Genomic DNA, 70905 nt, shown 5'->3' on the forward strand with positions numbered 1-70905 from the left:
AAATATAGAAACCTGTCAGAATTAGGTGTTGCATTCCAACATAAATCCTAAATGAGATAGAAAACTGCGAGAATCCTATTCCTAATATGATTCGGAAATAAGAGTTACGTATTAATTAAAATCCTAACGAGCCTAGAGTTCGTAACGGGCCCAGACGCATTCCGTCATAAAATTGATACGCGCTAAAAGACTCGATTAAATCTCAAACTCTACGGATTTCAGGAATCCTAATCTGACTAACGAAAACAGCCCAGACCCTATTTTCAACGCCTGGCTCTGGGCGCCGAAATCTTCGGCGCCCAGGCCTGGGCGCTGAAAATACCTGGGTACGTGTTTTTTCCTAATTCTTTGTGGATTAGAACTCTGCAATTCTATCTTTCCACGAACTCTTCCCTATAAACAGACCCCTAAATTCGACGTGAAAAGGACACAACAACACACAATTATATTCTGCGTATTGACTCCAACCCTTAGCCTAAGCCTCTCGCTGCGAAACTGTTCACGCGTTCTGTCGCAATCGATCCATAAATCGAACAGAACGTATCCTGTCCCATAATTGAGATTCGTTAAATAAAAAGGAGAAATAGCAAAGTCAAAGTGGTTAGTTTTCTGAGAACCGTGACGCACCTCTCAAGGGTACGTCGTAATGTGTCCCTTTTCGATGATTTAACTGCTTTCCTCGCCCTTTTTATGAACTGTTAAACTAACCTAATCTGATTGTTCTATCACGCCTAACAAATATAATATTTTTGGGAAATCGGATTATCATGCTAGGTCCCTTAATGCTATTTAAATCAGATGATCACGATCGAATTAGTATTATATGTTGCATATTGCTAAAATCAATTCAGATTAGTTTAATAGTTAACGCATGTCCCTTCAATTATTTATGCTGAGCTAGTAAGGATATCCTGCCTCTGGAGTTATCGACGAGCGAAATACTCCTCTCGGTAGTTACAGTCCCCCGAACCCTCAATCTCTACCTTGCGGGTGTATGTTGAGAGATCCCCACACCAGGGATCACAAGGGAACCTACGGCCGTTGTGGTCAAACATAATTGCACTCCCTTTATGTCACGATAACCGGGTTTTGTCAGTTTTTCTCATTGTCGTTAAAAACTGAATGGCGACTCCTATATTACTAGTCAATTGGGTGTATACTCACAGGAAATCCAATTACACTTGATTGAATAAAAAGAATCGTCACACCCACGAGGGACGAGGTCACGCATTAGCCTCGTGCTTTTTCGACCCCCTCACAGTGGCGACTCCACTGGGGAAGTGAAGGAAATACTCGTGCTTTTAGGTAATCAAAATAGCCGAAGGGTGAAACGATCCTACCCCGCGTTTATTTCCCCATCAAGTTGGGAAGACCTGAAAATCAACATATTAATGTGAACGGGCAGAACCGCATAACGAATCTCGGCTCCCTCGGGAGTTGGGACTAAGGATACCTTTTTCCGCCTATAGGGGGGTGCATACGCCGCGCATGTTTCCCACTCGGTACTTATGCAGGTAGTACACCTATCCCGAACCCAATCGCTCGCTCATTAGGTCCCTCTCGCCTGCATGCCCCCTTGGCTTGCACTTGCGGGTTGGCCTCTTGAGCGAAATTCGTCTGTTGAAGACACTACCTCGACCGGGGCATGTGTTGGATCTACGATAGAAGCGGTGCCAAGCCAGGCGCAAATAAACTACCCATAGAAGCCTATCATAAACTACGTGGCATATTTAATATTCAAATCCATGTTTGTAATGTAGTTATGTGTAGCGAAATATGTGATTGTGTGTGACAAACTATCCTAGAAAACCAACGACCTTAAAAATTTCCCAAACATTCGTAGACTAATTTGCCAAAGAGTTATACCGAAACACGTGTTCCGCAAACCCGAATGATCGCCACAAAAAAAGAGCGACGCTCGGGATGGCCTGTAACGAATCCCACAAACGCTGCCACGCGTAAAGGACGTTATTAAGCAAGAACGCAAATCGAAGTCGCATAAACAGAAGACAGAAAACGAGAACCAGCCAGGGACGCATTTTCAACGCCCCTGGCTGGGCGCCAGAAATTCTCACGCCCCTCGCTGGGCGCTGAAGTTGCTGCTTGGCCTTCTGGTCAGGCGCAGCAGCCTCGGTGCCTGCGCGAAAGGAAAATACGTAGCGCAAAAAAAAATGTTCATAAAAAGAATTGCTACGAGGGCGTAAGAAAAGCACTCGATTGCAAAAAATTAATAACTCTTTGCGTCGTTGTTAGGCCTCCTACGACGGCAATGCTCGACACTAAAAGTCGACCATGCAAATAATCATGAAACGTCACACGGGCAGAGATTTTCGAAAACATAAAGAGTTCAAAGTGCACACATAGCAGTCCAAATATACTAGTCCGACTTAAGGGTAGTCATAGAATGTCTAAAAAACCGACTCACGAAACAAACTAATGTGTCTCCTACTCCACAACAATAATGCAGGGCCCCTGAGTACTTGCCCGTGATAGCCATCAAGGAACGCGATGGAAGAAGCATATCCCGAACATCTATACCTAGAGGTCGCACAAACCCAAGAGATGCATGCTCTGGGACACGACCCTTTACGTTCTCAAAGGCCACTCGCCCCAAAGAACCATGCTATGCCAAAAACGCTCCCCAACTCACACGCTTTCGGGCTATTGTTTGGGTTAGAAAAGAAAAGAGCAAAGAAAGAAACAGAAATTATGGCATTAGCTCTCCAAGATGAAGTGTTCGATCCTACTAAATTGATCGCTCCATCACCCTCAAAAGATGACCAAATCCAACGAGGGTGGCGCAAGACTTTCAAATGGACTAATGCTCGTGGGATGAAGTTCAAGATATCTGCGGGAGAGGGTCCGATGTACGAAGAATTAGAGTCTGAATCCGAGTTTGACTCCGAGTCCGAACCTAGCAAAATTGTAACCCCTCCCAAAAATAGTTTAGACCCGGAAATCTCTACTCCGGGAGATCTTTTTGATGTAATGCTTCACGACTTTAATAAGATAAACAAAACTTTTGAGTATGTGCCGCTTAAAAATCCGAGTAATAATGCAGAATGTCTCGCCACTAACGAGCACGAAAAAGAGCCAGAAGAGGAATATCCCGAACTAATAAAAGATGTAAGTGAACAAGAACTCAAAACTCCTATAATTGAGGACACATAATCGGTAAATATTGGAACAGAAGAAAATCCTAAAATTATTAAAATTGGCCTCACCTTAACTCCCACTGAAAAGGCCGATCTAATCTCCACTTTGCGGGAATTCGAGGGTATCTTTGCTTGGTCCTACAAAGACATGCCAGGAATAGATCGAGAAATCGCTGAGCATAAAATTCCGCTAGATCCCAAAATGACGCCAGTAAAACAAAAGCTACGGCGGCTCAAACCAGAGATAGCCTTGAAAATAAAAGAAGAAGTCACTAAACAATTAGACGCCGGCTTTATAAAAGTCTCCAACTACCCAGAATGGGTGGCCAATATTGTCCCCGTAGCTAAAAAAGATGGACGAGTGCGAATGTGCGTAGACTTTCGAGACCTCAACAAAGCCAGTCCTAAAGATGACTTCCCTCTACCTCACATTGACATACTAGTAGACAACACCGCAGAGCACGCGCTCCTCTCCTTTATGGACGGGTACGCCGGATATAACCAAATACTCATGGCAGAAGAAGACATGGAAAAAACAACTTTCATTACCCCTTGGGGAACATATTGTTACACTGTAATGCCTTTTGGTTTGAAAAACGTGGGGGCCACCTATCAAAGAACAGCCACCACGACATGATACACAAAGAAATCGAGGTCTATGTGGACGACATGATCGTCAAATCTAAAGACCGGCACGGTCACCTCCCGGCACTTAAAAAGTTCTTCACCCGAATCTTGAAATATAACATGAGACTAAATCCACAAAAATGTGTGTTCGGGGTAACCTCGGGAAAATTGCTAGGATATGTTGTTAGTACGCGAGGAATCGAGATTGACCCATCTAAGATCAAAGCCATTACCGAAATGCCCCCACCCAAAACTGAAAAACAGATAAGGGGCTTCCTAGGAAAGCTGCAATACATTAGTAGGTTCATTTCCAAGCTTACTATGACTTGTGAGCCAATATTCAAAAAATTAAGAAAAGAAGAAAAGGTCGAATGGGATGAACAATGCCAAACTGCCTTCGATAAAATCAAAGAATACCTAAGCAAACCACCCGTCCTCTCCCCGCCTTTGCCTGGAATCCCTTTACGCCTATACCTAACCGTCACGGATACTGCAGCGGGAGCTATGCTCTCACAGTGTGTACATGGATCCGAGCGAGCCATTTACTACTTGAGCAAGAAGTTCATACAGTACGAGATGAGATACACAAAACTTGAGAAAACCTGTCTCGCCCTTGTCTGGGCATCCATAAAACTCAGACATTACCTATTGGCCCACACTGTTCATATAGTGTCACAACTAGATCCCTTAAAATACATGTTCGAAAAGCCCGCCCTAAATGGTCGCCTGTTCAGGTGGCTAGTCATGCTCTCAGAATTCGACCTAAAATTCATGCCGGAAAAAACAATCAAAGGAAGAGCGGTAGCCGAATTCCTGGCCGAGCATGCCACGAATGAGGAAACCACGGAAGCTTACCTCCTCCCCCACGAGGAACTTCTGATGATACGAGACGACTATTGGACACTATACTTCGATGGCGCGTCCAACCAAAAAGGATGCGGCGTCGGAGTTCTCCTAGTCAGTCCCGAAGGAGCCCATATACCAATTTCCGTCAAACTTGACTTCGAGGCCACAAACAACGCCGCCGAATATGAAGCCTGCATAGTTGGGCTAGAGGCCGCAGTTAGCCTCGGAGTTAAACATCTACAAGTATTCGGGGATTCTTCCCTAATAATCAACCATATATCCAAAAGATGGAAGGTCCGAAGCACTAGTCTCTCAAAATATCAAGCTCACTTAGACCAAATAGTCGAGCAATTTGAAAAAATCGAGTATACGTACTTGCCAAGAGACGACAACCAATTCGCGGATGCACTAGCAAAGCTAGCTTCAATGCTCAACATCCCGAATGAATGGGACGGAATGACCCTTCGGGTCGAGCGAAGGAAAGAGCCGGCTTATTGTTGTGCCATAGACTCCGAACCTAAAAACACCGAAGAAGAACCATGGTACAAGGACATCCTTCGTTACAAAACAAGTGGGGAATTCCCCTCAAACACTCCCCCGCGAGCACAAAAGGCCCTACGCCTCCTCGCTTCACAATATAGCATAATTCTGGGAGAACTGTACAAATACACGCCGAATAAAATCAAGTTACTTTGTGTCCATCAAAACCGAGCCCAAAGACTAATGGAAGAATACCATAACGGCGTGTGCGGACCCCATATGAACGGAAAAATGCTATCCCGAAAAATATCCCGCTCAGGGTACTATTGGACCACTATGGAAACTGATTGTCATCACTTTGTAAAAACTTGCCCAAAATGCCAAATCTTCAGTAACCTTAACCATTTGCCTCCCTCAGAACTATACACCTTCACTTCTCCATGGCCCTTTTCCACCTGGGGTATAGATATAATCGGCAAAGTAACACCAACAGACGTAGGGGGACACGAGTACGTTTTAGTCGCAATTGATTACTTCACTAAATGGGTAGAGGCAGTCTTCTATGCAAAATTAACGGCCAAACATGTCGCTCGATTCCTAGAAAAGAACATATTCTGTCGATACGGGGTTCCACATGAAATCATAAGTGACCAAGGTTCCCACTTCAGGGCCGAAGTCCAAGACCTGCTCGAAAAATATCATGTCAAACACCATAAATCCTCTCCCTACAGGCCGCAAATGAACGGCGCGGTAGAGGCGGCCAACAAAAATATTAAAGTCATAATCGAAAAAATGGCCGAAAATTATAAGGATTGGCCCAACAAATTACACTTCGCATTATGGGGCTATCGAACCTCAATCCGCACCTCCATTGGAGTAACACCATACTCCTTGGTATACGGAATGGAAGCAGTTCAACCGGTCGAGTTGGAAATTCCCTCCCTCCGGATCGTCCTAGAAAGCAAGCTACCCGAAGCTGATTGGGTTCAAGCTAGGTACGACGAGCTCGTCCTTTTATACGAACGGAGGTTAAGAGCTCTACATCACGTGCAAGTGTATCAAAAGCGCATCGCAAGGCAATTCAACAAAAGAGTCAAACCTCGAAATATCAAAGAAGGCGATTTTGTATTAAAAGAAGTCCGCGCACCTACTACGGACCCTCGAGGAAAATTCCGGCCTAACTAGACAGGACCGTATTTTGTAAAGACCATCCTACCTGGCGGAGCAGTCCAACTAGCTGACATAGATGGAGCGGAATTCGCTAACCTCACGAACTTAGACCAATTGAAAAAGTACCATATTTAATAAAATTCAGTCCGGAGTTAAGGCATCTAATAAAACACATTAAGACTCATAAGCAAACATTCTGCGCATTACGGCATAAAACTCGATAAAGTAGAAAAAGCGAAGGACAAAACTTCAACGCCCAGGACTGGGCGCTGTTATGTTTCACGCCCAGGCCTGGGCGCCGATATTTCCTTCGCCCTTGATCGGGCGTCATTCTCTCTTGCCACCTACCCTCCCGCTTTTGCAAGTGTTCGTACTCCTTTTTCTAACCCTCAAAAGAACCACGAACACTTGGGGGGGAAGCAGACGTGTAATGAACACCCTTTCAAAAATTTCTCAAAAGCTAGAACTACGCGCGACCTGATTCTGACAAGATACGTAGGCAATCCTTCTCAAGAATTCTGTCCAATAAAAATTAAAAAAAAAATAAAGTCATGCAACGCATCAAGAAGAAAAGATATTGCAAAGGGCACTCTACCCTAACCCATGCACGGGCAAGACCAAATAGAATGAAAAAACAAAGCCACAAGAATTTTCATGAACAAGCCCAACAAAGGAGTATGGCACGAGTCGGCAAAAAACAAAAAAAATAGTGAACATGCATATGTAATACCCCAAGTAGTCGGTTAGTCTAAAAATATGTGTGCACTCTTGTATGAACTCATTATTTTTACGAAATTTTTTCCCTTTTCAAAATTCGTCGTTGGTTTAGAAAGCTAATATTGCTATAATATGTTAAAACAAAGCCCACGGAAGGCTCAAAACATTCTTGCACCAAAAATCGCAAAAAATATATATATACATGCGGAATACAAGAATGAATATGTACAAAACAGGAGGTAAGCCTAAGACTCGTCATCGGCTCCATGTCTCCAAGCCTCACCGGTCCATCCACTCCACTCCCCGTGGTATGAGGGCCCCCAGCCAGAGTCACCCCAAAAATGAGGTTGTGACTGCAACTCGGGGCTAGGCTCTCGGGCCACCGACACGGAACGTCGCCTACGCTCCGGCTCGGACCTCTCCCCGGAAGAACTCACCCCCGCGTCGGAACGGCGATGCCGTAGGGGCGAGTGTCGTGCCCTCTCTCTCTCACGATCGTGTCCCCCGCCCGAGGGACCCGCGTCGTCGGCCCCGGCGCGTCCAGCACCCGTCTACAAGAAAAGACAAAAAAGAGAGTGAGTAACCGAAAGCCAAACAAAAGGTACAGATCAAAAGAAAAAAAGAGGGCACATTACCCGAGTAGAGTGGGGGCTCCTGCAAGAAAGTGCAGACCGAGCTCGAACCAACGCGGACTTCAACCGGTTGATCACCCCCACCATCGCATTGGCCGTACGGGCCGGAACCTGAAACAGGAATGTTAGTAAAAAAGAGAGATAAAATATAAGAAGAGTGCACAAAAAAAAGGTGCATACCGCCTGTACTCCCTCAGGGAGCGGAGCATGGAAAACCCGGTCTTCCAGGAAAGTCTCCACAATCTCGGATCCACTCTCTCCAGTATACGAGATTCGAGCATCGGGAAGCACCCATCCCCCCAACGAAGGGTCAGGACACTCCTGCACAAAACACAGTAGGCATAAACACATGGGCACGAGCATGAAAACACTAAAATCAATACGAAGAGAGAAGACAACTTACAGCGCCAGGCTCCGGGAGACGAAGAGAATCCTGGATAAACTGGTAATAGCTAGCTCCCTCTATCACCAACTCCGTCGCCGGCACGCCAGTCCTCGAGTGGACCCTCCACGACTCGCCTATCGAGCGAGTAAACAGCATGGTCGCAGGCGGAAGCCTAGGCATCGAAAAAGCCCCGACCGTCTGCATACGTACCCGCTCTCCCAGGTACCAGACAGGATCCCGGCGGCCAACGAACAAGACCCGCATCTGGCTCAGGGCATAACTATCCCTGACCGAAGCATGGGTACCCCTAAAAGAGAGCCATGGGGTCCAAACCACCTGTTTTTGTACAAACACAGTCAGATCTCGCACATAGAAAATAAAAAGAATGACGAAATACGAGATAGAGGATAAGATTCTGTACATGCTCAGGGTTCCCGTCCCGAATAAGATCCCACACGGTATCGGGCGGTGGACGCACTGTCAGCTTCTTCTTCCAACCCCAACGGCGACCGGCAGGGAACTCCAAAGGCCTCTGCCCCTTTCGGGGAGCCAGCCAAGGTAAGTGCTCAAAGGCCCACAGCTGCAAAAAGAAAGGACAATAAAACATTAAAAAAAAGAGGCCCGGTAAAAGAGAGAAAACAAAAGAAAGTCTAGGCACATACCTCGATCAAACGCGGCACTCCCGCTAATGTAATCACAAAGTGACGTCTACTCGGGTCCGAGTCGCGCACCGACAAACTCATCTGGCCGACAAGCGTCGCATAGCCCAAATCGCCCCAGGGATAGTCACCCAGTGTAGACACGTCCTCCACCATGCCTATCCACCTCGGGTCAAAAGTGTCAGTCGGACCCGATAGAAAAGTGGAAGTAATAAAATGGAGGTAGAACAGTCGAGCCTGTCTCGAAGGCGACTCCTCTACCCCATGCTCTAAAGCCCACATCAGGTCAGCGAAAGGTATCCCACGGGGCTGGTACGAAGGTAATCTACTACCCATCCACGAGCCCAGGAGCCTGGTACCCTCAGCAATAGTCGGCGATGGGCCATCCAACCTCAGACGAACGGGGTTCCCTGTAAAGGCCAAGCCCGTCAAAGCCGTGTAGTCCTCAGGAGTGATCGTCATCTCGCCCCAAGGAAAATGGAAGGTGTTGGTGGTATCCCACCACCACCTCATGAACGACCGCAGAAAAGACAGGGAGATGTTAAGCCGCAGTATCTCCTAGAAGGTCTCAACCACCGGAAATAGTGAGCTCGCCCTCACCAAGGCCTGGGCGTCCGAGCTCAGGTAGCTAAAAACGATCTCACTCGTCGCTGCGCCATAGCCGCGAACCGTAGTCTCTCTCCTCGCGTGAAGGCGGGAAGTCACGTGGTGCTCTAGGTCGTAATGCAGATCACGACCGTCGTAGAGCTCAGGGCCCACCCATAGGGGACCCGCGCCAGTAGACTGACGCGTCATGCCACGCTCCTCGTGGCCACCAGGAGGGGGTAACGACTCGTCAGACATGTTGATCAACAATACAACAAGGCATTATACCTTTGACAAAATCGGCACTCACACCGATCCCTAAAAAGAGTACATTTCACTCATGAAATGGAGTCATACAATTTTTGTTCCCTAAAAACATGATACTAAGTTCATACTTAGCAAAAATTCCCTAAGTAAAAATTAACTCCAGCAAAATCAAAATTCTTCCATGATTTGTCACCCATGAATTATGAGGAACGCAAGCAATATACCAAGAACACCTACATTATAAGAAAATACTAGGGTCGTAGGTATACTTGGGGGCTAGCATGAAAATGCCCAAATTCAACAAAAATCAATATACTTGCAAAAATTAACATGCACAAACTAATTAACATGTTATGTGGAACATTTCCAACTATCTAATTGAAGGAAAGGGGCACAAAATCAAAAAACCCCAAATCAATTTCATGCACAAAAACACTGGACAAAAATACTAAAATTGACAAAAAAAGCTCAAAATTACTGAAAATTACTTACATTGGGAAGATTAGGAAGTGAATTGGAGTAGAATTCGTGAATAAAAGTGAAGAAAACGAGCAAAAATCGGTAAGAAGAAGTGAAGAGTTTGAGCGAAAATGGTGGAAATGGGAAAGTAAGGAGACGGTCCGCGTATTTAAAGACCAGCCTCCCCCTTCGCATTTTCAACGCCCAGCTCTGGGCGTTAGAAATTCAAGCGCCCAGAGTTGGGCTCTGAAAATGCTTCCCAGACAGCGAATATTCGCTGTCGGGCACGCGTACTCCCTATTTTGTGTAAGATATCCGTTATCTTGATATTTCTTTTCCAAAAAAAAAAATATCGTTAAACAAAAATATACACAGTGTGGACCCACTTATAGGACACATCTAATCAGGAAATATTACGACCCACCAACAGGTTGTAATCACAAAAGCCCTTCTACATAGGCAAAATAAGAAATTCAAAATGGGCTCGCCCACCCTCAGCGGGCGGGGTCTGCGTCACTAGCCGCGCGGGTCCTCAGTTTTCGAAAAAATAAAGTCTTCAAAATTAAAACAGGCTCGCCATCTTCAGCCGGCGGGGTCTACGTCACAAACCGCGTAGGTCCTTATTTTCAAAAAAGCAAAACAAATTTCAAAATAGATTCGTCCACTTCTATCGGACGGGGTGTCCACCCTTAGCGGACAAGGTTCGCCATCTTTAGCCGGCGGGGTCTACGTCACAAACCGCGTAGGTCCTTATTTTCAAATTTCAAAAAACAGATTCGTCCACTTCTATCGGACGGGGTGTCCACCCTTAGCGGACAGGCTCGCCATCTTTAGCCGGCGGGGTTTGCGCCATTAAACCGCGCAGGTCCTTAGTCGCTGCAGCGATAACTTTTGCTGGATTTTCCTTCGTTTTACGTCCTATAAAAACAAGGGTGCTGGATTTTCCTTCGTTTTACGTCCTATAAAAACAAGGGGGTTTTCTCGTTTAGCTAGCCCTGAAAATGAGAATCTTTAAAAACACTTTTACCTCGTGATTGGGCTTGGCCAGGCCCAATTACACTTTATAGCTTTGATTTCGAAAACATCTGTAGCTACTCCCAATGACAAAGTGATGGAGTTTCTACGCACCTTTAGATCTTTCCAATGACAAAGTGAGGAAGTTTCTATACTATCAGTTGACAAATCCCAATGACACGTGAGGGATATGTCGACACTTCAAGTGATGACCCTTAAGTCAAATGTTATCACTCGGGGGCTCGTGAGACCCTCGCAAAACAGGTCACATACACCATGGCTTGTGTGACGCACTCCGTCTAATACTTTGACCATCGTCTTACTCCAAGACTCAGTCAAAGTGGGGGCTAACTGTAGACACCTACTTTTGTTCCCATTCCCGAAAGGGAAAGGTTCGATGATGAAAGCATAAATCTCCACTTGACAACGCATCTCCTATAAAATAAACGAATCTCAATTCCCCTTTTCATTTCACCCGAAACCTGCTATTTATGGAAACCTGCTAAAAATAGTAACTGCCGTAAAAGGTAGCTCCTAAAAGTGGCAAATCATAAAAGATAGAAACCTGTCAGAATTAGGTGTTGCATTCCAACATAAATCCTAAATGAGATAGAAAACTGCGAGAATCCTATTCCTAATATGATTCGAAAATAAGAGTTACGTATTAATTAAAATCCTAACGAGCCTAGAGTTCGTAACGGGCCCAGACGCATTCCGTCATAAAATTGATACGCGCTAAAAGACTCGATTAAATCTCAAACTCTACGGATTTCAGGAATCCGAATCTGACTAAAGAAAACAGCCCAGACCCTATTTTCAACGCCTGGCTCTGGGCGCCGAAATCTTCGGCGCCCAGGCCTGGGCGCTGAAAATACCTGGGTATGTGTTTTTTCCTAATTCTTTGTGGATTAGAACTCTGCAATTCTATCTTTCCACGAACTCTTCCCTATAAATAGACCCCTAAATTCGACGTGAAAAGGACACAACAACACACAATTATATTCTGAGTATTGACTCCAACCCTTAGCCTAAGCCTCTCGCTGCGAAACTGTTCACGCGTTCTGTCGCAATCGATCCATAAATCGAACAGAACGTATCCTGTCCCATAATTGAGATTCGTTAAATAAAAAGGAGAAATAGTAAAGTCAAAGTGGTTAGTTTTCTGAGAACCGTGACGCACCTCTCAAGGGTGCGTCGTAATGTGTCCCTTTTCGATGATTTAACTGCTTTCCTCGCCCTTTTTATGAACTGTTAAACTAACCTAATCTGATTGTTCTATCACGCCTAACAAATATAATATTTTTGGGAAATCGGATTATCATGCTAGTTCCCTTAATGCTATTTAAATCAGATGATCACGATCGAATTAGTATTATATGTTGCATATTGCTAAAATCAATTCAGATTAGTTTAATAGTTAACGCATGTCCCTTCAATTATTTATGCTGAGCTAGTAAGGATATCCTGCCTCTGGAGTTATCGAGGAGCGAAATACTCCTCTCGGTAGTTACAGTCCCCCGAACCCTCAATCTCTACCTTGCGGGTGTATGTTGAGAAATCCCCACACCAGGGATCACAAGGGAACCTACGGCCGTCGTGGTCAAACATAATTGCACTCCCTTTATGTCACGATAACCGGGTTTTGTCAGTTTTTCTCATTGTCGTTAAAAACTGAATGGCGACTCCTATATTACTAGTCAATTGGGTGTATACTCACAGGAAATCCAATTACACTTGATTGAATAAAAAGAATCGTCACACCCACGAGGGACGAGGTCACGCATTAGCCTCGTGCTTTTTCGACCCCCTCACAAAACTCTCTAGGCCCAATAGAGAGGAAAAAACCACGGACCCTTTGGGGACTTAAACACATTCACTAATTAGGCAAAAACAACGCAGTTTTACAGTCCTAATCTACTCGGACCACAATCTGTTATCCGCCTCTGATTACAGATGACTAGGAACAACCCCTCGTTGTTCCTTCCCTTATGGAAACAGTCCCTCAACTGCTTCTCCTCACAGATCTCTCGTGAGATCTTCTCTCTTGCTCAAGTAAGCCTGACTCAGGCTTATCATACAATAACTCAACACATTAGTTAAAACAAATAGATATTAAACTAATACTAACTTAAGATATAAAACCATGCAAACAAATACTGCTCTATATGGGAACAGGAACAGACTCTTTAAAGATTAATACTTTAAGGGTGATACCTGAAAGCTTCCGGTTTGATGTAAATAAGTCTGATAAAAAACTTTCGTAAAGAACTTGAGGTTTAATTATAAGAATCTAAGTGTTTACCCTAGATTCTAATTCAACTCAATTTAGGACTCTTTTCAAAAGATAGTTTTTCGCAAATAACTCTTTTAAAACGCGTTTTGATAAAACCAATCTTTTACGTATTTGAGAGTTGTATGTTAACTCAAATTCTCAAGAGTATAACCTCAAGTAGGATAGTAAATTCAGTTTTAAAACCTCGATGTTTATCTTTTGTAAAATAAAACTGATTTACTTTAGATTCAAGATATGTTTTGGACTCTACGAAATACTCTGTTCCCATACTAAGCTGTATTTGAATACACTGATCTTATACCTTTCTATACTCATAAGACTTGCTGGGCTTCACACTTCTTGGCCCATGATATAATCTTTTCATACGCTTTGAACTTGTTTTCTTCATAGCTTCTCAGCTTGCTTCTTCATATGCTATTCTTGCCACGAGCATTGTGAACTTATAGTGACCTGTTCCTGACATTCCTTAGACAAACAGTCGTGAGTATAGTTTAAGCTTGTCACCATCAAAACTCAGGAATCAACACCTTGATTTTTGGTTTCTTAGTATGAACATAAATACGAATAAACATCTTGCAAATCTTGCAACACAAGATTACAAGATAAGCAGTTAGACGGAGATTACCATTTAAAAGGACTTTAAATCATAACAATAATGTGGCATTCACACGACGCCTTCTTTTATTGTAGAAAGAACCACATAAATTGAGATTAGAATTGTTGCGATTACCGACTGAAATATACAAACAGAACCTTCCAATTTTAATTCCCTGTACCCCCTACTTAACTAAACCTCCTGATAAATTTAAAACATAAGAAAAAAAACATAATACACTATTTATCTTCCCTCTCAAATACAATTTGGTTTATAGTAAATGTTACGGAGTATGATATTCCACAAGTAAACCAAAACATTATGAAGATGATACGGAGTATATAATCCATTCCAAAATTAAACCAATCAACAATTCAAACTGGTATAAGAATTTGAATCCATACCCTTATGGTATGAGGTTCCATACCATTCCAGTACATTGAACCAAACGACACCTTAGTATTTCCAAACAATAAACATTATATTTATCATAGTCGTTTGTGAGTATTTTTATAGTTTAATAGTTATCCAAGGGTAAAAACTAAATAGAATCTATTACGTTGTACTAAAACAGACACCAGAAATAATACGTGTCACTTCATGGTGTAATTTTTTCCCGCCAAAAATAATTTTCCTAAAAAACATATCTGTTTTATTTTATTTTTATTCTCTACCCTTTTTTTATAAAATGTTTATGTATGGAAAAAAATATTAGTTTACAAATTATGGCAATAATAGATACCACGTAATAATAAGTTTGCTAAATATTTTTTGGTAATATTTTAGTCAAATCGATACATTAATATTGGAAAACATATTAACTATATATGTTGGTCAAATTAACTTACTACATATATGTAATATGCATATTAGATAAATAAATTTAAATGAGTATGTCCAAAATTTTATAATTATGTACGTAGTAGTAGTTTGGGGTTATTCAGTTAAATATTTCGTAAAAAATAATCATAATTCGTGTGTACACGGGATCTAATCGATCTAGTGTAAACTAAAGTAGAGTGCTATAACATGGTCGCTGACTTAATGATCGATTACGAGAATGTTGCCCGCTACTAATTGTTTTTGTTTTATTTGTTCGGTATCTACAAATTATAATATGGGGTTTTAACTACTACGCACTCTCCTCGTTTCATAATAATATTCCAATTTAGGATTTGACACTATTTATAATTGAAAAGAATCTTCTAAATAGATTCTAATACATAAGAAAAAACATATTTATGTAAGACTTATTTGATTCATCACATTTAGTATTTTAATAAGATCAAACATTTATAATTTTTGCTAACGTGTAATTATAAATACAAATGATACAAAATATGCATTAATAAATGTAAAAATTAAAAAATTGGAACATTATTATGGAACGGGTGGAGTATATAACAGTGGCAAGCCTGTAACCATGTGTTAGGTAAGTTTACAATAGGCAATAGCATGGGCAATTCTTTTTTGTTTTATTAAAAATTACCCTAATGTCAACTATAGGGTCTCTAAAGGTCAATCCCATAAATAATAATGTACTAACAACATAGGGCAGGTGATGGTCAAATAATGATTTCATTCTAATTAACTCCAATATATAGATTTCATGCAGACACGTAAATTATGAGATCCTGATCTCTGAAGTCACTAACAAGCAAAGCAATTGTCCGCATAATTATTTATAATTAGCAAATATAATTGGAGTTAAAGCGACGTCTAATTTATTTACTTCATTATTTATTGTTTTCAAAAGGAATTAATGTAAAGGCAATTATGCCTTGAAGATGAAGATGAATTAAGATGAAGATGCAACGTAAGCTGGGAGCGACATGTTGGATTGAGAATCTGAGGCACCCAAAAATAACTAGCTAGTGATTAATTTGGCCGTCCACCCATTCACAATTTCACATATACTACGTACTCTGTATATCTTACTTTGTACTATACATTATTACTCGTTAATATTAATTAATTATTATTTTTTTGGTATTATCACCCGGTTCACTCTTAGGGCTAATTCGGATTTGGGGTGAGTTCTGGGTGGTTAGGTTCCAGTCCCATCCCAATTGATGTTGCGGGGGATCGAACACGGGTTCTCCCTACCAAATTCAGCCCCAATCACCACTGAACCAACAATCAATTGGTTTAATTAATTATTATTAGAGCATATAATAATGTTTATGATGGGCTGATGGAAGCATTAAGTATCCTATAGTATTGATGCTGTTTATTACAATAATTTTTAATCGTCAACTCGGAATCGATCCATCCAGTTGGACTCCGCTGATTTTTGTTGACGTACGTGTTACTATTAATTAATTAATTAACCGGCCGGCTCGTATTAAAGACAAATTATGTATTTACAAAACTTAATTAATTTTTAGCTTTATCTATGTATGATTTTTGGAGTGCAATTAGATTCGACGATTTCAATTCGACCAATTGTTGTAGGAATCAATTCGACCAATTAGCGCAAGTTGACTAATTAAATTATCAATACCTAAATTATGAAATAACAAAATAGTACGATTTCGTGCGTTGTAATATATTATCTTAAAACAAATAACAACTTAAACAACAATCCATATACAAAAACGCATATATGCTTACTCCTTATTTAGTACTCTCTAATTACTTAATTATACTAGTACAAATATTTTATACAAACATGTATACGAATATAGTAAACAATATGTGGACCAGAATTTTTTGAGAAAATATGTATTTTTTGACTAAAATCTCATTAATTAACCCTGCTTTGCATCACGCCATCTTACCCACCCACACCCACATAAATATATTATATGTAGTATGTATGATGAAGAATCTCAAGCAATTTGCAGAGAGAATTAGGAGAAGAGTTTGTTTATTAATCAATATTCTCGCACAAATGAAATAATGCAGAAGAAACAGCTTAAATACAAGGCAATAATGCCAGCTCATCAAAACAGAATGTAACAAACTCTCTAACAGAATGTAACTAACTGATATTCTGTTTTATAAAATTAATAAAATAATAAAATAAATATATTAATTCCTATACTCCCCCTTCAAGCTGGACCTTGGAAATAAGTCCTAGCTTGGCAGAAAGTTGCTTGTGAGGAGAGGAAGCCAATGGCTTGGTAAGGATATCAGCCAGTTGGTGAGAACTAGATACATGAGCTGTGTGAATGAAACCAGCTTCAACTTGCTCTCTGACATAGTGCATGTCACGTTTCAGATGCTTGGTTTTATCATGAAACACAGGATTCTTGGCCAGGTGCTCAGCAGAGATGTTATCACAGTGCAAAGTAATGGGTAAAGGCACAGTGATTTGAAGATCCTCAAGCAAACCATGAATCCAAACAAGTTCACTTGCAGCTGCTGACATACTTCTGTATTCTGCTTCAGCAGAAGATTTGCTAACACTTCTTTGCTTCTTGGTTTTCCATGAGATGAGGTTGGGGCCAAGAAAGACTGCATAGGCACTAAGAGACCTACTACTGAACTGACAAGAACTCCAATCAGCATCACTATAAGCTGATAAAGTAGGGTCAGCATCAGCTGAATACCAAATACCATCAGTTAAGGTGCCTTTAAGATACTTTAGAACATGCAATGCAGCACGCAAATGGGGAACTCTAGGAGAGTGAACAAATTGACTTAAGTGCTGAACACTGTAAGACAAATCTGGTCTGGTGATGCCTAGGTAAAGCAATCTACCAATCAATCTTCTGTAAATATCAGGTTCAGCAAGTAGATCACCCACATCAGTAGAAAGTTTAAGGCCACAAGATAAAGGAGCAGATACAGAATCACAGTTTTCCATACCAGCATCAGCAAGTATATCTTGAATGTATTTCTTTTGAGAAAGAAAAATGCCATTCTCATTCCTGTGCACCTCAATACCCAAAAAATAAGCCAGTTGACCAAGATCTTTGATTGTGAAAGCATGATCAAGGGCTATTTTGACTTCTTTAATTTGAGAAGAAGAGGTGCCAGTGAGTAAAATGTCATCAACATATACAAGCAATACCAAAAATTCACCATTGAAAGTTCTAGTAAAGAGAGAATAGTCCTGGGTGGATTGTTGAAAATTGAGGGTTTTCAAGAATTTGCTTAACTCTTTGTTCCATTGTCTAGAAGCCTGTTTAAGACCATAAATTGATTTTCTGAGTCTGCATACTTCTCCTGGCTTAGCTTTAGTGTAACCAGCAGGTGGTTTCATGTACACCTCCTAATCAAGAAAGCCATGAAGAAAAGCATTGTTGACATCAAGTTGACAAAGAATCCACCCCTTCATTGCAGCAAGTGCAATTACAACTCTAACAGTAGCCAATTTAGCAACTGGAGAGAAAGTTTGAGTAAAATCCCTCCCCTCAACTTGTTGATATCCAATAGCAACCAATCTTGCTTTGTGTTTATCAATTGTGTAATCTGGATTCAATTTTGTTCTATAAACCCATTTTGAACCAATAGCCTTTTTGTCCTTGGGTAGCACAGTAAGATCCCAAGTATTATTGCTCTCAAGAGCTTCTATTTCCTTGTCCATAGCCAAGATCCAATTTTCATCATCCTTAGCTTGATTGTAATGTTGAGGATCAGAAGAGGTGGAGCATACAGAGAAAGCAAGAGAATCCCAAACATCAAAGTTATGAAGAGCTAAATCAAGTAACCAATCAAATTCAGTTGAAGCTGTATGAGTGATATGAGGCAGAATAGAATCAGCAGAAAATGACAAAGATTCACTGTCATTAGGAGCAGCCAAAGAAGTTCTATGAGGTACATAACCTCCTACAAAATCAGTAAGAACTGAAGATGGTTTGATCTGTCTGGTAGATTGTCTGGTAGTTGGATTTGAAGGTAGAGTAATTATATTAGAAGGTGGATGAGAATGGTCAGATTCTAAAGAATTAGAAGGAAGAGAAGGAGAAGAATTTTGAGAAGGAGAAGAATTTGTGTTTGGGGAATCAGAATGTATAGAGTGATTAGAAAGAGTTGGAGATGACTGAGAGATAATAGGAGAGTTGGGAGAATTAATTGAATGATCATAGTCATTGGTGTGATTTGGAAGAATAACAGTACTATCAGTACCAAAATGAACTAGAGAAGGAGGATTAATGACAGGAATAGAATCAGGTTTAAGACCATATGGGAAAATTGTCTCAAAAAATATCACATCCCTGGATATAAACACCTTGTGAGTATCAAGATCATAAAGTTTGAAACCTTTGTAGCCAGCAGGATATCCAATAAACAAACACCTTTTTGCCCTTGAATCAAATTTGTCCCTACCAATATGATTATTGTGAGCAAAACACAAGCAACCAAACACCCTTAAGGCATCATATGCAGGAGGTTTATTGAATAATACCTCAAAAGGAGTTTTCAAACCCAAAAGTTTGGAAGGAATTTTGTTGATTAGGTGAGTAGCAGCAAGTATACATTCCCCCCAGAATTTTTTAGGCAGACCTGCATGAAACCTTAAAGATCTAGCAATTTCAAGAAGGCTCCTGTGTTTTCTCTCAACCCTGCCATTTTGTTGAGGGACATATGGAACACTTTTTTTCATGTATAATTCCCTTGTTTGCAAAAAGGCTCCTACATGACTCTTTCACAATTTCAGTACCATTGTCAGACCTGATTCTTTTAACTTTTGTGTTGAACTGAGTCTCAACCATGGATAGGAAATCAGAAACAATATTCTCAACTTGAAGTTTATTGTGTAAGAGATAAGTCCAAGTTGATCTAGTGTGATCATCAAGTACTGTAAGAAAGTAAGAAGCTCCATCTAGGTTTTTAACCTTATAGGGACCCCACAAATCCACATGAATCAAATCAAAACAGGCATTTGCTTTACTTGTACTGACAGAAAAAGGCAATTTGTGTTGTTTAGCTTTGTAACACACAATGCAATTGTATTCAGAAACACCTTTACAAAACTCAGAATTTACATGTTTCATTTTGGACAATGAGGGATGTCCTAATCTAGCATGGAGCATGTGTATCTTATTTGAATCCAACTCCCTAGCCATAGAAAAACCAGTAGCAGTTTTGTTTGGTAAAACAATCTTATTCTCATCAAGCTTATTTACATCAGTAATACTGGACACAGTATTGCAATATGGTTGCTAATGAAGGGTACCTTGGTCAGCAACACTTGATAATATGTTGTTTGAGGATGCAACAAAATAATACAGACCATTTTTCTTGTTTCCAGCACCAATTAATTCAGAACTAGCAGGGTCCTGGAAAACATATCCAGTAGCAGTGAATACAACTTTCACACCAGTATGTTCAATAAGTCTGCCAATGGATAATAGATTGTGCTTGAAACCTTTAACCAAAAGAACATTATGCAGGATCAATTTATCACTGAGGACAGTATCTCCAATAGTATCAACAACTAATTGAGAACCATCTGGTAGTCCAACTTTAATAGGACTCAAAAGTATCCTAATATTGATTAAAATAGTTTCATCATAGGTCATGTGATCACATGCACCAGAGTCAACAATCCACAGACATTCATTATGCATTTTATTTACAGCACAGTTGAATGAGTGAGAAAGAGTACCTGCATAATTGGCATAAGAGCAAGTAGCTCTAGTTGCATTAGTGTTTTGAGGTTGTTTGTTATTCATAACCTTCATAACTTCTTGGCAAATTGCATTCAGCATATCATTATTCAGTACTCCATTGTCACCATCAGTATTTCCCAAAGGTTCATCCCCAATATCAGCAGAGTAGTTGACATTAGCTGCAAGCCTACCACCAGTAGAATTACTCCCCTTGGAAGCCTTAATTGTGTTGTACCAGTCAGGATAGCCAATAAGCTTGAAACATTGATCAACTGTGTGTCCTTTTCCTTTGCAATGAGTACAAATACGATTCATCTTTTCCTTTTTGATTTCTTTCCAATCTTTCTTGCCTGTTCCTGTATTGTACTTCTGTAATTGAGATTGATTTCCTCTGTAAGACTGAGCAGCCATAGCACTGCTTGTCATAGCATTGCTTTCTGCAGTAGCACCACTTAGTTCTTTCTGTTTTTCTATTTGTTGTGTGATTGAAAAAACCTTGTTGATGCTAGGCAAAGGATCCATTGACAAAACATTTGTCACAGTGTTATCAAAACCTCCATTCAAACCAAGCAAGAATTTCATCATCTTATCTTCTTCCTCAAACTCAGCAACCTTTTTCATAAATTGACAGCTACATTGCAACATTGCTCCACATGTACAGCTAGGAAATGCTCTTAAATTTTGCATTTCATCCCACAGTTTCTTGAGCTTACCATAATAAGCCACAATAGTCATATTCTGCTGTGTTAGATTTTCAATTTCTTTCTTTAGTTGATACACTAATGGACCATTTGATTGTCCAAATCTCTCATTCAATTCACACCACAGATCAACAGCATTATCAATGTAACCAAAATCATCAGCTAGATCATGATTCATTGAGCTTAAAATCCAGCTAACCACCATGAAATCAGTTCGTTTCCATCTCATATAATCTTTGTGATTTACAGCTGGTTTTGTTATTTCACCATTTATGAATCCTTCTTTATTTTTAGCTACTAAGGCACGTTTAACATTTTTACTCCATCTAACAAAATTCACACCAGTAAACAACACAGCAACCAATGAAGAAGTAGGATGATCAGAATTGGCAATGAAATATGGATCAGAATTGTCAGCATTACCTCCATTGTTGGTGTTGTTGTGCGAATTGTCACTTTCAGAATCAATAATCGCCATTTCAGAAGATCCAGAAGATCAAATTACATCGAGCAATGCAAGAAATTTCGCAATCGCACACGCAAATCGCAAGAAAATTCCGCACCAAAATTTCAGAAATCAAACACTCTTAGTTTTGATCTAAGAGCTGATCAGAAGAACTCAAATGAGCAAACCTAAATCTCAGAATCAAGATTACTTGCTCTGATACCATGAAGAATCTCAAGCAATTTGCAGAGAGAATTAGGAGAAGAGTTTGTTTATTAATCAATATTCTCGCACAAATGAAATAATGCAGAAGAAACAGCTTAAATACAAGGCAATAATGCCAGCTCATCAAAACAGAATGTAACAAACTCTCTAACAGAATGTAACTAACTGATATTCTGTTTTATAAAATTAATAAAATAATAAAATAAATATATTAATTCCTATATATGACGTATATTTAATTCGTATTTAATTATCTCTATATTTGTAATTTATATTGTCGTTGTGTCTCATTTGCACCAAAATAAGTAAATATATGTGACTCAAAATTAGGTCACTTGTTCATGTTGTTGAATTAAAAAAGAAAGATTAATACTCCGTACAAAGCATTTGTATATGAAAACAAAATTAGGTCATTTGTTCATGTTGAAATGAAACAAGTAAAACGTATACCGTACAAGTCATCCAAATACGAAAAGATGATAATTGAGTCGTTTCTATCTTATCACGAATAATCCTTACAAAAATGGTAATTATATACGTAGTAGAAAATTATGCTATTGAATTTAATCTCGTTCTTTTGGAATCCACATGCATCGATGCTATAAAATGAAGAACTATTCCCTTATTCCCCATTAATAAGCTACAGGGTTAGAGCCCTTAGAGGTTTTGCTGCTCATTCTTTAGAAAAGACGGTGCTTCTTATATGTAAATTGTCTTAAAGTAGAATAAATACTTTGTATTAATTAGTGCTCGGAGGTACGTCATGTTATCGACTCACTATAAGTCCAATAGAGCTTCCACGCTAAACCATTTGACACTAGTGAAGATAACTCCTAAATCTTATATAAGTTGGTATTTATTTCTCCTTTTTTAAGGTGGAACAATTCACATATGAATAATACTGGGTTTCAACTGTTATTCAAATTATGAGCACACACACTACAAGAAATTGTACTATTAATTAACGACGGCAAATCCCGTCGCTAAAGGCCAATAATTGTTGATTAACGACGGGATTTTCTGTCGTGAACCCATCATAAAAGGGGACGTTGTTAATGGAAAATCTCGTGCCTAACCCGTCGTAAAAGACATTTATAATGGTTGTTCCCGTCTTTGTTGGGTTGTTATCCCCGTCGCAAAAACCCTTTTAAGACGGGAGTTTTACCCGTCGTTATTAGGTTGTCATAAAAAATACAAATTTTTGTAGTGACGCCGCACACGAATAAACCAATTAGCTTGGAGATTTAATTGGCTTCCTCGTTGCGATGTCTTAAGCTCCTTTCAGTCCTTTCTGTCTCCATTAATTATTCGTAAAATATGTGAATCGGTGTGAAAGTGGTTTCAATTGTATGGAAGAAATCTACATCATCATCTTTTTGTATGAGTGGATGACATAGCCGAACTATACGTAATATATATTACCCCTACATTACTTTTTCCATAAAGGGAAATGAGAGAAGTTATAAACTAGTATGTGATTCAGGTGATATTACGACCTATAATTTCTAATAAATTATAATGTAATTCAGGTGATATTACGACCTATAATTTCTAATAAATTATAATACTAATGTTTACATGTATGTAAAGGAAAGACGTGTACATTTATAATTTAAATGTAAAAATTAAAATATTTGAGCATTTTGTAATTGTTAATTAGCAATATTTAATGCATATATATAATGCATGCATGCAATACGTATAACCTGTTACTCTGTATTTTGTAGGAAGGGTTTCACATGAATACATGACATATAGAAGCGTATAGGAAGTATCTTTATCAGGGGCAAAGTCAGATCTTTTGTACAAGGGAGGCCAAAATTTTTTACGGGAGTACTTATCTAATTCCCTAAAATTAAGTATTAAAACATAACTTGACAGAATTAGGGATTAAGATCAAGAAAAATTAAGTTCTTATTGTGTATATTATAATCAGCAAGTACAAGATATATTTATGCATAGAAGGAAACAGTCTAGAACCTTCTATAGGTTGTTGCATCACCTAACAAACAATAAAAGAGTTTGTTACAATAATGCCATGTTGGCAAGGCTGACTCAGCAGTTAGTTGCTGAAGCACAGCATACAACTTAGACTAATATTCTAACAGCCCCCCTCAAGATGGAAGGGGATGAGAATCATGCACACCCATCTTGGACAAAAGAAGCTGGAATTGACTAGATGCCAATGGCTTAGTAAACACATCAGCTAGTTGTTCCTGTGTAGGCAAATAGGAGAGTTGTAGCAGCCCTTCTAATACTTTGTCACGAGTAAAGTGACAATCAATCTCAATGTATTTCGTTCTTTCATGAAACACTGGGTTCTTGGCTATATGTAAAGCTGATTGGTTATCACAATTGAGAGTAATTGGCTTGAGATCAGAAAGTCCCATGTCTGTGAGCAAATTGACTATCCAAGTTACTTCTGAAGCAGCAGCAGCCATGGCTCTATACTCAGCTTCTGCTGAACTTTTGGAGACTGTGTTTTGTTTCTTTGACTTCCAAGATATAGGTGACCCTCCTAATAGCAATATATATCCTGTTACAGATCTTCTAGAATTAGGGCAAGCTTCCCAGTCAGAATCTGAAAAAGCTTGTAGAGAAATGTTATCTGTAGCCTTTAGCAGTATGCCTTGACCCTCAGTGTGAGCAAGATACCTCAAAGTGTGATGCAAAGCTGTAACATGAGGTTGTCTTGGGTCTTGTAAGAATTGGCTAAGATACTGAACTGCATAAGACAGATCAGGTCTGGTATGTGTGAGAAAGTTAAGTTTTCCAACACTAGACCTGTATTGTTCTGTATCTGCATAAGAGTCACCATCAGTTTTAGATAATTTAAGATTCAGAGGTAGGGGAGTGATGGTTCTTTTGGAGACATCAAAACCACATCCAGTAAGGAGCTCCTTAATAAACTTCCTTTGAGTGAGAATTATCCCATCTACAATATATCCCACCTCAATTCCAAGAAAATAATTTAGATATCCCAAATCCTTTATGCTAAACTCTTTGTGAAGGTATGCTTTGAGCTCATCAAGTTTAGCAATGTTGGTCCCAGTCAAGATGATGTCATCCACATATACAGCAGCTATGTTGATATCTGTATCTGTCCTGTGAATGAACAGACTGTAATCATATTTTGATTGCACAAAACCTTGAGATTCCAATGCAGTTAAGAGCTTCTCATGCCACTGTCTAGATGCTTGTTTCAGGCCATAAATAGACTTGATTAACCTGCACACTTTGTTGTTGGGGTTAGGTACCCCTTCTGGCATCTGCATATAAACTTCTTCTTTGAGATCACCATGCAGAAATGCATTGTTCACATCCAGTTGAAAAAGAGGCCAATGTTTGCTTGCTGCCACTGCAATTAAACACCTGATTGTACTCATTTTAACTACAGGACTGAAAGTTTCCTCATAATCAATCCCATATTTTTTATTGAAACCCTTGGCTACTAATCTTGCTTTGCATCTTTCTAGAGCCCCACTGGATTTAAGCTTCACTTTGAAGACCCATTTGCACCCAATTGCCTTTTTTCCTTTAGGTAATTCTACCAATTCCCAGGTTAAATTATGGTCTAGAGCTTCCAATTCTTTCTGCATTGCTTCAACCCAAATTTGATGCTTTGTTGCTTCCTGATAGGAGTGTGGTTCTGAAATGTCACAAGCTTGAGACAGAAAAGCTTGAAAATCTTCAGGAAAGGTAACATAAGCTACCAGGTTGCACCAGTGACTTGTAACACATTTGGAAGCAGAATGGCATACATAATCTTCTAAATAATTGGGTGGTTTGTGAGTTCTAGAAGACTGTCTAGTGGGATTTGTTCTGATGATTGGATAAGGAAGACTTGCAGTATCTGAAGAACTAGATGTAGTTGAATAGCTATGATCAGTAGTGTTTTCAGAAGAACTTAATGGATTTGTTTGATCAACTGAGGTGGTGTCATGAGAGGAATTTGGTGAGTTTGTGTGTTGAGAAGGTGTTTGAGTGGTAGTGGATGTAGGTGAGGAGTTTGGTGAGGATGTATGTGAGGGAAATATTGTTTCTGGTGTTGAGAAATCTGGTTCATCAAATGTGTTTGGGGAAGCAAAGGCTGGTAAAAAGATAGCATTAGTGTAGTTAGAAACTGGTGTATTGGTTTTGTGATAAAGGTGGAATGGGAAGTGTTTCTCATGAAATGTTATGTCTCTTGAAACAAAGAATCTGTTTGTGTCAATTTCTAAGACCTTATAGCCTTTCTGGGATGCAGAGTATCCCATAAGAACACAAGGAGTAGCTCTTCTATCCAATTTAGTTCTTCCAACTTTTGTAGTAGAAACATAACAGAGACAACCAAATGTTCTGAGATGATTAAGATCAGGTTGTTTTGCATATAATCTGTAAAAAGGTGAATCCAATCCAATGGATTTCAGTGGCATCCTGTTAATCAAATATGCTGCACACATCCCACACTCTCCCCAGAACCTAGCAGGAACCTTTGATTGAAAATACAATGCCCTTGCTGTCTCTAAAAGGTGTTTATGTTTCCTTTCCACCACCCCATTCTGCTGGGGGGTGTGACTACAACTAGTTTGATTCAATATACCAAGTGTCACACACAGCTTTTTGAAATCTCATTCACATAATTCCTTTGCATTGTCTGATCTTACACATTTAACAGTCACACCAAACTGAGTTTTCACCATATTCAAGAAATCAGTTAACACAGAAACACAATCTTTCTTATTTCTCAATACGTGGATCCAAGTGAATCTACTGTAATCATCAACAATAGTCAAAAACTGATTACAACCAGTAGGGGTTTTCACAGAATGTGGGCCCCAAACATCAATGTGTATTAGCTCAAATGGACAAGTTGTCTTAATGCTACTATGTGGAAACTAAGTCTGGTTTGCTTTGCAATGGGACATACTTGACAAATTGTGTCTTTAATACAAGAGTTGACTTCACAACTAGGGTTAATCAACTTAAGTTGACTAAAAGGGATATGACCTAGTCTTAAGTGCCATAGTTTGGCATTATTGACAGCAGTAGAACAGGCTGTGTTGCACTCATGTGGCTGCATTGTAGATGTAGCTGCTATATTGTGTTCTCCAACATTGTACAGACCAGAACTCACATCACCAAGAGGAATCAATTTCCCTTTCTGACAGCAAATAAAGCACTTGTCATGAGTAAAATGCAGCTCACAATTCAAATCTTTGCATATCTTGTGGACAGAGATTAGATTATATTTGAAGTCAGGCACATGCAGCACATTGTGAAGTGTAATACCTTCATTTAAAACTACTGAACCAACATGTTTCACAGGTATTTTACTGCCATCAGGTATGGTTATATATGTAGATTGATTATCAACCCTTTTATATGCAGAAAACTGACTCAAATCATGACAGAAATGATCTGAAGCACCACTGTCAAGCAACCACTTAGAATTAGTATGAGATATTAAACAGATATTACCTGCCATTAAGGCCAAGTTAGGTTGATGACTAGAGCCAGAACTTTGCTGTTGCTTGCTCAAAAGATTCATCAGCTGATTATACTGCTCCACTGAGATATTAGTATTTGCTTCAGTTCTTGGATTGTTGGATGTGTCATCATCAACATCTCCAGCAGTTGACATTGCTGCTGTCTTGTTTTTGAAATGCTTAAAACGTGGTGGATAGCCATTAATCTTGAAGCATCTCTCAATACTGTGTTCAGGAATTTGACAATGTGTACAGAAATACTGAGAGTTGCTCCTATTAGAATTATTAGCTTTCTGAAATTGTTGAGAACCAGTTGCTTGAGATTTGAAACTTCTGTTGTTCCAATGATCACCACCAAATCTTCTTTTCTCAGCTGCAAATGCAACAGGCTCTGTAGGATAGACAGTTTTAGAGATCTCTTGATGCCTTTCTTCTTGAGCAAAGACTCTGTATGCTTCAGACACCTTAGGTAGAACTGGAACCATTAACACATTTCCCCTAATTGTGGCAAACTGGCCTGTTAACTTAATCATAAACTGCATCACCATTTTCTCTTGCTGTCTTTGAAAGAACTTCTTAGTAACATTGCAGGTACAATTGTTACAAGTACAGTAAGGTATAGGATGAGCCTCTTCAATTGCATCCCAGATTGACTTGATTTCAGTAAAAAACTCAGAAACTGATTTTTCTCCTTGATTTAGCTCAGCTAGTTTCTGTTCTAAAGAGTAGACCTGTGCCATAGAAGCAAAACCAAATCTCTCTTCAAGATCACACCAAACTTCTCTGGCAGACTTCAAAAACATTACACTCTTAGCAATTATTTCACTCAGATTCCCTAGGACCAGATAACACACCAAATCATTGCACCTTTCCCATGCTCTATACTCAACAGTTCCAACAGCAGGTTTGCTGATACTTCCATCAACAAAACCTATTTTGTTTTTAGCTGACAATGCCAGCAACATTGATCTCTTCCAACCTGTGAAACCTTCACCATCAAACTTGAAAGAAACAAGTTGCACAGAATTTGCATCAGAAGGATGGATGTAATACAAGCTAGCAGGATCCTGATTAGGAGGCAAATTCGCATTTCTCCTAGAATCTTCGAAGTGTTCATCATTAATCGCCATTATCAATCTTCAATCAGTAGAAATCAAACAAACTGAAGTTTAATCACTCAAACTGTAGTTAATTTTTTCAGAACAATTAGCAGATTTCGATCAGAAACAATAAAATGCAAGGTTCAATTGAACTTTTAGAGAGAATTTTGTGTGAGAATTTGCGGAATTTCGGAAAAGATGAGTCAGATTTCTTGAACCTGCTATGATACCATGACAGAATTAGGGATTAAGATCAAGAAAAATTAAGTTGTTATTGTATATATTATAATAAGCAAGTACAAGATATATATATGCATAGAAGGAAACAGTCTAGAACCTTCTATAGGTTGTTGCATCAGCTAACAAACAATAAAAGAGTTTGTTACAATAATGCCATGTTGGCAAGGCTGACTCAGCAGTTAGTTGCTGAAGCACAGCATACAACTTAGACTAATATTCTAACATAACTTATTCTCTATTTCCATTGAATAATACTTTATGAGAAATCTAAAGCACTAAAACAATAAAATGTAATGAAAACAATAAAAGAAGTTTGAGAAACGAATATAAGTTTATAATGGATTTCGTAAACAAAGAATGATAAATTTATCAAGTATTACAAATAAAAAATAAAAAATAAAAAATAAAAAATAAATAACCAAGAAATGCAAGTCACTAGAATCAAACAGGCAGCCTGCATTTTGGCAGCTAGCAATTCATACCAACTCAGCTAAGGGAGAAGAAGTAATTCATAAGTGCAACTTTTATTATATTATTCTGTAATCTTAGGAGGGGTCATGGCCTACCTAGGCCCACACGTAGCTTCGCTCATGATCTTTATATTCGTTGCAGTTATTCTATATGTTTACACATAATAGATTAATAGCTAGTGTACTAGTATTTGTTTTCCTCTTACTGTGATTTGATATTTTGTATGTGTATAAGTCGATGACAGTATTAGCCAAGGAATAAGAATGGAGTCCGATCCTTAAATTAAAATTAAAAAGGGAATTTTGCATGCAAATGGGTTAGAATGTTAGGTCATGTGGTTCATGGATAGTACTATTAGATATAGGCCGCCCAATGAATAATGATATTGTCCCGTTGAAAGTGATTCTTTTGCTTCCTTTTTAAGCCATTTTCAGCCAATCAGAGTCCCTCCTTTTTCAAATGTCCTTTAACCCAACAGAATTTGTAAATAAAGTTCCTCACATACGTGTCATCACCTCCTCAACTCGACTTATACTTCATCTTAATTTGTTCTTTCGGTTTATCCATTTCTAGTATTATCGATTCATAAAATAATCCTTCAATAATTTAATACCTCCTTTGAATATTATGATAGCTTTTATTATTTATTAATCTCCAAGTCAGTTATATGCACTTTTTCATTCATTCGTTTAGTTATCTTCTTCGTATACAATATGGTCACTCATCTAAAAATTTGATAATGTAGGTCTGTATTGCCAACTCCCAAGTACTTATTGTTGTGTAAATTTAAGATGGATCCTTTGAGGTTTGGTAAAGTGAAGTAGGATTATATTTTTCGCCTTCTATATGAAAACAAGAGCCCACACTTGGAAATTCATAGTCCAACCACTAGTCAAATAAAAAAGCGACTTCGCGTGTGAACTGTCAAGGAAGTAATCTAGGAGAATGTTAATTCTATGTAAACTATAATTATAGGTGTTCATTTGTCATTTGCAGGAATGGGTGTAAAACACTAAACGGGTTGTGTCTATAACGGGCTTAAAGTGGCAAAATCACACATTCTTTTACGAGCTTGACTTATTACTTATTAGCTAGTAAACAGACTCAACTAGAATACATGAGGGTATACAATCCTACAAAACATGAGTGCAAGTGTGTAAATTTCACAATAATATTGCTTAATTTTTCTACTGCCTCGATGAAAACATTAGTAATGCAGTTTTTAGTTCGGTCACCTAAAATTTGAATATGAGTGTATAAATTCTATACTAATCTCTATATGCTTGATTTTCCTATTGACACATCTTAGTTAAACTGTCAAATTTTGTCAATAGACCAGATGAATATATCTATACTAATATTTTAAAACTAGAAATATTTTACTACCATTGTGACACATGTCCCCTCCCTTTATTTGTATGTATTTAAAAAAAATAAAAAAACATCATTTCATCTCAATTTACATCAAACTCTAAAACTTCATCTACCGTTGTTTCAATATTTGCCATTTTCATTTCTCCCGTCCTTTACTGCATAAAGAAATTTGACCTTTTTTTAAATTAAAAAGAATCGTACATTACAAGAAGTAAAAACCAGTTCCACTAATAATAACCTCACTCAATCTCAATTCTCAAAGAGAAAACAAATATGCAATGCCGCATCGAGTAAATTCAGTTCCAGTAAACCAAAGTAACACTCTAACTTCTCACTCCTCATCTACTCTCTCTCCAAATCTTCAAAATATTTCTGTTTCTTCTGGTTCGTCCTTCAATGACCAACCAAATTCCATCTCCTCCTCCATTGGAGGACAATGTCAAACAATCTCAACCAATGCAGATCACCTCTCCACCTCCGATAACTTATCAGCGGAGAGGTCATCTGAATTGGATAGCCAGAGGGCCAAGGCTAAACATGCAGAATCAAGTGGTACGGTGGTGAGCGACGGTCAATCGACTCAGACACGATCCAGAACCCTCAATCTGTTCCCACAACATCCAATGATGAACCCATGTTTATCGGAGCTGGAGACAAGCCAAGCGAAGGAAATTGCATGCAGGTCGGTGAATATAGTGGAATCTCTAAAGAGAAGGGAGACAACTCATCTCAGGAGGCCAATGCCTCTAAGGGTGGGTCGTATGAACCCACTTCACATGCAAGGTTTCAGAAATCCAGCTCCACATCCAGTATTTCGCGAAGAGTTTCAGACCACGCCCTTGCTGTTCGTCACGGAAAGTCTAGATTTGGCACGATCAGATCGCTCAGTCGCCATGTTCAGAACTCAGCAGGAGGTAGTGGGAGTGCAATTTGAAGCTCAATTTTATCAGCCATTTCTGAACCATCACAGAATCTTCACTTCAATATCACCAATTCGCATCGCGGATGTAACTCTGATGAATATGACGGAGCATTGGAGGGATTGGGAGGAGTACTACCTCCCTCTGAATAGTGCTCCAGGAGCGAAACCTGTGGTGACCCTTCAACGACCCTTACCCAATTTAGGTATGAAAATTTGTCTCTGGAATGTTCGTGGTGCCTCAAAGGATAAATTTCTTCCACATGCATGGATCATTGTGGAGGATCATCGTCCTTCCATATTGGTGATGGTTGAAACAAATTGCGAAGAGTATCGGGCAAGGGAAGTTATGTATCGTCTCAGGTTTGATGACTGTAAGGTAATTCCTCCGACGGCTAAAAGGGGGGGAATTTGGCTATTTTGGAAGAAAGAGGTGGATATAGTTAGCTACACAGCATCTTTTACGCAGTTCCATGTCTTATTTCATTTTAAGAATGTGGTTCCAGATGTCCTTGTTACTGGGATGCACGCTCCTAGTGTTCCTGCAGTAAGACATCGTATGTGGAGAGACATGCAACAAAACTTACCCCCTCCTCAAACTCCTTGGCTGGTTATGGGTGATCTCAATGAGATAACAAGTCAGGCTGATAAGCAGGGTGGTAGACCATTTAGATATTCTCAATGCAAGGATATGAACAACTTTGTAGATGCTGCGGGTCTAGTTGATTTAGGATATGATGGGTGTCCTTTTACTTGGACGAATGCTAGGGATGGTGCAGCTGTTATTCGTGAAAGGTTGGATAGGGCTCTGGTCAACTCACCTTGGCTTCACATCTTCCCTCACACTAAGGTACATCATCTCCCTCGTACTTATTCTGATCATGCTCCTATTTTAATTTCTTTAGATAATCCTAGGGTTGATGGCCCCTTCCCTTTTTCGTTGTAAAGAAGTTTGGTTAGAACATGCTGATTTTTCTAATTTCTTTGTTAATAATTGGCTTTCCCCTGATTCTAATTTTTTAGAAGAGAGAGATCGTTTTCTGAACAATATTAAGAATTGGAATCATAATGTATTTGGTAATCTCTTCTATAAAAGAAAACGTCTTTTAGCTAGAATTAATGGGATTCAATTGGCTTTAGCTAATAGATATTCTGGTTTTTTGGTTAATTTGGAAAGAGATCTTTTAAAACAACTTGATGATATTTTAAATAAGGAGAGACTAATATGGGCTCAAAAAGCTGGAATTAATTGGCGTAAATATGCAGATTATAAAACTAGGTACTTCCACATTTTGGCCAAGACTAGAAAAAGTAAAGGCAAAATTCTTACTTTACAGAATGATCAGGGGGAGTGGATCACCGATCAAACAACTTTAAAATCTTTGGCGGTTAATCATTTTAATAAACTTTTACAAACCACACATGTTTTTAGCTCGTTCAAAAACTCTAGTTTGAGTCCTTGTAGTATCTCAGATTCGGACAAAACAAATCTTACTAGGGAGGTTACTATGGAAGAGGTCAAGTATAACCTTTTTAATATGGACCCTATAAAGTGTCCCGGTCCCGATGGTATTCAAGCGGTCTTTTTCCAAAAGTATTGGGATTCTTTAGGGACTAAGGTTTGGAATTTTTGTGTGGATTGTTTTAGGACCGGAAAGATACCTCATATTATTAATGAATCGTACATTTCTCTAGTTCCGAAGAATGATAATCCTACTCTTATAACGCATTTTCGTCCTATTGGTCTTTGTAATACTATTTATAAATTAATTACAAAGATAATTTCTTCAAGAATAAAATGTTTTTTACATAGAATTATTAGTCCTTTACAATCCCGTTTTATAAAAGGAAGAGGTATTGAAGATAATGTCATTTTGATTAAGGAAGTAGCTCACTATTTCCACAAGTGAAGAAAGGGTCAAAATATTTTTGCTTTGAAACTTGATTTAACTAAAGCTTACGATAGTTTAGAGTGGGACTTTATTCGGGATACTTTAGTGTGGTTTGATTTTCCAGATAGTTTGATTAGGCTGATTATGTGTTGTATTACTACACCTTCAATTTCGGTCTTGTGGAATGGTGAGATTACTTCTGCCTTCAACCCTACTAGGGGAATTCGACAGGGAGATCCTCTTTCTTCTTACATTTTTGTGTTATGTTTAGATCGTCTCTCTACTTTAATCGAAGAAAAGGTTAGAAGTAATGATTGGAAGCCTTTAAAGCTAACTAAGTCTATTCGAATATCTCATGTTTTTTATGCGGACGATGTTTTCTTATTTGGCAACGCCACTAGGAATAATTTGGATGTTGTTTTAAATACCTTGGAGGATTTTGGCAACCTGTCTGGACTTCGGCTTAACATCCAAAAATCTTCTTTAATCTTTCCAATGAAAATGAGTCATGTTGTCAGGAATGATCTCTTAGCTGGTCATGATTTTAGAGTCACTAGTTGTTTTGGAAAATATTTGGGTGTAGATATTAGACCTAATAAGCTCAAAATCAGTAATTTTATGGGGTTGTTAGATAAAACTATGAATCGTATAAAGGGTTGGCAAGCTAAACTTCTTAACATGGCTGGACGATGCACTTTGGTCAAGTTAGTTCTTAATTCTTATCCTCTTTACTCTATGCAAACTAGTATTCTGCCATGTAGTGTTCTTAATCTGTTAGAGAAAAATTGTAGAAGATTTCTGTGGAATAAGGTGGACAGATCGCATTATGTTCCTCGTACAAATTGGAGTGCAATTACTAAACCTATGAACTTAGGTGGGTTGGGAATTAGGAAACTCAAGGAGTGGAATTTGGCTTTTATGGCAAAATTGGGATGGAAAATGATAAATAATCCAGAAAAATTGTGGGTGCGGGTTTTCAAAGACAAATATTTAAAGAAATCCAATTTCTTGGATTATTTGCCATCTTCCACCAATTCACCAATTTGGAGAGACATTTTGAAAGGTCGTCATATTTTAGCAAATGGTTTAATTATGGGAATTGGGAATGGGGAAAGTACTTCTCTTTGGTATCACCATTGGGTTGGGGATGGACCGTTGTATAAGTTTATGAATAGAGACGTCCCGGAGTCTAAGGCCCATTGGTTTGTTAGTCATATCATTCGAGATCATAAATGGTATTTGGAGGACATTAGACATCTTATTTCTGAGGATATTTGCATCCTAATTCAAGCTACTCCTATATCTAATCAAAACCAAGAAGATTTTATTCGATGGAGATTTTCTAATAATGGTAACTTCACCATAAAGTCAGCTTATTTCTCGGTTTGTGAGTCCTTCTGGAACCCTAATCCTAATATCTTTAATTGGAAAGCTTTATGGAAAGTTAAGTGCCCTTTCAAATATAAAATGCTTCTTTGGAATGCAGCCCATGAAATTCTACCAGTAGTTGAGAAACTTTCGCATTTCATCCCCAACTTAGTTCCAAATTGTACTAGATGCAATTTAAATGCTGAAAATCATTTGCAACTTTTTCGGGATTGTTGTGAATCTAGTATAATATGGAACTTTGTTTTTCAAAGAATCAGCTTTCCTAAGAGTATTAATCTAAATTTGTTTTTCAATAGTAATTGGAGTCAGTGGATCTGTTTTAATATGTCACAGGGAATGGATTGGAAAGTTCTCTTTTGTGTTTGTCTTTGGCATCTTTGGAAATCCAGGAATATGGCAGTCTTTGATCAGAAAATGAAAAAAGTCTTTTCCATATTTAACTCAATATTCGTGGATTTCTCTGCCACTAATCACATTTTGCAGGGTAAAGGAAAAGAAAAAGAGAGCCATGCTGATAGACTAAGGAAAGCTTGGAAAGCACCTCCAGAAGGCTACATCAAACTCAATACAGATGGCGCCTGGAAAGCAATCAACAAAGCAGGAGGTGGGGGTGTCTTTAGAAGGCCTACTGGTTCCTGGTTTTTGGGATACTCATGCAAATACTTCTCTGTCTCCCCCTTGGCTGCTGAACTTGATGCTGTAAAAGATGGTTTAATCATGGCGGAGGAGTTTGGAATCAGGAAGCTGGAAGTTGAAACTGATGCTATTTCTCTGAAGATTATGCTGGATACTCTGGATCAGAATTATCATCATGAATTATCTCCAATCATCAATGATGTTGTAGGTTTGTTAACAAAATTTGAGCAAGTAGAATTCATGCACATCCCAAGAGCAAATAACACTGTTGCGCATGAGCTTGCTGCATATGGGATGAGTATGCTAGAAAAGAAGAAGGTGCATTATGTTGTTCCAGATTTTGCAAAGGATGTTTTTGAGAAGGACTTTCATGTTATCTCCCCTCGTACTGGTGTAGAAGATCCTTTTCCACCAGTTGGAGATGCGGGAGAGGTGCTAGAGGTTAATGATTCAACCATGGTAGAGGATATAGATACCTCAGAAGATCATTTCCTGGTGGGTTCTATTCCAATATCTGTAAGGCAAGATGGAGCAGGATCTTCATTAGGTGCTCAAGATGAATCAGGTTATGATAAACATAGCAAGGATAAAGGGAAGGCCATTATGCTGGAAAAATAGATTTAAGAAGTCCCTTTCTCTTCACCTAGATGGATTAATTAGTGGAAGTGTAATCTATGTGTTGTTTGTCTTTTGGACCCTAGGTGAAGTTTTTGGTGGCAATGTTGGTAGTCTTAACAATATCTATATCTGTATCTTTTGGGCCGCAAGTTTTTGGGTTTGGGCCAATGTAGTTTGTAATCTCGTTTCCGCTAGTGCGGTTTAATCTAATATAAATCTTCGTTGTGTGTGAAAAAAAAGAGTAAAGTAAAAAACAGTGAAGGTCGGCTATGTTAAGAATGATAATAGCGTGGGCGACCGATAAATGACAAATTCTATTAGGGGCCGTTTGGTTGGGGGTCTTTAGCAAAGGGAAAGGGAATGAAAAGTATTCATTCCCTTTGTTGTTGTTTGTAACACCATTTCAATCATTCCCTTTACCCTCTCTATTACCCCAAAAACCTCTACTTGATTCCCCACCCCCCCCCCCAAGGGTTTTGTATTCCCTTTCCCCATGTAACCAAGTACATCACCTGATGTCCAGCCCAACCAACTAACCCGTGATCGCCGCCCTCCCAACCACTCGACCACCACCGTCACCTCCGAGACCACCACCACCACCACCGTCACCTCCGAGACCACCACCACCACCTCCGATACCATCACCGTCATCTTCGAAAACCAACCTTAATAACCCGAGGTCATTGATATATGCGTTTTATATAGAGTTTTTACCCCCGTCCCTTAGTACTTTTATGTATCAAACGTGCTCTTAGGAGCCGTTTCTAGTACTAATGTGTGTTATTGAGTTTCAGGTTTGATTATGAGAAATTGGTCGTTTTAGACCCGTTTCATTGTTGATCAAGGCCACTATATGAGTCCGAGAAGTTCGGGACTTCCATCGTCGACTTTCGGGAGCCTTAGATGCTTATGTTTGAGCCCCGGGAGTTAGACTTGGCGATACGGGCGAGATACATTGAAGATTGCAAATCGCCCTGGAAGCTGAGGGCGAAATGCAACCATCGGGCGGAATTATAAGCAAGCCAAGTTCATCAACGCGAACCCGATCGGGCGCAGCTCGCCCGATCCGGATCGGGCGGTCAATCTGGAGGCTTTGTGGATATTTCGCAATCCGCCCGATCGGGCGGATTTTGGCCCGATCGGGCCGACTATCGAGTGATTCGCCCGATCGGGCGAAGCGTCGCCCGATCGGGCGACGCCAACCTCCAGCAGTTTTTCGCGTTTTTAATCCCGTTTTTAGGCCTTATTTTGGCAAAACTATATAAGCAAACTTGTTTTATTTTTTAGGGACATCTTATTTTCCAGCACTAAACCCTTAGTTTATTTTTCTAAGTTTTATTTCCTCTCTACATTAATTCAAACACTTAGTTCGATTGATATAAAAACACAAGCTTTCAATTTCCATTGTTGGAGAATTAGGTATTGTTTCTTACTTTAATTTATTCTATTGCTTTGATCATGTTTTCCATTATGTTAATCGCTTTGTTATTAGTTATCATGAGTGAGTAGTTTAATTTCTAGGGTTTAGGGGATCCATGAATGCATGATTGGGATTATATGTGGACTTGATCATTTGATTGATTGATTATAATTTCTATAGCTTATTATCATTGCTCGTCAATTCTGTTCGGCCGGACTATTTTGATTTGAGTTTGATTAACCTTGGATTATGCGCCGAGAGGTATAAATCTGATGTTTTTGGTCTGTGGCTATTAGATAGGAATTATTTCTAGTACGTAGCGAGAGCCCGCTAGTTGTTCTATCCTAAGGGATTCATAAGATTCGAGAGATGCATGTTTTCCTAGTTATGATTGTTAATTAATTGTTATTGTCCGTTGTCCAATCCCGGTCTGCATTTGTGGTGAACCGCTGCCCTAGATTCCATTAATATTGTTATATTCCAGTTTGATTATTTGCCTTAGCTTAATATACAAACCAATCCAATTCTTTGTTACCAGTAGTCTAGATTAGTTAATTAATAGTAGAAAGAACATTGTTTCCCTGTGGATACGATCCCTGCTTCCCTTGCTATATTTTTAGTTGGTGAACGTTAGGTTTATCTTTGATAGGAGTGCGATTTAGCCTGTCAAATTTAGGCGCCGTTGCCGGGGAAACAGTTTAATTTTCTGCTATTAATTTTATGATCTAGATTATTTTCTTGAGTCTCATATAACTTCCAGTTATTTGAGACCATGTATGTATTTTATTTTCTTTAGTTTATTTTTTTTGAACTTTTTTATTTTTTTATTTCCCCCCCCCCCCCCCTGAAAAAATGGATTATTATTCTTTCCCTCAATTCGTAAATGAGCCTTTTTGGGTGTATTTTGATAGGCTTAATGATTTTATTGGTTACCACAATCTTAATCTTTGGGATTCTTGTGGTTTTGCTTATGGTGGTTTAAATGAGTATACAAGGAATGTGATAGAAAGTAGATTTAATGGTGATTTTCGAGCCTTGTCTTTGGATGATATGTGGGATTACTATATGTGGTTTGCAAGGGATTTGTATGAGCGTGGAATGGCCACTCATGTTACATGTGCTAATCCAAATTATGAGCATAATCTACATGGTTCTACCCCCTCTCCCTTGAATGCTTGTTATAATGAGGTGCATTCTAATGTTTATGATAATCATGTTTATTCTAATGACTTATCTAACCCTTGCATGGATATCAATGTTTTGCCTCATGATTCCACTGTTGCTTCTCCCGTGTATTATTGTGAACCCTTGCCCAATCTTGTTCAACCCAAATCAGAAAGCAGAGATAGCTTCTTAGAGGAATTAAGAAGATTAAACTCTGAGATTGTGATTCAGTGTACTAGATCTCAAGAGGCTACTAATGAGATTATTAAAGCTAGTAAGGCAACTCTTGAGAGATTTAGAAAAGTTCAAGAAATTATTGAAAATAATGATTCGAGTTGTGTTGGGGATGGGGGTCAACTGAGTGAACCCATAGGCAACCATGAGTGGGAGGAACTTATAACAGAGGTTGAGGATGAGTTGGAGGATGATGATGTGACTGTTGGATCAATGGATGAAGGATTTGTTGAAACTGAAAAGTCATATGTTATAGAGCAAGTCCATGAGGAAGTTGAAGTTGATAAAACCTTTGTTGTTGTGCCAACCCCTACCCCTCATATTCCAAGTCCAGGAAGGGTTAATCTTAGCCCCGTTTACACCGTCTCACTCCCCTTCTCTTTCCCCATAAAACCTTTGCTTGAGGATCTTCCTCCTCCCCACGAAAATCAAAAGCCCAATGACCCAATAGAGTATGTTCCTCTTTGTGAATCTTTTGCAGGTACTTATAGTACTTACAAAGAAGAGGTGGATGCTTTGCAGAGAGCTCTATATGGTGAAGAGCTTGTCCACCATGAATTCCAAAACACAGAGAGAGTTATTTCATTTATCATTGAGGTTGAAGAATCAATAGTCCGCGAAAACAACTTCCATAAGGAGAGTATGCCTACTTTCTCTTTTCCTTCTTTTTCTTATTCTTCTTTTTTTATTGTTTTTTCTTTTTGTTCTTCTTCCTTTAGGCATCCTACTCCTTACTGCCATAAAGCTCATTCGGACTTTATGAAAATGTTGCTGTTGATTATCGTGCATGTCTTATTGCACGAAAGATGTGCGAGTGCGCATGACAAGCTTCTGCGCTCGTTGGTTGGTTATTTACTAATCAATCGCTTTGAGGGAGGCACATAAGAGTTGGAGCCGGAGGGGTTCAATGAAGATTGCGACCCTCGATCTCCACTCCTTCAAGCACTGAGGACATTGCTGAGTTTGGCTTGGGGGAGGTATGTGTTAATGCTTTCTAGATTAGTTTATTGCTTTGAAAAAAAAAAATACAAAAATACGTTCCGATGAATACAAAACCATGCTTCCCTGTGCCCCTTGATTGTAAACTGTTTTGATTCTTGGTTTTTGATGACGAGCATTGTTGATTTGTTAACCATGATTTGAGATCCGATTACTTTGATGCCTTGACATGAGTCAACTCTGACCAACTACTTGTGGACTTGGTGCTTGACTAGTTGACTTGGTTAGGATGTGTGATAGCTTCCTGGTGTGCCATTGATTTTGAGTATTGGTTTGCAACTATTAGTAATGTTTTATGACTCATATACATGCACATTGTGGAGGACGAAGGCATTTTTCTATTTAGGTAGCCTTCAGATGAAATTAGATACGCTTGTTCCCTCTTTTTCTACCCATGTTGTGCATGTGCCATTTATTCGGTGACTAACCACATTACAAGCCCGTAAATTCCCCATTGGTTACTAGTCCCAAGCCTAGCTTGGGGGAGCTAATAGTAGTGAGGTGAGGGAGTTGCAGTGTGGTACATTTTGAGCATATTGAGTATTGAAAAGGGAAATTCTTCTTATCATGATTGTTGTTGAAAAAAATGAAATGAAAGAATGAATGAGATGAGGAGAATAAAAGAAAAAAATCGTGTGAAGGTTCCAAAAACAAAAAACAAAAAAAAAAAAAAAAAAAAAAAAATTGAGCAAAAAAAAAAAAAAAAAAAAAGAAGGAAAAATCGTTATTCTCAAGAAAATTCAAAGCATTGTTTCACTCAAGTATTGTAATTTCTTATCTTTATGAGTGATTGATTTTAATTGTGAAAAAGAAAGGCAAGAAAGTATAGTGTGGTTTGTTTGTTGTTTCATCATGTGTTGAGTGGGAAGTTGTGGTTGTGGTCATCATTTGTGGTTGACCATGGTTTTGCTAGGATTTATGCTCCCCAAAGCCAAGGCTTTAAGCTCACATTTTATCCAAATTTACCGCACCCTTACCTAAGCCTAACATTACAAGCTTGAAAGACCTTCCGACCTTTGTGCATAGAGTTGTATTAATGTGAAATTAGTTGTTTATCAATGCAAGTTATGACATGACACATTTCGAGTCGACTATTAGGTTGAGTGTATGTTTTTCTAGACACACGAGTGTTGTGAGTTTGGGAGGGCATTGTTCACTTATATGTTAGGAGGAGAGCGAACGGGTACATCTTTTATCCGCCACATAAATGAGTGACGAGTATGTGAGCACTAGTCTTGAATTCCAATGTGCATTTTTGGTTCGCTTTGCGTGACGATTGTTAAGGCAGATTAGCGGTTGGATGGATTTGATTGGTTGACATTGATGCATGCTTGTTGGATTTTGCCTTGAATCGTATCCATTGTTTTAAGATGTGTTTGGGGTGAAGTTGATTTATGTATTCATCGATGATTTCTTTGCTTAGGGGCAAGCAAAGATCTAGCTTGGGGGAGTTTGATATATGCGTTTTATATAGAGTTTTTACCCCCGTCCCTTAGTACTTTTATGTATCAAACGTGCTCTTAGGAGCCGTTTCTAGTACTAATGTGTGTTATTGAGTGTGCCTTAAGTTTCAGGTTTGATTATGAGAAATTGGTCGTTTTAGACCAGTTTCATTGTTGATCAAGGCCACTATATGAGTCCGAGAAGTTCGGGACTTCCATCGTCGACTTTCGGGAGCCTTAGATGCTTATGGTTGAGCCCCGGGAGTTAGACTTGGCGATACGGGCGAGATACATTGAAGATTGCAAATCGCCCTGGAAGCTGAGGGCGAAATGCAACCATCGGGCGGAATTATAAGCAAGCCAAGTTCATCAACGCGAGCCCGATCGGGCGCAGCTCGCCCGATCCGGATCGGGCGGTCAATCTGGAGGCTTTGTGGAGATTTCGCAATCCGCCCGATCGGGCGGATTTTGGCCCGATCGGGCCGACTATCGAGTGATTCGCCCGATCGGGCGACGCCAACCTCCAGCAGTTTTTCGCGTTTTTAATCCCGTTTTTAGGCCTTATTTTGGCAAAACTATATAAGCAAACTTGTTTTATTTTTTAGGGACATCTTATTTTCCAGCACTAAACCCTTAGTTTATTTTTCTAAGTTTTATTTCCTCTCTACATTAATTCAAACACTTAGTTCGATTGATATAAAAACACAAGCTTTCAATTTCCATTGTTGGAGAATTAGGTATTGTTTCTTATTTTTATTTATTCTATTGCTTTGATCATGTTTTCCATTATGTTAATCGCTTTGTTATTAGTTATCATGAGTGAGTAGTTTAATTTCTAGGGTTTAGGGGATCCATGAATGCATGATTGGGATTATATGTGGACTTGATTATTTGATTGATTGATTATAATTTCTATAGCTTATTATCATTGCTCGTCAATTCTGTTCGGCCGGACTATTTTGATTTGAGTTTGATTAACCTTAGATTATGCGCCGAGAGGTATAAATCTGATGTTTTTGGTCTGTGGCTATTAGATAGGAATTATTTCTAGTACGTAGCGAGAGCCCGCTAGTTGTTCTATCCTAAGGGATTCATAAGATTCGAGAGATGCATGTTTTCCTAGTTATGATTGTTAATTAATTGTTATTGTCCGTTGTCCAATCCCGGTCTGCATTTGTGGTGAACCGCTGCCCTAGATTCCCTTAATATTGTTATATTCCAGTTTGATTATTTGCCTTAGCTTAATATACAAACCAATCCAATTCTTTGTTACCAGTAGTCTAGATTAGTTAATTAATAGTAGAAAGAACATTGTTTCCCTGTGGATACGATCCCTGCTTCCCTTGCTATATTTTTAGTTGGTGAACGTTAGGTTTATCTTTGATAGGAGTGCGATTTAGCCTGTCAGTCATCGCCCCCAACCACCTGACTCACCACCTCTCTCCGTCAAAAAACACCACCATCCCTCCTTAAACATGATTTTATATGGTCAAATTCGACCATAGAAACTCTAGATCTAGAGTTTTAATGGTCGAATTTGACCTTTAAAACCTCAATTTTGACTTTCATAACAAACATCTAGAAGAGAGTAAAAACAATAACGGCGGCGGCGAGAGTGAAACTGGGCGGCGAGAGAGAAGGAGAGGAAGGAGGAGGCGGCGGAACGTGGGCGACGGCGGAGAGGAAGGAGGGAGAAGAAAAGGTGGGCTGCGGCGGAGAGGAAGGAGGGAGAAGAAGAGGTTGGCTGCGGCGGAGATGAAGGAGGGAGAAGAAGAGGTGGGCTGCGGCGGAGAGGGAGTAGAGAGAAGGAGAGGGAAGGAGAAACGTGGGCGGCGACGGAGAGGAAGGAGAAACGTGGGCGGCAGCAGAGAGAACGAAGGTAGAAGGAGAGGGCAACGGCGGCGAAACGTGGGCAACGGCGGCGGAACCGGGCGGCGGGGGGAGGAGGGAGAAGGAGAGGAAGGAGACAGACCTGAAAAAAAAACCTACGCAAACAACTTAACAAATCAAAGGGATTTCCTTTCCTTTCCCCCTCTTTCCCTTTGTTGATTCCATTCCCTTTACCTCATTTGAACCAAACGCCCCCTTACTATCTAGCTTGCCTTTCATGCCAAGTACGGACTCACTACTCATTAGTCATTACACTTTTCAACCACGTTGTCGCTCCAAACAAATTACTCGATCTACTTCTTCTTTTTCTTTTTTTTAAACACTGGATCTACTCTTTTAAGTTACTATTACCACCGCCAAAATTTGCAGGGTCAGTTAGTTCACAATCAAAAGAATAATTATACCTATATGTTTGTTCCTTGTCACTAAATTGTTGACTTAATTTAAATACTCCGTAGTTGCAACCATAAAACAATCATTTAAAATGATTGGAGCATTTTGATTGGCACGGTGTTTAATAAAGGTGAGTTGATTTATTAAAGAATAAAAAAAGTGGGGTAACTATAGATTAAATAATTGAAATAAAAGATAATGGAAGTGAGGTAAGTGGTGTAATTAAGTGTGGATTAAATCTCTATTGTATAAAGAACTCCTGAGATCATTAATATAAATAGTCTTTTGGTGCCCCCCTATAAAATAGACTATAATGTTCTCAAAGACAATTTACTAAATAAATAAATTACCTGGTTCGAATTTTGACTATGGAGAACTGTGAGAAGGTGTTAAAGGGTGGCCCTCAATTTTTTGATTCTAAACCACTCATTATCAAACCTTGGTCTCAGGATGTAAACTGTGCTAAAGAAACTATCAAAACCCTCCACCAGGGCTGGATGTCAAAAACTGGGGGGAGAAGAGGCTATACAAGATAGATGGTCAAGTTGGTAAACCTATCAAGGTTGATCAAGCTAAATCAAAGAGGGATAAATTGTTGTTTGCTAAGGTGCTAGTAGATGTTCAGATGGATCAACTATTTCCCACCACTATCCAGCTCTTGAATGAAAAAGGTTTGGTGGTGAACCAACAGGTAGACTATGATTGGGTTCCACTAGATTGCAGTGTATGCAAAGGTATAGGCCACAAGGATGATGCCTGCAAACACAATAAAAAGCAAGCTCAATTCAAGAAAGTGTGGATCATGAAGACTTCTAAACCTGCTAGTGGTCATGTTACCGTCACTGCGCCTTCTGCAGTCCAACAGTCCCAAAACACCACCCTTCAGATAGATGAGGAGGGATTTACACTAGCTACTGGTTTCAGTAAATAAAAGTGTCAGGAACTTAGGCCAGTTCAGACAAGGAATAGTTTCCAGATTTTACATGAAGAGGAGGATAGGGTGGCACTTGAATCACACAAGAGTAATGTCTCTACTGTTGCCGGTTCTTTAGACCTGGGGTGGGATTCCCCTGTGTCTAATGGATAATATATCTTGTTGGAATGTGAGGGGACTGAACAGGAGAAGAAAACAACTGGAGGTGAGGAAATTTCTTTTCACACACCAAAATAAGCTATTCAGCTTCCTAGAGACAAAGGTAAAGGCTCCTAAATTGGGTGCTCTTTACCTTACTGTTTGTTCTAGCTGGTGTTTCACTACAAATATCTGTCAAAATGCTAGTGGTAGGATTATTTTAGGGTGGGATCCGGATGTTTTTGATGTTGATATTAGGAGTATGAGCTCCCAGTTCATTCATTGTCACATAACTCCTAAGGGTATTTGTCTTTCTTTCTTTCAATGGTATATTCATTTATGGTATGTCTGAAAAGAAGGATAGGGTGGTGTTGTGGGAGGACTTAGTTGGTCTGCCTGGTAATATCCACTACCCTTGGATAATAATGGGGGACTTTAACTCAATCATGGCTATGGAGGATAGAATTGGGACCCCTGTTAGATTCTCAGAAATTCAGCCTATGAGGGAGTGTATGGCTTCTTGTGAACTTTTGGAGGTTAAATTTGTTGGTAAGCAGTTCACCTGGACTAACAAGCAAGATGGGGTCAATATAGTGCTTTCTAGAATTGATAGGGTGCTAGAAAATTCTCGTTGGGAGGATGTTTTCTGTACTGCAGAGTCAACTTGTCTCCCTGAGGATACCTTCGATCATTGTCCCATGGTGTTAAGCTGTTATAGGTCTTCCCATATTAAGAAGCCCTTCAAATTCTACAACATGTGGACTAGTGCATATGGGTTTCTTCCTTTGGTTCAGCATAATTGGGATAAAGTGGTTCAGGGGTGCCACATGTACAAGGTTCTATAGAAGCTCAAGTGGATCAATATTCACTTGAAAGCTCTTAATAAAGTAGGGTTCTCTTCTGTTGAAGCTACTAGCCTTAAATGTCATCAAGAATTATTGCAGGCCCAGAATGCCCTTCATGGTGACCCCACTAATAGTGAGTTAGCCACAATTGAGAAGCTTGCTGGTGAAAAGTAAAAAGAAGCACATGCCAACTACCTTTCTTTCTTGAACCAAACTGCTAAAACTCAGTGGTTGGTGTTAGGTGATGAAAACTATAAATTATTTCATATGAGCATAAAGCATAGAAGGAAACAAAATAAGATCAATTTTATTCATAATACTTCTAGTGAATGGATTCAATCCTCTAAGGGGGTCTAGGAGGCCTTCACCATTTTTTACTCTTCTCTTTTATGTGATACCAAGGTGGATAGGTCTCATGTTAATCCAGTCATTGTGGATCAAGGGGAAAGGCTAACTGATATCCACAAGGGGTTGCTTAACTGCAATTTCCAAGAGAATGACATTAAGGGGGTCTTGGATTCTATTCCTATTAACAAATCCCCTGGGCTTGATGGATTCAATAGCATGTTCTTTAAAGCTGCCTTGCCCATCATTAAAAGAGATGTGTGTTTGGTTGTAAATGATTTCTTCCTAACAGGGAAAATCTTGAGGGAAATCAATATCACTTCAATTTATTTGACCCCTAAGGTCATAGTGCCAGCTTATATAGGGAACTTTAGGCCAATTGCTTGTTGTTCAGTTCTGTACAAATGCATCTCCAAACTTATGTGCAAAAAGCTCAGTCAATTTCTTCCAGAAATCATCTCCCCTAATCAAGGAGCCTTTGTTGCTGGCAGATCCATTCTGCATAATTTATTGATGTGTCAGGACATTATTAAACACTACAACAGGGGGACCACGAGACCAAGTTGTATGATGAAACTTGATTTGAAGAAAGCCTATGATACATTTGAATGGAAATTCATTGAGGAGATCATGCTTGAATTAGGTTTCCCTCCCTTCTTTGTGAACCTAGTCATGACATGTCTGTCTACCACTCAATACTCAATTTTGATTAATGGAGCTCCTTCGCCTCTAATCCAACCTATAAGAGGGTTGAGACAGGGAGACCCCTTTCTCCTCTACTCTTTACCTTGTGGATGGAGTACTTCTCCAGGTCTATGAAGTTGGTGGCCACTGGCCAGTCACCCCCAATTTAGGTTTCATTCTAGGTGTAGATCCCTTGGGCTCAATCATCTGTGCTTTGCAGATGATCTCCTCATGTTCTAAAATGGAGATACTCATTCAGTATAACTTATGTTTGAAGTCTTCAGACTGTTCTCTGAAACCACTGTCCTTCATGTGAATCCCTCTAAATCCTCAATGTATTGTTGTGGGATGGATCCTCGCACTAATGCTGCAATTGGTACAATTTCTGGGTTTCAACTTGATACTTGCCTTTTAAGTATCTTAGGGTGCCTATTATCTCCAGGAAGATTCAAGCTGGTGACTGTGGTATTCTAGTGGAGAAGATGGTTGCTAGAATCAAGGTGTGGAGCTCTAGACACCTCCCTTTTCCAGGGAGGATGCAAATCATCAACTCAGTTCTAATGAGTATAAGTATATACTAGGGCCAGATTTTCCTTATTCCAGTTGTTGTTATATGGAATATTAATGTTGTATGCAGGTCTTACCTATGTTTTGGTGTGTATGATGACAAAAGACCTGGTAATGTCATCTGGGACAAACTTTGTACTGATAAGGATCATGGTGATCTTGGGTTCAGAAACTTGGCAATTTGGAACCAAGCAGCTATTGGCAAACTAGCCTGGGCTATTGAGAAAAAGAAAGACAATATGTGGGTCAAGTGGGTTCATGCTCTGTATATCAAGGATAAGAGATGGCAACAATATTCTCCTACTCTAGCTGTCAGTTGGGCTGTTAAATATATATGTAAGGTGAAACAGTTGTGTACTGAGAAGCTTTTGTCTACTTCTTGGCTTAATGGTGCTAAATACTCCATCAAGAGGTTTATCATTCTTTAAAAACTCAACATGCTAAAGCTCCTCGAGCTAGGTATGTTTGGAACAGGTTCACACTTCCCAACACATGGGTTTACTACCTGGTTGGCCTTGCTTGATAGGCTAAAGACCAAGAACAAGTTATTTCAATATGGCATTGGTGATAACAACCTGTGTGCTATCTATAGTGGTGCACCGGAAACTAGTGCGCACTTATTCTTTGAATGCTCCTACATCAAGGAGTGCTTTACTGTAGTCTTGGATTGGCTGGGTGTCATGATGAGAAGATATTTTTTTATTCAAGTGCTCCATTGGTTCAGAACCTACTGCAGGAACTCTTTCAAGCAGAAGGTTTTCTATGCTGTTATTGCTAGAGTTCTCTATCAGGTGTGGAAAGCAAGAAATTCAGTTATTTGGGATCGTTTGTTCCTACAGTGGATTCCCTTATGGAAGGCCTCAAGTTTGATATCAAGCACATAGTACTAAAGATACATAGCAAGAAAATTAGTACAGCCAATATAAGTTGGTTAATTAGTTTGTAATTAGCCTTGTCTTGTTTTAGACTTAGACTTAGCCTAAGTCTAAGTTGTTTTGGTTTGTTGTCCTTGGTCTGACTTACTAAGTTGTAATACTGTCTGGTGATTAATATATCTTTCCCTTACTTGTAAAAAAATTAAAATTCCAAGTGATTCAAAACATTCAAATGAGATATCAAGGATGGATTCTTTGATAAAGAAACTCCCATAAGTGAACTTGAATATTAAAGTCACAAAGGTTCCCTAATCAAGGTCTTTGAAAGGATGGACGAACAATGAAGATTATATTGCAAGTAGATTTATAATTCAGTTTCTTGAACTAAATAAGACTTGAAAATCGGAAATCTTATGCATAGATGCTTATTGGAATTCATATCGAATTGTCTATGAGAACACTTTAAGAGATTAAAGTCATGTCATAAGTCATTCTCATTAGTGGTGATTAGAACCATTCCTCAAAACATGAGTAATTATGATTTCTTGTTTGAAATTAGTTCGCTTTAATACTCGTTAAACGTCGCACCGTAAAAGGAGTTTATAAAAGCAGTATTCAGGCGTATTATGAATCAAAGTAAGCCTTCATATATTACAAGAATGGATTGTCCTCCTATCTTTGATAGGATATGGTGTTGTTGTGTAACAAGGCCTCTCGGAGAGTTAGATACTATGAAAATCCATGGTCGTGCTCATAATGGTTACGGTTTAACCTTCTGTAAAAGTTTAATAGTTGAACTCCATAATCCGAGAAACACTTCTGGACCTAATAAGGATGGCTTGGATCTTACCTTATCTTCAGCAAGTAACACTAAGCGAGAAAGGAATGCGAATGCACACTTGTCTAAAGGATAAGTGGGAGACTGGAGGAAATGTTTCCTTCACCCAAGGTGCATTAGTCTAATACCAAGGTTCAGATTAATTACGAATAATTAATTAAGTAAGATCAAGTGATCGGAACAACTATTTAGAGCAATATTTCTAATCAGTGAGTTCTAATCCTTATCAGGCCCACAACTTACTCTTGACTGAACCTACAAGGTCACACCAATGACATAAAACTGATCGCCGGATTAAATAAATTGGAAATTTATTTAATGGATTTTCGGGAAATTAGTTTGGAAAACGTAAACATACGATAAGACGTTGAAGCGTTATCTTATATCATATAACGTATATTTGTAAGCTAGGTAAAAATAATAGTCGTATCATACGACAATGGATCGTATCATACTATACGATAAGCATTGGCCGAAAGACCATCGGAACGTATACGAGCACGAGCCTACGAGTCGAGTGTGCAAGGCAATCAAGGACCATTGGCGCGAGGCAAGCGCAGCGACAACACAACAGCGCGCATGCCCATGGCCTTGCGGCTGTGTGTGCACGCATGGATCAAAGCAGTAGCAGCAGCAACCACGACGCGACCCAATTAAGGCCCATTGCCGATGGTTGTGCGCGTGGGCTTGCGGGGCCGCTGGCCGGTCTTGGCCTTTGTGCCTTGGTCGGTTAGTGTTATAACCTTAGGGTTATAACATTAATCTAGTGTTTTGTTGTTTTCCATATAACTGACATACACTCAGCCTAGCACACTTTGAGATTCCCAATTCTCTTTGTGCCTCCATTGTGTGTTCATCCCAAAAGCCTAACCCTTGAATAGATATATAATCTATCAATACTCAAGGTGGATCTGCACGTGTCGGTGGATGTTTGTAGAGGAACTAAGTTTGGATTTCTCGATCGTGTTCGTAAACTAATTCGGGAGTACACTCTACAAAAGTATGTATTGCATAAACTATGATTTTCACATGAATCCCATATTCGGGATTATTCCGCTTATATGTTAACTTGATTTACTATAAATCCCATCAAAAGGTTGTAGTTTTGTTTGGTTTACAAAATTGTGGGAAGTCATACTTACTAGGAACCTGTACTCCCCACAAAATGGAGGAAGTTGCTTACCTAGGTTCCTTTAGGTGAGTGAAACGTCTCATATTCAGCCAAACAATATCACTTACTTGTAAGGTTATGATACATATGAATAAACATAAATCATGCGGAAAAACCATAAAGCCAGGAAACATATTATTAACACATAATCATTTATCATAATTCAGATGCATACACTTTGTAGCGTGCCCTCCCTAGCTGCGCCCGAACCGAACAAGAACAATTCTTTAATACTCCAAGTGTCGTCCCTCCGTAGATAGTCCACAGCACATCCGGATCCGCCTTAAGCTTGACCAACTAGAATCGCCCTTAAGGTTACTTAGGATTTTCGGCTATTTTGGGTTGCAAGTGTTTGGCTGATTTTTGCTTAAAAATCTTACTTTTGAATACTTCAAAATCTTCTATCAAATATGTCACCCTAGGCCCTTATTTATAGAGTTTATGGAAAGGAATTACAATCCTACTAGGATGTGGATTTATTAATTAGAATCCTATTAGAACTCTAAATAATAAATTTAATCTTTTAGGATTAGGATTTAATCAATGCACGAATTCCGATAGGATTAGGATTCGTTATGAACACGAGCGTGCACGACCACGAGTTTCACAAAAACCCGCGCAGGCCTTACGGCCCACACGAGCAGGCGCTGCTCGCAGCCCACGAGCATCAGCCCGCGCGCGCCCCATGGCCTTGTTAGGCCTGGCCTTGCGCTGGGCCTGGCGAGGCTCTGGCAGCTTCGTGTTGGGCGCTTGGCTTGCTGGGCGCGGGCCTGGCTTTGTGCTGGGCCTTCGTCTAGCAAGTCTCGTCCGATGCTAATTCGTACGATGCGCTTCCGATTAAATTCCCGATTCCGGAATTCATTTCCGATACGAACAATATTTAATATTTCCCATTCCGGAATTAATTTCCGTATCGAACAAATATTTAATATTTCCGTTTCCGGAATTATTTTCCGATTCCGATAATATTTCCGATTCTGACAATATTTCCGTTTCCGGCAATATTTCCGATTCCGGCAATATTTCCATTTCCATTAATATTTTCCGATACGTACCATGTTTCCGTTTCCGGCAACATCTACGACTTGGATAATATTTATATTTCCGATACGATCCATATTTCCGTTTCCGGCAATATCATCGTTTCCGGAGTATTCATTTCTAGCTTTGTGACGATCTCAGCTCCCACTGAGACCAAGATCCGTCGATTCCGAATATCCATAGATGGAGTATTTAATGCCATTAAATACTTGATCCGTTTACGTACTATTTGTGTGACCCTACGGGTTCAGTCAAGAGTAATCTGTGGATTAATATTATTAATTCCACTTGAACTGAAGCGGCCTCTAGCTAGGCATTCAGCTCACTTGATCTCACTGAATTATTAACTTGTTAATTAATACTGAACCGCATTTATTAGACTTAACATTATATGCATACTTGGACCAAGGGCATTATTTCCTTCATTACTAGCTTCCTAGAAAATGTGAATATATGGAAAAATCTTATTCCTATGAAATTTACTTCCTATGGTCAATCAAACGTTACCTAAGTATGGACTTAAATAGGTGACCTCTATCAAAAGCATATAGAGCTTACTTGATAAAAGGGAATGAGGATACACCTTAAAATACTCTCATCAAGCGGACAATCACATTAGCCTTATACTTCTACATGTACACCATTTCTTTTTGTTTGCTACACTTTTAAATGGAAACATGCATCACTATACTAGAAACACATTATAAATGAAAAACTTTTTTGTATGCAATGACCGAATGACCTTTATACCCTACTTGATTCTCTTTATTAACTCTTTAGCCGTCACCTACCAAATAAAATACTTCGTAATGGAACTTTCCATTTCGTGCCCCTCGTAATAAAGAAGTTTGATTTTTCGTTTCTTAATTTTTTGTGAAAAAGAGGTTGCAACTACTCCTTCTGCCCCATTTTGTTTTTATGTATTTTGTTTAGGGTGGCCTATTTTTTTTACATTGCAAATCTTTCCTTTTATATTACCACATAAATGCCTTAATATTATGTCAAAAGTTATGCCCAAAGATTATTTTAACCAATAAAATTCGTTGGGTCATTTAATCTCTCACATTTTTCCATTGGAGCATTAAATCTTTCACATTTTTACTATGCCAGATTTTAAATAAAAGTGAAAAAATTATAATTAAACGTTATTTGCATTGTTAAAATAAAAAAATAGAGAAATCTCAATCCACTAATTAGCCGTTAAATTGGGTGCATGATACCTGTTAGAGCTCGCATCGAAAATTTGGCTTCTACTAGATAATACGAAATGGATTACCTCACAAATAAATCTTATTTCAGGAATAAACAAAAGAACCATAATGAAGGAAATAAGAAATGTAACGTAAGAAAAATAAGTTTTTCTTTAACCAAGCTTTTATGATGTGAATTGTATTGAACTCTACGTTACAACCTAGAGAATTTATAAGAATTTAGATGCTAAGAAATGGATAGAGGATTATGAATTTCTTATATGCCTCCTGTTTCACTGGTGGTTAAATTGTTATTCTATTTTAACCACCTTAAATCTCTCTTTACCTTTTATTGTGATTCTATTATTATCTCCTCTAAACTAGGAGTAACAACCACGACATTATTTCCTTACTTGTCTACAATTTTCCACCTCGTTCACAATTTGAAGACATTCACATTTTAGGGGAACAAATTGCGTTATCCATATCCGATTGCACCATTTTTGACAATGACTGCCTACGTACCCTTTAACCGGGATAAAACCAATCGTAGTTCCATTTATCTTTCCATGTAATACCTAACACGGGACAATGTTTAGTAATTCCATGCGATTTTGGAACTTGTTTCCTGACACAACTTTGGTTAACATATCTGCGGTGTTCTCAGTCGTATTCACCTTCATAAGAGAAATACTACCATCCTCTATCATATCTCGAACAAAATGATATCTCACATCTATATGCTTTATACGAGCATGATGAACCTGGATTTTAGCCAAATGAATTGCACTTTGGCTGTCATAACTCAGATTCTCACATTCCTGCTTCAACCCCAAATCATTTAGAATCCCCACAAGCACAATGCTTCCTTAACTCCTTCTTCCATAGCCATATACTCGGCCTCTATTGTAGATAGAGCCACCGTAGCTTGTAACATTGATTGCCAACTAACTGGAGCACCATGTATTTTGAACACATAACTAGTAGTAGATCATCGTTTATCTAGATCGTCGGCATAATCAGAATCAACAAAACCATTTACCTGACATGTATCTCCACCAAAGCACATACCCGTGTCAAAAGTACCATTTAAGTACCTTAAAACCCATTTCACAGCTTTTCAGTGTGCCTTTTCCGGATTCGCCATGAATCTACTAACAACACTAACCGGTTGTGAAATATATGGATGTGTACACACCATGACGTACATTAAAATTCCAAATGCACTAGCAAAAGGTACATTATCCATGTATGCATTATTTTTCGTCGTAATGGAAGAATTTTTACCAGAGAGTCTAAAAATGTGGAGTCAATGGAGTTACCACTGACTTATAGCACCTTTCATTTCAAACCTTTCAATTATCCGCTCAATGTAGTCATTCTATCTCAAGAACAATTTCGGTTTGATCTCTCTCTTCTAATCTCCATACCCAGTATTTTCTTTGCAGCGCCCAAAACTTTTCACCGAGTTGACTTTTTTAAAATATTTATCTCCACCTTTCTTTTTGAAACAATAAACATATCGTCCACACACAATAAAAGATAAATATAATAATCTCCACGAAGTTTACGAATGTATACACAACAATCATAATTACTTCTAGAAAATCCTTGCTTTAACATAAAATAATCAAATCGCTTGTACCACTGGCAAGGAGATTGATCCAATCCATTAAGTGATTTCCTCATGCTACATACCTAACTGTCTTAACCTCAACCTTGTATCCCTCAGGTTGATACATATAAATTTCCTTAGCCAAATCACCGTGTAAGAAGGTTGTTTTCACATCAAGTTGTTCCAACTCAAGATCACCATGAGCAGCAAGACTTAATAGCACCCTAATAGAATTATTTTTTACTACTAAATATCTCATTGTAGTCAACACCCTCTTTCTGTGCAAATCCCTTGGCCACTAGCCTAACCTTATATCTTATACCATCGGTCTTGAAAGGATCCTCTTTTATTTTATACACCCACTTACAACCAATAGAAGTCTTTCAAACGGGCATGGGACTACCTTCCATGTCTTATTTTTATTAAGAGATTGCATCTCTTCCTCCATGGCAAACAACCAACTCTCTCTATCCTTGTCCGTAGCTTGTTTGAAGGTGACCGGCTCATCATCCTCCATCGAGAGTGCATATTATACCAAGTTAACTTGTCCATAATGACTCAGAGAATTATTTATAATTCCTCTTTGGCCTAGTGGTTTCCAAAGATTCATGTTGTTGTTTTTGTTGTAACACATGTACGTTTCCCGCTGAATATCCTCATGTTCAAGATCCTCCTCCTCATCATTTTGACTAACACCAGGATGCTCCACCTAAACATGACTAGAATCTGATTGGTCTTTAGATTCTATCTCCACCACTTAAGTATTTGAAATAGTCCCGACATCACCATTATTTGGCACCATAGCTTTGGATAAATCTATCGTGGATCTTTCATCAAACTTGTTATCCTTCATACGATAATAAGTTGTGGACCCAAATACTCTAAGTCTCTTGTAATCTGCATGTTCCCCTGACCACGCCCTATAAGGTATGTCACCATCTAAATAAGAATGTGGGGATCAGTTCACTATATAGAAAGTTGTAGAAACCGATTCTTCTCACCATTCTTTTCCTAACCCATAATTAGAGCGCATACACCTATCCTTCTCAAGTAGTGTACGATTCTGTCTCTCTGCGACTCCATTATTTTGTGGTGTGTCTCTGACTGTCCAGTGTCTCACAATTCCTTCATGGTCACAAAACTCCTTGAAAGCTCCCTCTATGTACTCTATACCATTATCTGACCTACAGTTTTTAGCTTTCTACCCATTATGTTCTCAACCATTGCTCTCCGCCGCTAGAAAATGTCAAATACCTCATTCTTATGCTTCATAAAATAAATCCAAGCATATCCATAATAATCATCAACAAATGTAACAAAGTACCTGGAACCACCCTTGGAAGAAACTTTAGCCGGAACCCAAACATCCGTAAGCACATAGTCCAACAACCCTCTGCTTTTGTGCTTGCTTGTAGAGAACTCACCCTGTGTGCTTTTCCATACACACAATACAAAATTTCATTTGTGGTTTATTCATGATCTTCAACAAACCTTATCTACTACCCAACAATAGATCTTTTCCGACATATACCCAAGGCGCATGTGCCTTATCCGCGTGCATTCTGTTTGGTCGTTACTTCCACTGATTCTAACTGCTAAATCACTTGTAACAATTGTCCCAAAAAGACGATAAAGATTACCTTGAAGAATCCCCTTCATCTCTACCAAGGAACTACGAACAAATTTTAATACGCCATTTTCAATGGCTATTTTGCAACCATTTTTCTCTATTAACCCAGGAGAAATAAGGTTTTTCCGCAAATTTGGGATGTGTTTCACATCCTTCAAGGTTATTGTTGTTTCATCATGCATCTTGACTCGGATAGTACCTAACCCGACAGTCTTGCAAGAATGATCATTTCCCACCAAAACATTGCCATCGTCCAAACTTTGATAAGTTGTAAACCACTTTATGTTTGGGCACATATGGTGTGATGCTCCTGAATCAAGCATCCACTTACCAGATATTTCAGTGCATAGTTATGAAACGGAATAACAATAATCTTCCTCGTCATTGGAGAAAAAATTTAATTGCCTCTTGTTTTTCTTACTAATTTCCTTTGGAATTGTTGTTGTCCGACCTCTTGAATGCAACCTTCTTATTTGGGCAACTTGCTTTAAAATGTCCTAGCTCACCACATCTGAAACATGGTCTTTCCACAAGAGGTCTAGATTTTTACCTAGACTTCCCCCCCTTGCCTCTTGCTCTTTCATTGGTCCTTCCTCTAGTTGTAAAAAATCCCTGAGCTTGTTCCCTGTATTCTCCTTCACTGCTAGACATCATCCCACTTGTAGCAACCTTTCGAAGATCATCCGCTAAAAGCGATGTTCTAGTCTCATCCATGGTTAGAGTATCACCCACAAACATCAATGTTTGAACTAGATATTCATAGGACTTTGGTAATGAAGTAATAGCATGAGCGATCTTCCCATCAATATTCACATCTATATCCTGTAAGTCTGATATAATCCTATCTAACTTATTGATATACTCCTGAATTGAGACGCCTTCTTCCGCCTTGCATGTATACAATTTGGATTTTAGATAGATCCTGTTTGTTAGAGTTTTCGTCGTGAAACTTTTCTCTAACTTTGCCCACAAGCCTGCAGCCGTTGCTTCTTCATTTACCAAGAATGCAACATCCCTCTCAAGGCACAAGATTATGGATGCTCGTGCTTCAAGATCTAACTTTTCTCAATCCTTATTTTTCATATTTCCGGATTTTTGTTGTTTTCCCGCTAGCGCTTTGTGTAACTTTTGCGAAATTAGCAAATTTTTCATTTGCATCCTCCAATAGGAAACATCATTTTTCCCATTAAACTTTTCAATTTCATATTTTCCAACTTTTCACATTCCACTAGTACAAGACATCATAAACATTTTTCAAAATTAAAATTTAACCACCTAATATTTTTGCTGCCTCTGATACCAATTATTAGAGCTTGAAAATTTGGCTTCTAGTAGATAATATAAAATAGATACCTCACAAATAAATATTATTTTGGGGATAAAAAAACAACCCTATGAAGGAAATAATAAATGTAACGTAAGAAAAATATTTTTTTCTTAAACTAACCTTTTATGATGTGAATTGTATTAAACTCTACGTTACAACCTAGAGAATTTATAAGAGTTTAGATGCTAAGAAATGGATAGAGGATAACGAATTTCTCATATACCTCCTATTTCAATGGTGGTTAAATTGTGATTCTATTTTAACCACCTTAAATGTCTCTGTGCCTTTTAATTGTGATTTCTATTATTATCTCCTCTAAACTAGGAGTAACAACCACAATATTATTTGCTTACTTGTCTACAATACCCAAAAAAAAAAAGGACAGATGTAGTATATAGAAATGGAGGAAGTAACATTTTACAATATCTTAATACCTCTTTGTAGTACAGATTATATTTTAATTTTATAATGGTGAAATATCTATGTATTATTTCCAGATCGAGACTCAGAATAGTTAAATGGTCAATGGTGAAATTGTCCTCTGTATCAAAATTTTACTTGTAATGTGTACAAATGTATTCTTTTCTTTTCACACACACATATACATTTACACTGTACGGGAATATATACAACCTACCAGACCATCTTGGTCATAGCAGAACGAGTCAACCACATGGCAAAACCCTCTAACAGAGCAACCGCAAAGATAATTAGCGAGAATAACACAAATGCTTAAAAGACCACGCAGGACCATAGGTCTGCGGGGTAACGATCTGCTAGACGGCAACAAAGGCATGTCGTTAAGCAAAATGACAAATAACAAGTACATCGCCAACGTATACGCGGCAACATCTGAATAGGCCAAAGTACTGAATAATACGCCTATAAATACCGCCCTATCCATTCTTTGCGGACATGTTCAATATAAGTACAATTCTTAACTCCCTCTACTTTCTCTCTCTAAGAACACTAGCTCATTTGCTGACTTAGGCATCGGAGGGGGTTTCCTCGGTTAAACCCCCGAGGTTAGCTTACGTTTGTTCTGCTTGACAGGACACCATCTTCACTCAGGGCGTCTCTCCGGTTCCAGACCCAGAACAAGTGGCGCTAGAAGGAGGGGCATTCTCTTAAGCCTCATTCTCTAAAACATCCAGCCCACAGACAATGACAGAGTCAAGCGAGCCAATAATCCAACAAATAGAACCACCTACTTCCAAAAACAATCAAAGACCCACTGCAATACCCCAATTCATCATGCCTCAAAGTGTCGGGCAGCCAAAAGAAACACCACAACTCATAACTACGACGACCCCAAGTCAGAACATTCAAGTCCCAATTTCTGCCTCGTTAGCACGTATGGGAGCTCAGTTCTCACCAGACCAGATGCGCACAGCTCTGGAAGTTCTGACTTTCCTAACCCAACCCCCCCCCCCAGACCCAAGCCATAAGGCCACCTCCAGAGACCGAAGTCGGGCAATGGAGGACACGCCCCAGGCCTCAAAACAGCCCCCATGTTTGGAGAAGAAATTTGCAGCAGGATATGGAGGGGGCAAACAGTCAGGATTATGAAGCGGAAAGTATCACACCTAGCAAAGCCCGACCCATGACAGGGACAGAGCAGATACCCAGTCCAAGGCGTCACTCCACATCAGGTATTCTGAACCCCATTCAAGTTGTAGTTAAACCTGATAATTCTTCTTTTTGTGATTAGAGAATGGAAAAGATAAAAATTCCCACCTGCAAGTATGCTGGAAAGACAGATCCAGTTAACCATCTTTCATCCTTCGGGGGACACATGATGCTATATACCAACACAGATTCCATGTGGTGTAAAGTTTTCCCTTCTACACTTGAGGGGATAGGGCAGAGCTGGTTTGACAAAATACCCAAGGGGACGATAACGTCTTTTCGGCAATTAGCAATTTTATTCGCACCCAGTATGTGGCCAATATCGCCAGGGAGAGGATGACGGGAGAACTGATGTCAGTTGTCCAAGGGTCGCAAGAGTCTTTAAGAGACTATATTTCCAGGTTCAACATGGAGGCATCGAATATAATCAAGTTGCAACAGGAGGTGATAGTTCTGGCAATGATGTCCGGTATGCAAGATGGAGAGTTCAAGAGTTATCTGGGTAGAAAATCATTCACAGCCCTGGAAGTACTGGGAAAGGCAAATGAGTTCATAAAAAGCGAAGAAATTGTCAAAGCAACTTCCCGTAGATATGTAGCAGGTGAGAATAACTACACTAATCAGAACAGAAAGGAGCCGTACAGAAAAGAATATGCAGACAGAAGGGACAACCACCAGGCCAAAAATGAGCGGGGTGGACCAAGCAGAGGCAAGGTTAGTGAATTTAGAGATGAGAAGAGAAGAAAATTTAATGAATACACTCCTTTGGTCACATCTAGAACTTAGATTTTTGCCATTAGCAAGGAAGATGAAAAGTGGCAGAGGCCACCTAAGATGTACAACAAGTACAGAGACCCAAAAAAATAATGTGATTTTCACAGGGATCACGGTCACCTCACAGAGGAATGCACTCACCTTAAAGATAACATTGAAGATATGATTCGAAGGGGGTATCTAACAAAGTTAAAGGCAAAAAGCTCATATAGCAGAACATATGAGAACAGGGACAATGATGGCAAGTTTGAAAACAAGAAGTTGGATCACAAGAAAAACCACCCAGCAGATCAAAAGAGGTCAGGAGATATATTAGTCATAACAGGAGGACCAGTTTATGCTGGGACCATAGCCAGTGGAGCCAAGGCTAGTGTGAACGAATTCAGACATTAGGTCAACTACCATAACGCAGGCAAATGGCCCGCTCCTCCAAGGATTCCACAATGCACCTTCATAGAGGATGATTGCAAAGGCATAATCTACCCCCATGATGACCCCATGGTGTTAGCCCTGAATGTTGCAAATAGGAAAATCCATCATATTCTGATAGATGGGGGTAGTTGACAAGCGATTTTCGCGTCGTTATACGAAAGCCACTTAATCAAACAAAATTTATAGAAACACCTAACTAACCAACTATATTGATTATAGAGGTAAGTTCGGGATCGTCCCAAGAGAACGGTGAGGACGAGTTTAACAAAATCAAGCTAGCTTAGAAGAGGAGAGTAAATTGGATTATATTATCTAGAAATTCTACGCTAATTAACAAGTTGATCAATAGGGAAAGAGCTAGGGGAATTGGGGTTCCGATTGGGTTTATTAGGGGAGGACAAAGATTCAATTACTAAGATGTTGCAAAGACATGATAATTAGGGAAAAAACCGAAAATGTTGCATTCACCACCTCTCGGATATAATGCATTGAGTTGCCTAATCCGAGGGAGAGATTTCGCATGACCCTTAGACTAGGTGACTACCAATTAGAACTATTTCATCCACATGCTCACACTAATTCACAATTTCTTGCCAAACTAACATGAAGCATTCCAATCAACCAACTAGAAATAGCATTCGCGACTACTAATCTAACTAGACATGGAAATCCTTATCATCAAATCACAATTTAATCACAACATCAACATGAATTCTCTTCTAAAGTCCCCTAATTCATTCCCAAGCTTCCCCCCTAACCCTAGCAAGTAACTACTCACAAGCCATAAAAGGGATCAACAAGCTAAGTTTGAAATTCAAACAAAGAACCATCATAATTGAGCAAAATTCAAAGAAATTACCAAAATCAAACAAGCATGTAATGGGAATTATGGGTATGAAAAACATCAACAAAAATAACAAAGAGAAACAAGTTGAAGAACGAAATTCAAAGGACAAGAGGAAAGAGGAAAGAAATTACTTGAAGCTTCAAAGAATTCTACAAATTCAAGTTGGATACCAAAGCAATAAGATTATCTAAGTGTTTATCTCTCTAAAACCCTAAAAACTGAAAAACTAAGAGCAATCAATGAATCAGCTCTAAAAGTGGGGAAGAGGGGGTATTTATACCCTTTCCCGAAAAAGAACAAAAGAAAAGTAAATATTTCGAATCCGGAGATGGGTGCGGGCGCACAAACGAGGGTCTTCAAGAGCGCACCCGCATTGGGTGTGGGCGCACCGATGAGTGAGAGAAAATGGGCAAAAACCAGATCTGACTTGGGTGCGGGCGCACCACATTTTGCGCGGGCTCGCGCCTCTGAGGCGTTTGAAGCGAAGGGAGGCTCAACATGAAGTTGGTTGTGCAAATTTGGTGAAGGTGCGGGCGCAACCCTTTTTGGTGCGGGCGCACCTTCACAGAAACGTCATTTTTCGCCTTAGACAGAATGTCTTGAAAATCTGCTGAAATAGAGCTTTCCTTCAGGTGCGGGCGCGACCACTTTTGCGCGGGCGCACCACTTTGTGCGGGCGCGGCTTTGTTTGGAGCGGGCGCACCTTCCTGCATTCATGCTCAACTTGATTTTTCCATTCTCAACTCCATCAAATCCTAGAAAAATCAAACAAAAACGAAATAAAACCAAGGAAAAGTGAACTAAACTAATATACACTACAAATTCAATTAAAACTAAAAAGTAAGCAAAATCATGAAGCAAAAAGGGAAAATAAGAACGAAAATTAAAAGAAAATAATAAGAAAATAAAGGTTTAGAGCGACATAAATGTCGTTCATCAAACTCCCCCAAGCTAAGCCTTTGCTAGTCCTCTAGCAAATCAATTAAGGAACGGGAGGAGAGTGACGTTATTAAGGGACTAAAGGAATGGACACTAACTCACTGTCGTAGGAATCACGGTTGCATTTAAGCATATGCAACAAGCTCTTTGAACCCCACGATCGCTCATGAGGGCGAGTGGGATCTCGCAAGGGTTTCCTAAGAGAACAACCCATAACTCTTCCAAAATTTCAATCAAGGCAAGACCAAAAAGGAAAACAAACCGAGAAAAAAAGGGAAGAAAAGAAAAAGAAAAGGATAGAAAGAGAAAAGGATAGAAAAGAAAGAAAAAATAAAACTACAAAATTCAAGAAGAGGGCCTTTATATTGGAACGAGCACAAAAAAATTCTAATATTACTAACCAATAAACGAATGCACGCTAACAAATGTCCTAAGTCGAGTGGAGGATTCAAGTATGAAGCGTAGAGAACTAAGGGTATTCACTTGCCTATCCCCCTTCAACCGGTCTTACCGCGTCTACTCTCTAGATCCCATCCACCCTCAAAGGTAGCTTCTCAAGACACCGCGAAGGCGCTGGAAAATAAGAATTGCAAGAGAGAAGAGAAGGTTACTCGACATCTTGTCATGACAATCCATTCCATAAATTTGATCAATTCCTCCCTCCACCGACAATGACTCAACTCAAAAGGGTCAAGAGGGCTTTTATGGTGTAACGTAGGCTAGGGGTAAGGTGTGGAACAAATTTGGTAATTGGTGCGCATACCTAAAGTGAAGCGCAATGAATGAACTCAACCCAAGCAAATCGAACCAAAACAAACTCATACCACTTATTTGGGGCACCCCCAAGCTTATTCAACAACAAAACTAATCTAAAACTCTTTTTGAACTTTTCCTTGATTTGATTTTCTCTTCTTTTTTTTTTTTGTGTTTCAATTGAAACTTTTCTCATTGCCTTGTTTTTCTCTATTTTTGGCTTTTTCAAAACTTTTCATTCACTTTTTGCTTTTGCTTTTGCTTATTTATTCACTATATAAAACATATTTCCCAAACTTTGCCATTCATACCAATATCAATCATTCCTCAACTTTGCATAATCATTAAAAACCATCAAGCATCATAACTCAAAGCTTCACTATCACTTCTAAGGGTGAAAATAAAACAAAGGCTACTAGGCTTGTAATGTGCTCATAAGAAATGAAGGGGAAAGGCTCAAATGTCTAGCAAGGGGGCAAATGCAAACAAAAATATATGAGAAATATAAAATAAAGTCCTAAACTAAAACGAAAAATAGTCACCGAAAGAAAATGCCTCTATCGTCCCCTAAAGTAGTTCGGTCGCGGTCTCAGGAAGGAAATAGTCAAACCCGGGAGATAAGAAAGTCAAGCCAAGGATCCATGCCACTCAAAAATATATATACTTGTGTTTGGGCTCAAATGAACATGATCCTCACCAATGGGAGCAAATACTACCCTCTCCGATTTCAAGTCGCTAGAGAGAACGACACCTTCTTACCACAAACCAAGGGTTCAAGGTTCATGCTACCCAAAGTTCTAACCGACTACCTTAAAACCCAAATCCTAGACTCTAACTAAGACATTCAAAACCGTGCAAACATCTACCACTTAGGAATAAGAGCATTCTAGTCTACAAGTTCCAATTTTATTATGCCCGAATCAAGAATAAATCCTAAAAAGCTAGAAAAACTTGCCTTGACAAAGATCGAAAAGAAAGAAGAAATAAATGAAAAAGAAAAAGAAGGAAAAGAAAAGGAAAAAAAATTCAAAAAGGAAATAAAGAAACTAAAGAAAATCAATGAAGCTTAAACAAGAAATATGCACAAAAATCACAAAATATTCACAAAATCAAGCAATCCATCACATGGAAGTCAAAGTAGCAATCCAAACAACAAACAATAAAATCTCCCCCAAGCTTGAATTAGGCCGTGTCCTCAAGGCCTAAAACAAAACAAGGGGAGGCACAGCTACCCACCTAACCAATGCCCCACATGATATGCCCGATCCCAAAGAATGCAAGAGAGTTAGAAGGATATTACCGGGAATGACGTGGGAGCAAGTCCCGCAAAGAACCATAATAAAGAACGAACTCACCAATAAGAGTAGCCGGGCATGGCAGAGGCGGATGCAAAGAGTTCCACATCAAGAAATCTTGAGGCACAAAACTCAAAATCAAGAAATGTTAGTATACATGGGCCAAATGGGCAAAACCACGGGTTGCCTCACAGAAGCGCTTCTTTTTACGTCATTAGCTTGACGCCTCTTACCTCTAGTAAGTACCCCGACAACGATCGCAATAGTTTGTCATATGCAATGGCAAACATATCCAATAGTAACAAGTAGGCAAGAGTCAAATGAGATGCAAGCACAAAGTAGAATGCAACTCTATGCCTACAAGGGGTAGGGAACCAAAAGTAAGAAAAATCAAAATGAAAAATAAAAGAAATACTCCCTTCTTCATGCTCCTTTGGGAAAGGAGAATCATTAGGATCAATAGAGGAAAATGAATCCTCAAGCGGTGGGAGTTTTGACAAAAAGGGAAAAGAAATGGGAAATGAAGGATAAATGTTGAGTTTTCTCTTTCGGAATGGGGAATGAGGGAAGGGAGTGGGAACAAAAGATTCACAAACAACTTCACTCACATCACATAAAGCACAAGAAATCTCAACATAAGATCCTTCATTCAATTCTAAATTTTTTTGGTTGGCACATTCACTTTTGTCCTCAATTTGAATCGACTTAAGCACTTCAAGGAAAAATGGAGCAAATAGATTTTCATCACCATCATCGAGGCATTCACTCAAAGCGGAACAAGTAGGAACAAACTTTTCGATACTCAATTCCTCAATGTCATGCATCATAGGTGGCAATGTAGCCTCAAACTCTTCTCTTCTCCATGAAACTTCCTTAATAGATTCTTGCAATAGGTTAGAAATTCCCAAAAAGCCTTTTACAACTTGTTGGGACATGACCTCAAATGAATTTAAACTAAAATCTATTCTTTGCTCTTCTTGAATTTCAAGATACTTCACGAGGAGAAGCCTCTCAAACAATGATTTTGGATATTCAAATTCCAAAGCGCTTAGGAAATTGTCATGGAGAAAGAGAAGATCATCAAGTGAAATCGACTCATCATCTTGAGAAACAAAAGAATTTGCCATTTTTTTCGGTTTTCAAAGAAAAAGAAAATGAAAAATGAACTAGACTAGCGAACTAGAATGAAGAATCAAACAATGATGCCATTCCCCGGCAACGGTGCCATTTTGACGAGCGATTTTCGCGTCGTTATACGAAAGCCACTTAATCAAACAAAATTTATAGAAACACCTAACTAACCAACTATATTGATTATAGAGGTAAGTTCGGGATCGTCCCAAGAGAACGGTGAGAACGAGTTTAACAAAATCAAGCTAGCTTAGAAGAGGAGAGTAAATTGGATTATACTATCTAGCAATGCTACGCTAATGAACAAGTTGATCAATAGGGAAAGAGCTAGGGGAATTGGGGTTCCGCTTGGGTTTATTAGGGGAGGACAAAGATTCAATCACTAAGATGTTGCAAAGACATGATAATTAGGGGAAAGACCGAAAATGTTGCATTCACCACCTCTCGGATAGAATGCATTGAGTTGCCTAATCCGAGGGAAAGATTTCGCATGATCCTTAGACTAGGTGACTACCAATTAGAACTAGTTCATTTTACATGCTCACACTAATTCACAATTTCTTGCCAAACTAACATGAAGCATTCCAATCAACCAACTAGAAATAGCATTCGCGACTACTAATCTAACTAGACATGGAAATCCTTATCATCAAATCACAATTTAATCACAACATCAACATGAATTCTCTTCTAAAGTCCCCTAATTCATTCCCAAGCTTCCCCCCTAACCCTAGCAAGTAACTACTCACAAGCCATAAAAGGGATCAACAAGCTAAGTTTAAAATTCAAACAAAGAACCATCATAATTGAGCAAAATTCAAAGAAATTACCAAAATCAAACAACCATGTAGTGGGAATTATGGGTATGAAAAACATCAACAAAAATAACAAAGAGAAACAAGTTGAAGAACGAAATTCAAAGGACAAGAGGAAAGAGGAAAGAAATTACTTGAAGCTTCAAAGAATTCTACAAATTGAAGTTGGATACCAAAGCAATAAGATTATCTAAGTGATTATCTCTCTAAAAACCCTAAAAACTGAACAACTAAGAGCAATCAATGAATCAGCTCTAAAAGTGGGGAAGAGGGGGTATTTATACCCTTTCACGAAAAAGAACAAAAGAAAAGCAAATATTTCGAATCCGGAGATGGGTGCGGGCGCACAAACGAGGGTCTTCAAGGGCGCACCCGCATTGGGTGTGGGCGCACCGATGAGTGAGAGAAAATGGGAAAAAACCAGATCTGACTTGGGTGCGAGCGCACCACATTTTGCGCGGGCGCGCGCCTCTGAGGCGTTTAAAGCGAAGGGAGGCTCAACATGAAGTTGGTTGTGCAAATTTGGTGAAGGTGCGGGCGCAACCCTTTTTGGTGCGGGCGCACCTTCACAGAAACGTCATTGTTCGCCTTAGACAGAATGTCTTGAAAATCTGCTGAAATGGAGCTTCCCTTCAGGTGCGGGCGCGGCCATCTTTGCGCGGGCGCGGCTTTGTTTGGACCAGGCGCACCTTCCTGTGTTCATGCTCAACTTGCTTTTTCCATTCTCAACTCCATCAAATCCTATAAAAATCAAACAAAAACGAAATAAAAACAAGAAAAAGTGAACTAAACTAATATACACTACAAATTCAATTAAAACTAAAAAGTAAGCAAAATCATGAAGCAAAAAGGGAAAATAAGAACGAAAATTAAAAGAAAATAATAAGAAAATAAAGGTTTAGAGCGACATAAATGTCGCTCATCAGTAGTTCTGTGAACATCTTGTTCTGGCCGGTCTTTTAAGAACTGCAAATCGATGATAAACATGTAAAACCGGTTATTTACCCTGTAATTGGCTTCACGGGGGAAACAGTGATACCGGAAGGGATGGTATGTCTACCAGTGCAAATTGGGCAAGGAAGGGACATTAAGGATGTCATGGTAGATTTCATGATGGTAAAAGCCCCTGCAGCTTATAATTCCATCTTGGGCAGGGCATTCATCCATGATGCAGGGGCCATGGTATCCACTTATCACCTCACAATGATGTACACTACAAATGACAATCGTTCGGCCAAGGTCAAAGGAAGTCAAGAACAGGCCAAGAACTGTTACCAAACAGCGCTAAAACAACCGCCCAAACTCCACCCTTGACATAAGTAGAACTTCCCCAATCCAGAAAGAAAAAAAGAGCAGAGTGTAAGAAGGATACACTGCTGAGTATGGAAAACTTTGAACGTTGTGAGGAAGGGCTGTTAAAACCAACACCTGCAGAGGAAACGGAAGAGATAGAATTGGAAGAAGGGGTGGAAGATAGAACAGTTCGAATTGGCACGGACATGGACCTTTCTCTTAGGGTGAACATCATTGGTCTGCTACAAGAACACGCAGATATCTTCGACTTCTCAGCTGATGAAATGCCTGGGATTGACCCCAGCGTTATGGTTCATAAATTGAATGTCAACAAGGAAGTTAGGCCGGTAAAACAAAAGAAGAGGAGTTTCTCTGCGGAGAAGAATGTAGCCATTCAAGAGGAGGTCAACAAGTTTTTAACAGCCAGGTTGATAGAAGAATGTGACTACCCAGAATGGTTGGCAAATGTTGTGATGGTCAAAAAAGCCAATGGCCAGTGGCGGATGTGTGTAGAATTCACAGACTTGAACAGAGCATGCCCAAAAGACTGTTACGCACTGCCCAGGATAGACCAACTGGTAGACTCTACGAGTGGACACGCTCTGCTGAGTTTTATGGATGCATTCTTCGGCTATCACCATATCAGTTTATTGGAGTCAGATCGTAAGAAGGATGCTTTTATCACAAAGGCAGGGGTCTATACTTATAAGGCCATGCCATTTGGTTTAAAAAATGTCGGGGCAACATACCAGAAGCTTGTAGACAAGATATTCGCAGGGAAAAAAGGTCGGAATGTCGAGGTATACGTGGATGATTCCATAGTAAAGAGTAAGAAGGGGGTTGATCACGTTGAGGATCTGCGCGAAACATTTGCAACATTGAGGCAGTATGGCATGAAGCTCAACCCAAAGAAATGTGTTTTGTGGTTAAGTTGGGAAAATTTCTGGGATTCTTGGTCAGCGAAAGAGGAATTGATGCTAATCCGGAAAAGGTGGAGGCCATATTGAACCTACTAGAGCCAAAAAGCGTAAGAGACATTCAGAGACTGATTGGAAAAATGGCAGCGCTCACCAGATTCATTAGTAAGTCTGCGGACAAATCCTTTCCGTTCTTCCGGCTGCTGGAAGGAAATAAAACATTCAAATGGAGGGAAGAATAGGAAAAAGCATTCAAGGAAGTAAAAAAACCACTTAAAAAGTCTCCCAACTATAACCAGGCCAGAGGTTGGAGATGTGTTACAGCTATACATCTCTGCTTCTAGCTAGAAAGACAGTAGCAGCAGCCTTGATATTGGAAAAGAACAAGATCCAACAACCAGTGTATTTTGTAGGTCACATCCTCGTCTCAGCAGAGAAAAGGTATCCCTTGATTGAAAAAATGGCTTTCGCCATCATGAGAGCAGCTAGAAAATTGAAATCATACTTCGATGCTCATAAAGTACAGGTGTTAACTAACCAGCCCTAAGAAAAATCGTTGCAATGGCTTGATACTTTGGGCAGACTCTAAAAATGGGCAGTAGAACTCTCAGAATACGACATCGAGTACAGGCCCATAACCGCTATAAAGGCACAGGTATTGGCAAATTTTATAGCAGAGGCTTCGTATGAGGAGGAAGAGGAACCTCTTGGGACTTGGCAGATCTCAGTGGACGGTTCGGCTGCAGTTACAGGTTCAGGGGCAGGTATTATTATAACTTTGCCGGAAGGCAACGTTTTCGAGTATGCCATAAAGTTCAAATTCAAAGCTTCGAACAATGAGGAAGAGTACGAAGCAGCAATTGCAGGCATTCCCATGTGCAAGGCAGTAGATGCCAAGAAAATCGTGTTGAAAACAGATTCGCAGTTGGTGGCTAGTCAGTACAAGGGCGGATATGAAGCCCGAGAGCCATCCATGCAGAGATACTTGGCCCTGATGAAAGAGGCAGTGGCCAAGTTAGAGAGCTTCGAGATTCAATTGGTACCCAGAGCAGAAAACAATCAGGCGGATGCCCTGTCCAAATTGGCAAGCTCGACACTACAAGACCTAGAAATAACGATGATGGTAGAAGTACAGGAGGAGAAGAGTATTGACAAGAAACCTGCAGAAAATTTAATTAGCACAGAGCCACAATGGTATGACAGTATAGTGTCATACAAGTTGGGTAGGGGTCTTCCTACAGCAGAGCCAGAGCAGAAAAATGTGAAACAAAACGAGCACTGGTTCGTCATTTACCAAGGAAAGTGGTATAAGAAGTCTTTCTTCCTACCTCTGCTGAGATGCGTATCAACGGAAGAATCACAGAAGATAATCAAAGAAATTCATGAAGGAATATGTGGAAATCATATTGGAGGCAGGACATTGGCTTTAAAAGCCCTCAGGGCAGGGTACTATTTGTTAGGTTATGATACATATGACAATACATAAATCATGCGGAAAAACCATAAAGCCAGGAAAGCATATTATTTACACATAATCATTTAGCATAGTATAGATGCATACACTTTGTAGCGTGCCTTCCCTAGCTGCGCCCGAACCGAACAAGAACAAGTCTTTAGGATTCCAAGTGTCGTCCCTCCGTAGATAGTCCACCGGACGTCCGGATCCGCCTCAAGATTGACCAACTAGAATCGCCCTTAAGGTGCTAGGAATTTTCGGCTATTATTGTGCAAGAGTGTGGCTGAATTTTCTTTCAAAAACTTACCCTTTGAATACTTCAATCGTATCTATAAATTATGACCCTAGGCCCTTATTTATAGAGGTTTGGAAAGGGAATTGGAATCCTAGTAGGATACGATTTAATTAAACTTAGAATCCTACAAGGACTCTAACTAATTAAATAATCCTAATAGGAATAGGAATTTAATCACACACCAAAACCTAATAGATTTAGGAATTGTGCATGGACACAAACACACACAAGCACAGAGCCACGAGGGCGCCCGCACGCGTGCGCTCGGCCCACGCAGCCCACGCTGGGCAGCCTTGCCTTGGCGCGCTGGGCCTGCCTTGCGGTGGGCCTGGCGCTGCCTTGGGCTGGGCGTTGGCGCGCGTCCTTGCTTGCTGGGCGATGGCCTGGCTTCGTGTTGGGCCTTCGTCCGGCAGGCCTCGTCCGATGCTTATTCGTACGATACGCTTCCGATTAAATTCCCGGTTCCGGAATTCATTTCCGATATGAACAATATTTAATATTTCTGATTCCGGAATTAATTTCCGTTTCGAACAAATATTTAATATTTCCGTTTCCGGAATTATTTTCCGATTCCGATAATATTTCCGATTCTGACAATATTTCCGTTTCCGGCAATATTTCCGATTCCGGCAATATTTCCATTTCCGATAATATTTTCCGATACGTACCATGTTTCCTTTTCCGGCAACATCTACGATTTGGATAATATTTATTTTTCCGATACGATCCATATTTCCGTTTCCGGCAATATCATCGTTTCCGGAGTATTCACTTGCTTGTGACGATCTCAGCTCCCACTGAAACCAAGATCCGTCGATTCCGAATATCCATAGATAGAGTATTTAATGCCATTAAATACTTGATCCGTTTACGTACTATTTGTGTGACCCTACGGGTTCAGTCAAGAGTAAGCTGTGGATTAATATCATTAATTCCACTTGAACTGAAGCGGCCTCTAGCTAGGCATTCAGCTCACTTGATCTCACTGAATTATTAACTTGTTAATTAATACTGAACCGCATTTATTAGACTTAACATTGAATGCATACTTGGACCAAGGGCATTATTTCCTTCAGTCTCCCACTTGTCCTTAGGGACAAGTGTGCATTTCCTAATTCCTTTGTCGCTCGATGCTTTCTCTTGAACATAAGGTAAGAGTTGTCATCCTTATTATGTCATGAGGTGTTTCTCGGTTTCAGAGTTCAACTGATCAAATAAACAGATAATCATAGCCTATGATTCATCCGAGCACGGCCATGCATTTCACAGTTTCTAGCTCTCCGAGTGGCCTTGTACAACTTTTAAGCATCTCATCCCGATTTATGGGAGGACAATCCCAATCTTGCGATCTTGAGATTAGACTTCGTTTGATAGGTGATTACCTGAGCGTTGCCTTTATAGCCTCCTTTTACGGTGCGACGGTTGGTCAACGTCAAAGCAACCAGTTCTCAAACAAGTAATCTCAAATCACTCAGGTATTGAGGATTTAGTGTCTAATAATTTTAATGAAATTTACTTATGACAGATTTTCATCTCTTACAGTAAAGTTTCATAGGTCTGTGCGATACTAGTCTTCCCAAAGTAAGTATCTATGCAAATGATTATGACATTGCCATGTCCACATAGTTCAAGAAACAGAACTACTAGTCATCTTGCATTCTA

The 70905-nt window shown here is 39.3% G+C and overlaps 2 protein-coding genes across 2 annotated transcripts; both read left to right on the forward strand.

Annotated features, from left to right (window-relative positions):
* Positions 1-44964: 44964 nt before the first annotated feature.
* Positions 44965-47408, forward strand: LOC130461395 (uncharacterized). The gene is made up of 4 exons (XM_056829488.1): positions 44965-45375; positions 45787-46540; positions 46691-46878; positions 46995-47408. Exons 1-4 carry the CDS (start codon positions 44965-44967, stop codon positions 47406-47408), a joined length of 1767 nt encoding a protein of 588 aa, XP_056685466.1.
* A 10973-nt stretch (positions 47409-58381) lies between these two features.
* On the forward strand, positions 58382-59463 carry LOC130461396 (uncharacterized). Its single transcript, XM_056829489.1, has 4 exons — positions 58382-58539; positions 58626-59010; positions 59101-59132; positions 59178-59463. The coding sequence occupies exons 1-4, from the start codon at positions 58382-58384 to the stop codon at positions 59461-59463; spliced, it is 861 nt and encodes a 286-aa protein (XP_056685467.1).
* The last annotated feature ends 11442 nt before the right edge of the window (positions 59464-70905 follow it).

The sequence above is a fragment of the Spinacia oleracea genome, chromosome 5, assembly GCF_020520425.1.
Source record: "Spinacia oleracea cultivar Varoflay chromosome 5, BTI_SOV_V1, whole genome shotgun sequence".
Classification (NCBI taxonomy): Eukaryota; Viridiplantae; Streptophyta; class Magnoliopsida; order Caryophyllales; family Amaranthaceae; genus Spinacia; species Spinacia oleracea.

Excerpts from the sequence above, each read along its gene's own strand:
- LOC130461395 (XM_056829488.1), top strand. The coding sequence starts at position 44,965 with ATGGGGGACTTTAACTCAATCATGGCTATGGAGGATAGAATTGGGACC. Across the intron at positions 45,376-45,786 it reads AGGGGTGCCACATGTACAAG|GTGGATAGGTCTCATGTTAA; the intron begins GTTCTATAGAAG and ends TGTGATACCAAG. Across the intron at positions 46,879-46,994 it reads GATTCAAGCTGGTGACTGTG|GGCCAGATTTTCCTTATTCC; the intron begins GTATTCTAGTGG and ends AGTATATACTAG.
- LOC130461396 (XM_056829489.1), top strand. The coding sequence starts at position 58,382 with ATGGAAAAGATAAAAATTCCCACCTGCAAGTATGCTGGAAAGACAGAT. Across the intron at positions 58,540-58,625 it reads GAGGGGATAGGGCAGAGCTG|GGAGAGGATGACGGGAGAAC; the intron begins GTTTGACAAAAT and ends CAATATCGCCAG. Across the intron at positions 59,133-59,177 it reads TGGCAGAGGCCACCTAAGAT|GGATCACGGTCACCTCACAG; the intron begins GTACAACAAGTA and ends TGATTTTCACAG.